At 46.2% G+C, this 71,452-nt stretch overlaps 2 protein-coding genes across 3 annotated transcripts; one reads left to right on the top strand and one right to left on the bottom strand.

The window, feature by feature from the left end:
• Positions 1-19,654: 19,654 nt before the first annotated feature.
• Positions 19,655-23,232, bottom strand: LOC8035408 (cyclin-dependent kinase 7). The gene has a single exon (XM_029983654.4). The coding sequence runs from the start codon at positions 23,183-23,185 to the stop codon at positions 22,028-22,030; it is 1,158 nt and encodes a 385-aa protein (XP_029839514.3). The 5' UTR covers positions 23,186-23,232; the 3' UTR covers positions 19,655-22,027.
• A 344-nt stretch (positions 23,233-23,576) lies between these two features.
• LOC115323245 (ankyrin repeat and SAM domain-containing protein 3) lies at positions 23,577-63,826 on the top strand. 2 transcript variants are annotated; one of them, XM_029983639.4, is made up of 8 exons: positions 23,577-23,976; positions 27,537-27,741; positions 39,742-39,863; positions 50,854-50,935; positions 52,394-52,484; positions 54,236-54,334; positions 58,717-58,879; positions 62,331-63,826. In XM_029983639.4, the coding sequence occupies exons 1-8, from the start codon at positions 23,831-23,833 to the stop codon at positions 62,428-62,430; spliced, it is 1,008 nt and encodes a 335-aa protein (XP_029839499.3). In that variant the 5' UTR covers positions 23,577-23,830; the 3' UTR covers positions 62,431-63,826. The 2 variants fall into 2 exon arrangements, with proteins under 2 accessions (XP_029839499.3, XP_029839494.3); XM_029983634.4 differs by having other exon boundaries at positions 23,579-23,976; positions 52,370-52,484.
• Positions 63,827-71,452: the final 7,626 nt, after the last annotated feature.

Below are 71,452 nucleotides of genomic sequence, written 5' to 3'. Positions count from 1 at the left end.
GCAAAAAGATGCACTACATGTTGGGCACATTGCCATTGACGTTTCTGTTTCCAGCAGCTACAAAAATAAGCACTCTCATCTCAGTTTGTCCTCTTTTCCAAACTTGGTGATGTTAACCACTTGCGAGGTTCCATCAACCCAAATTTCCACTACAGAATACTGACACTTCTGGCTGCATGACCTCCACTGGGCCATGTGCAGTCAAATCATGGAATGCCTAATTTTTCTGAAACCAGTAGGGAAAATATACGAGGCAAGACATTCTCAGATGATCAGCATGGTCGACTATATATGCAGCAGACCCGACAACAAAACTCCCTGCACACAACTTTAGAAATCCATCCATTTATTTCAGGCACATTGCACTTGCGAGCAGGCAAGCACGAAAGCAAATTTACATCACGAGCACTGGCAGTGCAACACAAGGCGCGCAAATACGCCCAACAAAAAATATGAAGCATAACGAAGAACTGTGGGCTCGTACTGTAGAAAGTTGTTAAAGATTGGTACACAACCTGTCTGCAAGGGAAGCTTGAGAAGTAGTGAGCCTATTTTTGATGGGACTGTCACATGCAAATGGCCCTTTGTTATTTCTCTGCAAAGTCTCCTTTGAGTGTTATGCACTTCTAGTGGAGCCCACCCACTGAGAAAAAAGTAATTTCTCTTGGTCCTCACACCACTCACGTGCAGCGTCTATGACGGCTTCCTTGCTGGAGCGGCTGTCTTTACAGATCTTGTTTGAGCGCAGGGAATAGATGAAAGTCCGATGGTGCCAGATCCAGTGAGTAGGGTGCCAAGGCATAAGAGTTCTAAGTCACATTCATGGAACTGCGGGGCAGGTAGTGAGACAAGCTGGAATGTCTTGGAGGAAAGTCACATCGCCCAAGTTTTCTGTGATGTTTCTCGACAATGGTGGCTCACAATTTTACAACATGCCAAGCTCGATGGATTGCTGTTAAAATGATGTGGGAAAAGTAAAACTACACACTGGCATGGTTCTTTTCTAATGTGCTTGCTTATTTTTAAGCAGGCTCACTACTTGTCAAACATTGCACACATGAATCCAATGAGAGGGGTAATCATTTTTAAGTAGCCATCAAAAAAGTGAACACTATTAGTGGTCCCAGTAAACAGGAATGAAGAGGAAGGAGTAGTAAACCTTAGTTTGTAGACAGCGGTCAGAGCCCCATTCCTTCCTGTGTGTGTTTGTGTATTTTGCACAAGCCAATGCATATAACAGACACGTACCAACTAGTTTAACCCATCCCCATACCTATTAGTGTAAAATAACATTGAAAGTTTAAACCATGTGTACTTGGGGTCAAGAATGATGATCGTGGTCGCTGTTCTAGTGCTTAGAGCGTCTGCCCATTCCAAGTGCCCAACCCCAAATTTTATAACATTTGAAAGAAAGAAAAAAAAATGTGCACAGTACACATATATACATGTTAATATGATGACCTAACAAGCACCCATCCCCCAATGGTTTGTGACTATCTCAAAATTTTGAGTGGGCACTTGCTCGGTAGGTAGTCTGCCACATGAAATCGAATACTTCTAGCCTCTGAATTTGGGACGAAGACCATCTGTATGCTATATAGAAGCTGCCCACCAGGAAAAAGATAGCCAGGGCTGGTCAGATATACTCGAAAACCTATTCTGGAGCACAAATACTGCAATACATGTACTGCGAGGATAAAATACAAAAACAGATACAATTGTCTTCACAAGTGCAGCAAGAAAGCATTCTACAGGGTGATACAAGGAGACGCCAGGCTCTTTAAATCGACCGGAAAATTCGCTTTCTTAACCTATCGCTCTACGACTTTGTGCAGCGTTGCCCACGGATGGTGCATTTTTTTTGTAAAATTTGCAAAGAGCGATTTTACCTGAGGAAAAAGTAAAGAAAGAAAAAGGCTTAGCTCCTATGGAAACGCAGCGACGCCACTGGTCTGCAAACAACAGAGCGCCGTTTCGCATGGAGGTAGGAAGCTTGTGGAGGAGACACGACGCCCCCAACGATGAGCAAAAACCAAGAGACGCTTGTGGAGGAAAAGGAGAGCTGTCTCAACAGCTGTCCAATAGCATCTCTTGGTTTTTGGTTATCATTGGGGGCGTGTCCCTCCACGCTTCTGGCTTCACCCCTGGTAACCTCATGTCGCCTCCAGAAGCTTCCTACTTCCATAGACAAGAAAGGACACCTTTAGAGGCTGTTGTAAAATAAAAAGAAGAGAACTTGGAGATGCCCGAGCAGGAAAGAAAGAGTGGCAAACGACTTTGAGGACGAGCCGAGACCGAGGCACCGGCCCCTTTCTAGGAAACCGCGAAGAGGGACGGGGAGCCGCAAGGAGAGCGCGCCCCACTGTGGGGTCATAAATGACGAGCCCCCCTCTTGGACCTTGCTTTGTGCGGGCCACTTCTCCCTTCTTGTTTGACCGACGGTCGAAGGTGAACGTGCCTTCGCTCGCTTTACTTGAATCAGTTTTCACTAGAAATAAACCATGTTCTGTTACACTAAAAAACAATGAGTCTTTTCCCTAATTCCACACTGTTAAAAAGTTGGTGCCGAAACCCGGGAATGAAGGAAATTAGGACGTGACTTCCAACGCAGAACATCCAACGACAGAAAAGGGAAAAAGACGAACGAGAAGAAGGCAGGAGCCATCTTGGATTCGCCAACGGCTGAGGCAACGAGCTCCGGACCATGGAACAACTCAAGGGGAAACGAACTGCCCTGCAAACACAGGTGACCAAACTCCTTTCTGAAATTGATTCATACATCAAAAGCAATGAGAAAAACGAAAAGAACCTCAGCATCTTTTCCGCAAGGCTTGGTGCCCTCCAAGCCCAACTAAACGAGGTGGGGTGGACGCCGCCATCGAGCCACTGGTGCCGGAAGAAGCCGAGCAAAACTTTGTGCAAACAATGGAATACAATGATCAGGTCCTCACCTATATTGCAACACTTCAGGAAGAGTTGAAGGAAGTCCGAGCAAGGGCACCACAAAATTCGGATTCATCGGCGATGCACAACAACGGAAACGCGACAACGACTGCCTGTCGAGTGAAGCACCTGAAGCTCGAGCTGCACAAGTATGACGGCAAAAGCTTCTCCTGGCAAGAGTTCTGGGAGCAGTTCGAGCAAGTAATACCTTCGACAAGTTCGGGTACCACAGGGCTGCGGTGACCGGCGAGGCGTCAAGTGCCATCAGGGGTTTGCCTCTCACATCACGGTGCTACGAGGACGCGGTGCTTCTGCTGAAGAAACGCTTCAGAAATGAGGACATCCTCGTTCAGACACACATGCAGAAGCTCCTAGATCTACAGCCAGTGCGAAACGCCGACGACGTCCGGGGTCTCCGTTGACTCTACGACACCATCATCTCCCATCTCCAAAGGCTGGAGGCACTCGGACAGAAGCATCAGACCTTTGGTGCTCCTCTGTTTCCAATGGTTTACCGTGCACTGACAAAAGAAATCTTGCTGAATTTTAACAGAACGATCGTGAACGAGCAGGCATCAGACGTGTCGACGCTGGACGCTTCAGCTGGTGGGATGTCCACGAGATTTGAGGACTCTCGGGAACGGCCGATGGAGACAAGCACCATTGAACGAGGTATCGTGCCACTAATCTCACGACTGCTTGCCTTTTTGAGAGTCGAAGTCCAGAACCGCGGGAACCTAGCTACACAACAAGCTATAGGCACGAGGCAACAGCCACGTGGATTAAGGGCAGAGAAGAAAAACGAGAAGAAGGGAAGTCCTGAAGAACGCTATCAATCCTCCGCAGCATTACTGCATCAATGAACGAAACTTGATAGCTGTTTCTTCTGCAAAGAAAAAACCGTGCAACAGCTGCCTGCCCTGCTGAACCCAAAGAGCCCGTGCCACTCTGTCCGTCTTTCTTTTTAACGGGCAGACGACTGACGACGCAGCCAAGCATAGGGAGGAAAGATGTCTAAGGTGTTCACACCAACCTTCGCAGGTTTTGGACCCACCGACAGATGACAACGGAAGCCTTCTGGCGCCGATGGAGCCAAGAGTACATGGCGGAACTGAGGAATGTGCAAAGCCAGAAACAACGCCAAGAAAAACTGCTGGAAGGGGGTGATCTGGTTCTTCTTCGCAACGGCCTGCGACCTCGACAGCAGTGGGGACTCGCTAGGATCCAGCAGGTGTTTCCGGGAAGAGACGGCAAAGTATGATCATGCCTGCTCAAGATGCCCAGAGGGTCAACGCTCAAAAAACCTATAGTACAGTTATTGCACCCTCTTGAGATCGCATAACGGGACAAAAAAAAAAAAATGACGCTGTCATTTTGGGGGGAACGTGTTGTAAAATAAAAAGAACAGAACTTGGAGATGCCCGAGCAGGGAAGAAAGGGCGGCAAACGACTAGGACGACCCGAGATTGAGGCACCGGCCCCTTTTCAGGAAACTGCGAAGAGGGACGGGGAGCCGCAGGGAGAGCGCGCCCCACCGCGGGGTCATAAATGACGAGCCCCCCTCTTTACCCACGCTTGGGGGCCACTTCTTCCTTCTTGTTCAAACGACGGTCGAAGGTGGACGTGCCTTCGCTTGCTTTACTGAAATCAGTTTTCACTCGAAATAAACCATGTTCTGTTACACTAAAAAACAATGAGTCCTTTCCCTAATTCCACAGAGGCGTTCCCACCGACCGCGAGCTCTACTTTTGGCTTCACTTGGGATTTTCTTGTTTGGCCGCCTTGAGTTGGTATGTCGCCTCCTATTTCTTGCTATTTTCATAGTTGTTACCATTACTGATATCGATGAGTATGCATTATTTAACCAGATTCTAGAGCAGATTCTGTTCCCGCAAGTGTGGGAAGCATTGTTTCATAATTTATGATAACGCACCAGTAAAGCATATCATACAACACCAAAGCAAGTCTAAATATGTTGTTCAACTTGTATTTCTACGTGATTGCGCAGCAAGGTCTTACATGCTACAGCCAGCACGCCCCGCCATTTATAAAAAGCAGACACCCCTCAGTAGAACTTCTCAATTAAAGAAAACAGATTATACAATCCGAGTTCTAGCACAATTTGCAGTTCAGCCTTTACAACTAATAAGCTCACATGCATTTTTATTTTTGCAAATTTAAACATGCGCGCTACAAGCAGCGAACACACTCGTGCCTACCGACACGAGGGCGTGAAAATTGCAAGGTTTTGCATTACAGCAGCTGAATTCCGTTATTCGTTCTACCTGTGATGATGATGGACTTTGAGATTTTTTACGTGCGAGGTGGACAGATATGAGACACCGAGAACTGCATTGACAACATCGACGTGCTTCGCGTCACTCTCACTAGTGACCGAGATACTTACCAGTGGCTGGAAAGCTACCTCCAAGCTACGAATATGTCATGGATCATGGACTGGGAACTTCCTAACCCAACAAGGTAATGGAAAAACTTTGCCTACTTTCCCTGCTCATATGTCACAGACCATACTTTGTGTTAATATTGTATGAATGTTAATGGGTTACACGGCCACCATTAGGAACTTCTAATTGGTTCCTTTGACACATGCTGGTCGTGATGAGGCCCCTCCAGGCTCGTCTGCGGTTGCTGCACCCCCTCAAAACGGCCCTCGGATCGTATGAAAGCGTGGCATAGTCGACTCATGGGATGATATTCTCTGTACATGCTAAAACTTGCACAATGTTTTTGTTCTGCAGCACCTTGGCAACTGTCAATTATCTATCTACATATCTGTTACAGTCTCTTTAACAGGCAACAAAGACAACAGGCAACAAAGAAAGGATGAATATTAGCTGGTCCTGAACGGGTTGTTAGTAAAAGATACACCATGATACTTTCTTTCAAAGGATGCTGCTGACGTACTGCAGCAGATTCAATAAGAACAGTGGCAGTACCATTGCCTGGAGCAGGTGCTGTTAGAAATGAAGCGCACAAGGAGCTGCAGGCGATTCCTTTGCACCTGGTTTGGAAGCGGCCTACAGCAGTGCCAGGAAGCACGGGCGATGCATCAAGGTGCAGCCCACAGAGATTGCCAGGTGTCGACCGGACATCACTAGAGGCGCAGGTCCAGTGTCCGCCGGCAGCCCTTCCAAAGGCTCCGGCACCAAGAGGAGCAAGCAGGTACATGATCTGCACTTCCGCATCAAGAGTGGGTGCCTCACGTCAAGTACCACGGAACCGGACACTAAACAGGAGATTGGCAAGAACACTGTTGTCACCTCCGACCATAGCTGCCTCAACTTCTCACAGACACTTTTTTTTTTTCTCTTTACCTACCGTGAAATATTAAGAATCTGCCCATGCAACAATAACCCCCCACCCCCACTTTTTGCAACATTTGCAAAATAGGCTAAGGATATTTTTGTACAAAGTTAAAGGGGCCCTGCAAGGACTTTTTTACTGGTTTTTAATTTGCACCAAACCTGAGCACACTGAATGTAAGTTAAACTTTATTTTTATCAAAATGCACTTTATTTTAATAGTTATAGGAAAATTAAAATGACAAAAACAAGCAAACAATAACGTTCCTCATGATGTCCTTGGCTGCTTGAGTGGCCGTGAACTAGAGGAGGGGTAGTGAGCTCGGCGAGCGCTCACGGCTGCCGCACTCCGTGTCGACAGCGCGAGGGCGCCACCAAAGCACGTTCTGAATAGGTTGTACGCAGCAGGCAGCCAGAGCGGCTCTCATTGCATTTGCTGCGTGATTAAACACTAATTCGGCATGACACTTCATTGGCTACAAATGACAGCAACATGGGGTAAGGATCAGTTCAGAATGGGAGCCACTTCGCACTGCAATACCGCCAAACAGCCAAACCGCAAGACAGAGCTTCTCGCCGAAGGCCTTCGAAACGCTCGGAGCCGGTCGGATCCTCCTGTCCATACGACCGCAGCGCCGCCTCGTACATCCGGGACCTTTCCGTGTCGGTGCCACTGCTTGGTGGCGGGTATGTCAACAGGTCATTTCTTGTTTCCGTACTTTATAAACTGCATTCGTTTCTTTTCTGACCTAAAATACTGAACAAAAACTATTTTTATAAATAATTAAAATGGTTTGCGCCACTTACATTTTGTATTTCGACTAAAAAGAAGCTTTTAGCGGCTCTGACCAGTAGTAAGCCCAGGACCAAAGACGTCACATTTTGCGCGCTTTCGGTACTGTGGGTCGCTCCCGTCGGCGAAGGAGGTTTCCGCGTCGTCCGGTTAAAATATGGCGCACTGATATTTAGTTACTCTCCCCGTGCCCGCTGGCTTGCCCGAACTCCAAGAGACTTAGAAACCGCAAAAAAGGTAGACGCTTAAATATGATTGCAGGGCCCCTTTAAGTACAAAATAAGCGATTTGATAACAGTATCCAACATAAGGAAGGTAACACAGAGAAGGGGACAGACAACAACAATGACTTCTAACTTGCAACAACATTTATTGGCCTGAAGTTACCATATATAGGAGAAGGAAAAAGAGGTGAGGGTGAAACATTACTTTTTTTTTCTCTTGTCACTGTGGCAGCTTTCACTTTCCCCTTTTCCCTCCTTCACCTATATATGTGAACTTCGGGTCAGTAAATGCATTTGCCAATAGACAATATGCGAAATGCATAGTGCCATCTAGTGAGGTGCCGAAGAGCATGCTCTGTCTCACTAGTTGGTTTCGGTGCTGGCAAAGGCCAGGGTGCAAAAGCGTAGTTCTGAAAAATCCTTTACTCGCACAAACATTCGCGCAGAGAAAGCGCTTTCGAAAACCAGAAGCCCAAGCCCGTGCCCGCGCCTTTGCCGGCACTCAAAGCCAAATTTCAAGCTGAAGTTTATGTCTGCCATGTTGGTTGCGGCGAGAAACCAGCGACCGGTGTGGCAATAAGCATGTACATGCGCAAGAAAGGCGTCAAACAATACTAACCCTTAGCTCGCAGGTGTGAATGAGGAGCGATGAGAATGAGCAGTAGGCCGCAATTGCTACCGACAACGCTATGAAAGTGACAAACAGCAGAGAAATCTCGACGCAACAAAGATGGCAGCGCACAGAGTGTTGCCAGGCGTTCAAACAATTTCGCATATTGTCTATTGGAAGTCATTGTTGTCCATCCCCTTCTTTAAGTAACCTTCCATATGTTGGACACATATTTTTTGCATATTGATGACCTATGAAGCACCCATCCCTAAATTCTGAGGAAATGTCTAGAAATTTTGAGTGGGCGCTTGCTCAGGATTTTACGGTACACGGGTTTATGTTGGCAAGTCATGCCTATATGTGGTTTTGTTTGCTGTAGTTTCTTATCAGTGTTTTACGGTAGTGTCATAGCTGGTATTGGAAGACACTTCACTCTCTGCTTCTCTACAAGCCCCTGCCTCAAGTTACGCAGCAAAGTCATAGCGCTATCTGCTTTCCTTCGCAAGGGTTTGTGTGGGGTGACAGAAGAGGTTGTCGCTCTTACCATCCAAAATGGTATGCCCCCTCCCCCCACCTCAGCCAATGTCATGAAACAGACAATGCACAGGGGCATCTCTATGAAATCATTTTTGCACCAGCGACTTTAAGCCTGTGCATAACACTTGTGGCAGAGGCATCTAATGAATTCTTCACCTATTGTAAGAGTTTGTGGTTTGTTAAAGGGGCCCGGCAATCATATTTAAGCATCTACCTTTTTTGTGGTTTCCACATCTTGACAACTGTTTCAATCACTTATGAAAGTAGCTTTTGTTCAGTATTTTAGATCAGAAAAGAAACAAATGCAGTTTATAAAGTACGGAAACAAGAAATGACCTGTCGACATACCCGCCACCAAGCAGTGGAAAAGGCTGCGCATACTAGAAAAGGGTAGTGGGATGAGGCACGAACGAGCAGTGAGTTACAAAGGTCCCGGATGTACGCGGCGGCGCTGTGGTTGTATACCGGCTCGAGGATACAACCGGTTCCGAGCGTTCTGAAGGCCTTCGAAGCAGGTTTCGCTTGCGGTTTGGCCGTTGCGCGGTATGGCAGCGCGAAGTGGCTCTTGTTCTGAACTGATCTTTACCGTATGTTTGCTGTCGTTTGTGGCCAATGAAATGTCATGCCGAATTGGTGTTTAATTGCGCAGCACATGTATGGCGAGCCACCCTGGCTGCCCGCTTCGTATGCAGAACATGCTTTAGTGGCGTCCTCTTGAGCCGTCAAAACGGAGTGCGGCAGCCGTGAGCGCTCGCTGAGCTCGCTACCCCTTCTCTAGTTCACGGCCACTCAAGCGACCAAGGACGTCATGAAGGAGGTTATTTTTTGCTTGTTTTTGTAATTTTAATTTGCCTATAACTTCTAAAATAAAGCGAAATTCGAGTTACTACGTTCAATGCGCTCAGGTTCGGTGCAAATTAAAAACCAGTAAAAAAAGTCCTTGCAGGGCCCCTTTAAGAGTGCAACTATCTTTCGTCTGGACTGGTAGGAAGTTAGCGTAAGCACACACATGCTGTGATTTCGGGTCTTAACATGGAAGGTGTTATAGGGCTTGCTTCCAAGTCTAGGGCATGATAAAAACAATAAACACGGCTGGTAAATTTAGCGGGCGGGTGGAGGTGTAAATAGTCAGTGTACATCAGTTTTGTTAGATATGATCAGAGTAATATGTTGTTCAAAATGTAACCAGCTTTTGTGTGGGCTAGCGAGGGCGTAACATTAATGAAGTGTGATTTTTTAGCAAAGAGTCCTACCATCCTCCTGCTGATGGGAGGCCAAAGAGTAAGCATATTCGGTTGTGCGATTTTTGTATTTGTTGCTAAAGGTGCAACAATCGTCTCTGCTAGGTCAGCTTGTTCAATGGGCTTTCAACACGTTGGCTGGATTCGCTCTTGTACAGGCGGCATCAAAATAAGCTGGCTTGTCGCCACACCGGCCGGAGTGGCAAAAATCTCACATGTGGTGCCACTGTCGCGATAGCACTGAGAGCGAGGCTGGAACGGACCACCGAGATTTCATGCATGGGCGAGGCTCCAAGGTTGGGAGAACTCGTTGCAGGGCCAGCTGTTGGTTTTGATGCATCATCACGCCTGTCATGTTTTCTTTGTTTACAATCAGTTGTTGTTGGCTAAATGCACAGCTTATCATTACCATTAACCTCCCCCTTGCATAAAATCACAGCAGCCTGTTCCAGTCTTGCTCTACACGGCTTATCCCGTCAGGGGTAAGCTGAATCTGGCCGTCGCTCCACCTCATTTTGATGCTGACTGTACCTGGGATGTTTCTGTGGTTACGGTACACAGCTTGCATGTGACGTCATTCTCAGCCATGCCAATATTTTATGCGCCGCGAGCGTTCGGTTCGTCGTGTTAGCTTCACACCACATAAGTTGTAGTTTGAAGATACCACTAACTGGAACAATCTGTCAGTACCCAGCAATGGCGACACTTGCGAGCTATGTGGGAGCTGCAGGTGCACAGCAGGTGCTCAAGTGCTGTCAGGTTGTTCATTACACCACACGTTTAACGCTTAAAACTGCAGAGGTGCTCAGTATACTCAGTGTACTATCAACTCTTGCCTCTCCCAGTTTGAAGCCCTTAATGTCAACAAAATTATGTCACACTCTTCTTTACTGACTCATTTGTTCAACTGTTCAGATGTCTTCTCTCTCTCTCTTCTTCTTCTTTTTTTTTTTTTTTTTTTTTTTCTTGTAGTAGGCAGAGCGCTAAAATTGTAAAGGAAATTCGTAGAAGCCTCAAAAAGGGATATAAGGTTCCGCTAAGAGACTTATTCCTTTTGCGTTGCTCACGCTAGCTACCATGATCCCCCACCCCTTGGCGCGAGTTCAAAGCTTTTTAGAAATTCAAACAAAACATTGTGTGCGTCCGTGCGCGCGAGCTTTATTGGGGAAGGTGTCATACGTACGTACATGAAGCTACGTCCACTGCTTTCGTTGCGCGAGCACTCGAGAAGCGGAAACACCTGCCTGGACAATGGGCACCCACTCTTACCTTCCCTAGAGCAAACTTTACGACTAGGCGATTAAACCGTATATGTAGAAGACACACTCCAAACCTTATAGTGCAGAAGAGGAGCGCAGCTGCAGCTTAACCGTCGACGGCCGCCATTGATAATGTCGATGTGCGTGCAGTTTTCTGTGGATTGGAAGGCGCCTAAGTAGATTTCAAAATCAAATAAACGCTTGTAAACAGTGTTAGTAATTAAATTTAAATGTTTTAGTTTTTTAAATAATTAATTACGCTATGGTTACGAAACAACGAAACCAAGGCCGTATTCCAAATGAATTCGAGTTACTCTGGCGCACTAGTGCTCTGGCGGGTTGTGTCACGTGACATCACAAATTGACAAAAACCAATTAAAAACGTTGGACGCGGGTCTAGTAACGGTGGGACGTGGTCAGGTTTTAGAACGCCTAAGTAAAAAAAAAACACCTAACACTAGAGTAAGATCGAGTGCATTTTGGAACACGCAAATACGACGCTAACGACACACACGACGACCACCACCATCATCATCATCATCACCACCATATGGACAAAATGGCGCCGTTATCTTCGGAGAATCCTCCTTGGCTCGGAGTCGGTGCTCTTCGAACAGTCTTCGGGTTCGTTCTCGCGTTGTCCGTCTCTTTTAACTTCTACATGCTCTACACACAAAAAAAGAGGTACTGGTCCTGTTTTTTGTCCTTCTGGAGTTTTGGTACAGTCTGATCGCTTTTCATTGTGGTGGATATCGCGCTGTTTTTATTAAGGTTATTCACTGTTATTCCCCTTGATAGTCTTACGTTCTGCTCAGGAATTATACATGTTAATTAGCTGCAAACCAAAAGTCAGTATGTCCTTGGTCGTTTCTAATTGTGTCGTACTACTGGAACGCCCAACAGCGATTTTTTCCTGGACACCTCAGACATTGACGTATCACCACAAACTCCGATCAACGGTTGACGACGAACAAGTCCTTGTTTGTCGTGTTGTATTAATTTTAAAACCTCATAGCGCCGTGCTGTCACAAGAGAGAGAGGCAACATAAAAAGGACGGCAATTGCCTGACAGGCACAAAATAGGCCCATCTGACTTTTATTGTCGCAATCGCAGAGCGGCAGTCCCACCAAAGAACGCTGACAGCGAGGTTTGGGCACAATATTTTCGCACTCAGAACTGTGGCTGGCTTATATATGACGATAAGTTTATTTTTCCTTAACTTGTACTGAGGACCACGATGAGACTATTAATACTCTATTAAACTTTTTTTTTTAAATATTAAATATTCATACAATGAAACGTGAGATCAATTACTTATTGTGCTGACAATGACTCCAGTCAGCTTCCATTTGTAGATACTCCAGTGTCCAGTTATGTCACAAGCCACAAAAAATGACTAGCCTCTCAACCCTTCCACAACCAGACCTGCAACGTTACTAATGGCGAATTCCACTGGGCGTTTTGGAGCGCGCCGGGATCAGTTGACCAAATCCGGACTGGAGCACACGATCCGAACGGGGTCGCCTCGATTTCGATCGCCCAGTGAAATAGGCTCACTCCAGAAAAGTCGATCCCGGCGCGCTCCAAAACGACCAGTGGAATTCGCCATAAAACACTCAGTTGGAAAACTGCCACAGAGACTAATCTGAAAAAGTGGCCCCGATCTGTCCTCAAGAACCGAGCTAATGACGAACACAACGCCGCCATTTCTCCCGCAGCGGCCACTGGAGGAACTGTACGTTACTTCTATTTTGGCTTTAATCGGCCGTTGCTGAGCCAAAACAAATACAGCGGAAGAGGTTACAGGGGTGCCACCCCCGTCTCCCCAGCGAACGCACTGCGACTTACTACTGAAGTTAAAATGCACCTAGGTCGGGACGCGCTACCTGAAAGCACCGGTGAGGCATGGTTGTATAAAAACAATATTAATTGTGCCGCAAAACCCTGCAACCTAAAGATTTTAAAAACATCACGCGCCCATCATTTGGTACTAAACTCCAATAAATTTCATACAAAAAGAGTCTTTTCCGTTTGTTTTTATGCAAAAACATGCTTTCTAAAAGCTCAAGGTGACCACAGTACAGACAAATGATAAAGAGTGGCGCTGTTGTCGTATTTAGCTCGGTCTCGGTGGACCCCAGCGGCCCAAGTTTCGACGGCGAGTTTCCCAACTGAGTGTTCTAGTAACATTGCAGACCTGTAAGTGACAATGATCCCATTTGCTATGGTTTATCCTCTTCATCTTTCATACCATTATGTCTGCAAACACTGGAAGTAGAGATACCTTGGGGTGCGAGTAAAATAGCGTTGTGAACACACTGGTCACGCGAAGAGTCAACAACACATAAAGAAGTGGTTGATTTAAAATCCTTACTCAAGAAAACCAACTCCCTCTACCGATACTGCGTTTGTCAGTGTGCATTTCGCCCAGGGAGTTAAACACGAAAGCCGTGTCATCCGACACTGCTTGTTTGTTTATTACATAGTCTTGTTGCCAGCTTAGGTCCCTCTAGAGAAACAAATATGCATTCAGTGTGCTCTACGTCGTGTGCGCCAGATGGGTTGGTGAGCTCCGACAAACAGGTAATCTATCCAGTGTACTCTTTTGCTTGTTTTCGTTGGTTGCTGTTTGTTGCACTAGTGGAACGGCTGCTGTTTTGTTGCACTAGTGGAACAATTGTTTATTGCCCTAGTGAAATGAGGCTATACTACTTTTGGTGCAAAACCCCAGTGCAGATGATGATTAGATGCGCTCAGTAGCGGCTCCGGGAGTCAACGAGCTTGCGCTCTTTCCACTAGACAGCAAAAAGCGACTTTCTGTGCACGCTGCTCCAGAGTAAAAGAGTCATACTCTCGTTCACAGAGTCCTGAGATGGTGCGCAAAGAGTGAAAGGAGCGCGGCATTACGTTTTTCCGGATCGCTGACAAGTAGCACAAGAAAGACGGGACACAGAAGAAGCAGAACGCAAAACGAGCGCTAACTTGCAACTAAAAGGTTTACTGAAAAATTCTGCCGAGCAAACATATCTAGTGCACACACACGTGGCACAATGCCATAGCTATCTTGATGAATAACAACAACACAGCCCATTCGGAAAAAAAAATAAATAAACAACAACAAAGTTATCTTCGTGATTCAAGGTGGCAATAGAAACAATTGTCGTGATCCATGTATGTGCACTAAATACAGCGTCATGATGTAACAGGAAGGGCGCAAAATGAGCATTAAAAAGACCAGAACAAGGAAACTGCCTGTACTCGACGCAACCAAAACAGAAAAAAGCCTAATCCCTCTTGATAAAATCACACTCTTTCCATTAAATGAACAAATGCGGCGGCTACACAACACAATTTGCGGCTCGAAATTCGTTTTCTTTCCGCTCGAAAACTGGACGGTTTGAGTCGCACTCACCCTCTTCTCCATGGTCACGTGCCGATTTCTATGGTTGAGACACAATCACCAAAGATAATCAAAGTCGTGGGTAATCGAAGGCACACACCCGATGCTAAATATAGACAAAAAATATGATGCCCATTTTTCGTGGCTTGTAAAAAGCTGCAACTATGTTGAATGAAAAAAAAAAAAGTTGCGAAACCATGTGATTTTTGGTAACTTTCTCTATATTTCTTCTTCCCCAGTCCAGTTTCGGTTTCAAGCAGTTGCATTTTTTTACTTTATAAAAAATATATGTGACGCTGTCGCAAAATATTGATAGGGTAGTCTTCCGACACCATAATGTATTGCCTGGCAAAAAATAAAAGCAATTTTTGGGGGGTGTCACTGTCCCTTTCAGAACTTAAAAGCCATAATACTGTACTCAAGAAACATCACAAAAAAATTGAAGTCATGCCTTATGTACATAAAATATTGCACAGCTTGAAAAGAGTAGCAGCCAAATTCTGTGTGGTTGTCATCGTTACGACCCTTTGCAAGTTCTCCAATATCTGCAATGCTCGGGACCAAAGGTTAAGTTGCTGGTTTGTGGTAAGAGGCATGGTAATCAGTGCGGCCTCACTTATCAGTGGTTATGGATCACACCTGCCAATGCACTGCAAAGCTTATGGATGTTCATCTGCATTGAACGGTGTGCAAGTGGCAAGGCGTAGGAAAGGAAGTGGAAAGGGAGATGCTAGAAGCGGCTCCGATACATGACTGACCAAGACTCGTGTATTCGCATCGCATGTGTTCTTTTGATAGAAAATAGTATTTTATTTTATTTTAAAATAGTATGATTTTATTGGTAGGAATTAGGCTGTCTTCTTTTTTTTGGTTGCATAGAGTGCAAGGTTTCCTTATTGCGATTTGTTTTTAATGCACTTTTTGTGCCCTTCCTGTTGTCACGACGCTGTTTACTGTGTAGTGCACATACATGAATCACGACAACCTTGTTTCTATTGCCGTCTTCAATAATGAGATAACCATTATTTTTTCGTTATGCTTCATATTTTTTGTTGGGCGTATTTGCGCGCCTTGTGTTGCACTGCCAGTGCTCGTGATGTAAATTTGCTTTCGTGCTTGCCTGCTCGCAAGTGCAATGTGCCTGAAATAAATGGATGGATTTCTAAAGTTGTGTGCAGGGAGTTTTGTTGTCGGGTCTGCTGCATATATAGTCGACCATGCTGATCATCTGAGAATGTCTTGCCTCGTATATTTTCCCTACTGGTTTCAGAAAAATTAGGCATTCCAAGATTTGACTGCACATGGCCCAGTGGAGGTCATGCAGCCAGAAGTGTCAGTATTCTGTAGTGGAAATTTGGGTTGATGGAACCTCGCAAGTGGTTAACATCACCAAGTTTGGAAAAAAGGACAAACTGAGATGAGAGTGCTTATTTTTGTAGCTGCTGGAAACAGAAACGTCAATGGCAATGTGCCCAACATGTAGTGCATCTTTTTGCGGCTGCATTTTGAAACCCTGTTGCTGAAGCAAAGTTCACGCTGGCTGACCTCGGTTTCCCTTTATGTCTAGACTACCTATTCACCAATGCCAGGTGCCAGTTTGGCCAGCTTTTTGTAGTCGCAAAGAAAGATGGAGGTCAGGCAGGCAAAGCCAGCCCTCGCACCGGGGGGCTATGTTGCACGTTTTGGACTCCCAGGAGACTAGGGAGAAGGAAGTGACGTCAACGATGCTCGCTGGATGTTGATTGGTGTAGTCGCTGATGACAGTATCTGCAGAAGTTGCCAAGACACGTTCATTCACACCTACGTCACTTCCTTCTCCCTAGTCTTCTGGGAGTCCAAAACGTGCAACATAGCCCCCCTGTGTCGAGCACAGGCTCCAAGTCACTCGGGCAAAACTATCCGAGGCTTGCGGACATGTGTGAATACAATCCTTTGAAGATATTCTGAGGTAAGCATAGCTAGGACAAATCTGACACCTGCTGTCTGCAGCATGCGTACGCATAACAGTGGGCATGTGGGCATATCACATTGCAGAGGCTAATTGGTAAGCACAGCGAGGACGACCCTTGACATCAACCAATTCGTTCACACACGTGCCCAGTCGTCGCTGCAGGTGAGGACGATGACAGTAGATGGCCAGTCGGCTTGTGGAATATTTTCTCACTGCCCGCTTCCTTCGCTAAATTTGTAACAATCGCTACGTCACTTCGCGTCACTCCACTGTGGGTGTACGAGTGCGTGCACGCTGCCCGCGGACATGCTTCAGCCCCTCGAGTGATCGCGCAAAAAAAAAAAAGCACTGGTCGAAGCAGCTGCGTTCACGCTTTAGTACCGTTTCCAGTGGAGCACAAAAAAGCTGACATCGGGTATAGATCAATTTCGCCGCAGGGTTACAGGCTTGACAATGCACTTCTCCATTTCGACTAGCTGCGGGGAGCGCGATTGATTCTTGCAGAGGCGTGACAGTGTATATGCAAAGCACAATTCAGACGTGCACTCGCGGTCCAGATCACCGCTTGTGCTCCGTTGGCGTCTCATACGTACCTGGCGCGATTCCTGTTGAGGCCAGCAACGGGCGAATGATGTTACACCCGTGAATAATGCTGCCAAGCGGCGAGTTGGGCATCGCTGTAAGGCAGACTACACAACACCGCAGCGGCGCGTCGTTCGAATGAAATAAAACATTAGCTACACTGGACGTTTTAGCGAAAGCCAAACGAGCTGGGTTTATTTCCAGGCCGTAAATGACTTCGGAACGCTGGCAGCGGTCACGGGTCCTTAGGCCTAAACACACCCTTCCGCCCTGGAGTACGCGAACGTTACGGCAGAAAGCATAAAACGGCCGTAGCGTAGCTGCCCAGTCAGCATTGAGACCTGTGCGCGTATGTTATCCAGTTTCACACTAACGATACCTTCCAATATCTAGGACTGCACCAATGCACTTTTTCGACTGGGGCGTGGAGTACTCCAAAACAAAACGGCAGGGCGTCTGCTCGCGTCGGCGGTAGCGGGGGGGAGGGGGGCTGCACGCAGCTTAGAACAGCCCGTAGCGCGCGCGTACCACGTGACTGCGCCAGCCAATCGCGGTATTCTTCCCTCCTCCCTTTCCTCCTCTCCCTCCTTCTTTTCTCTCTCGCGGGGCTTTGCCGTGGGGGGTCTCACAATACGCAGCCCGGCGTGCGAAGATTTAAAAAGAATGTGCAGATATTTAAATAAAAGAAAAGAAATGAAGTACAGTATGATTATTTTTATTTACGGAAATCCAAATTTTTTTTATCTACGGAGCAGATTTTTATCTGGAGTTTTATATGCAGCCAAATATATCAAAAGGCGTGCTTGTAGTGCTAGCCACCACGTGTCCAGATGAACGTTTCAAAACAAATAAGCATCACAACTTGTCTATCTACTTCAACGGCTTTTCACCATCACAAAAAGCATCACAAAAAAGAAAGAATTCTTTCTTTTTTACCACAAAACACAAAAAACTATAAGCTGCAGTAACTCGACGTAGCACGACTTTTTCTCGGAATCTATTCCTTTGCGGCATGCTGAAGCTGTGGTGCCTGGAGGGGAGCATAAAATGGAGTTCCACGTTTTAAGAATTCTTTCTTTTTTAGAGCGCAGGTCTTAGGCTCCCATTTCCGGCTTGAGCGGCGTCGCCGTCGCCGTCGGCGTAACCGTAAGGCCACGTGACACCCCCAGGTCACGTGATACCCCAGGTCACCTGACCCCCCTGCCCTGAGGCCAGCCCCCCCCCCCCCCCCCCCCCGAGGTCACGTGACCCCCCTGGCGTCACACGACCCCCCCCCCCTGAGGTCATGTGACCTCAAGGAGTCACCTATCCCTCAGTACGCTTCTATCCTCCTCCTTAAAGGCCGACTTACGAAACCATTTTCCGCAGGGTAGGAAAGTGCTCCCCAACGACCTTCGCTCCCTATCCTCTCGCACTCCTTCCTCCTCCTCCCCTGAAAAAGGCGGGTCCGGAAGCTAGTCTCCGTGGAAAGGAGAAGGGGTTTCCTGCTTTCTGGGTGGCAAGGAGGAAACCTCTTCTCCCGCGGAAAATGGTTTTGTAGGTCGGCCTTTAAGAGCTGCGCTCTAATCCGGCGTTACAGAGAATTGTAAATGGCTTTCATTTTTCTTCTTTCTTTTCTTCATTATTCGTATGTTATTCTTTTTAAATACACAATCGTTGCTTGTACCTATAGCCGTCGAGGCTAGTCGCGGGTCCAACATTAGAAATAACCTTTACAATGCGGCAGGCAAACAAAACAAATGTATGCACACATCAAAGTATACACAAAACAATATACATTCTAATTGAAAAATAGACAGGACATATCATGTTGAACTTATTCATTGGCTTGCACATTAATTAAAGGATGGCAAAATATTGGGTTTACATTTGATGTCGGTAGGGATATCATTAGGGCGCCGTTGAATCCAATAAGCCTTTCTCCATAAACATTTCTACAAGGTGGCTAGTTAAACAGATTATTTTCTTGCAGCCCTCGTATTCCTAATGATAATTTAAATAGATGTAATGGAAGTGGGTCGTTAGTTTTTATTATTTTAAAGGCTGTTGCAGCTATTTTTAAGTTGTATAGGAGGTCTAGTGGAAGCACACCAACTGATCGAAATAGAGGACCACTTTGGTTCAGTATATCTAGAATAAGTAATGAGTCTCAGAGCCCTTTTCTGTAATCGACTGAGCGGCTCTAAATACGTGGTATATGTTCCGCCCCAAGACTCTATGCAGTAATTCAAGTGACTATGTACAAATGTAAAGTATAGAATGCGCACAATAGACCAATTAAAAAACTCCCGAGCCTTTAGTAGTGTGAAGCAACCATGTGCAAGTTTTGTGCTTGTTTTTAATTTGATTCTTCCAATGCATATCGGTTATATTTGAATGGAGGCTGAGGTTCATCGATGCATTATTTTTGCAGAAAAAAATACAACAACACTAAATGTGTTTTTTTCAACGCCCTGTACACGACTTAAATACTTGGAAGAGGTCGTGGTACCGATAACAGGAGGAAACGAGACAACGGTATGGTTCATGGAGAAAAAGGCAGCCATGAACACTTCAGGGGGGGGGGGGTTAGGTAGAAGCAAAATAAAGCTGTAGATCAGGATTTCTTCCCATGAAGTTTTCTTTGCAAAAACTTTTAGTGTTTTTTTTTTTTCTTTTTCCAATTTTGAATAAATTGGTTTAGGTGCTGCTTTTTTTTTCTTTATCAGTATATACCGAAAACTCCTATGGAAAATTGCAGGGTAGGCTTCATTTTGGGGGAGGGGGGGGGGGGGGAGGGAGGGGGGGGGGGGGAGGGAGGGGGGGCTGACTAAGCCATTGACTCAATGGCATTGAGCAGATGTTGAAGATCAGATAACAAGAAATAAAGAAAATCATGCAAATCTTTCAGTTCTCATGATGCTTTAAAGCATATTTCTAACAAAAAACACTTGCCTATACATCTTTGGAATAACGTCGTGGCTTCTGGAAAACCTTTCCCAATCATAAAGCATGTCAATTTTAAAAGCTAGAAACTGCAGGGCATTGAGGGAGAAGCACTGGTGAAATCCAGCTCCTCTTCAGGCAAAGACACAGAAAGAAAGAAAAAAATTAGTGGTTTGAGATTTATCTGTTGCACGTATTCATCAGACGCTTTAAAGAATAAGGCAACATGCTATGTATTCACATCGTAATGGAAGACATTACTTATTACTGACCTCGGCAGTAAAGTGCCACATTCCGCAGCATCAAGCAAGAAATCATTTGTCTCACCACATTGCTTATCTACGCTTTGGGGCTTATACCCTCGTTACACAGGTACCTTTAACCACAGTTAAGTCGCCCCTAACTTCGTTATGCTTCACTACGGTTACCACACTATACTTACAGACAGCTTTCGTATGGCTGTCATACTAGCTATGACAGCCAAACGAAATCATTGATTAAAAAAATTAACATTGTGCACATTACCAGTCACTATAGTTACAAACTAGCTCTTGCATATAAAAAGTCATTTTTGTAACAACAGTTTACTTTTTTCGATCTCAAAATCTTCAGTTCAAGGAAATGGTCGACAACACTTGTTCTGAAGATGCTTGGGGAATGCCGCACTCCAGGACCAATTATGGCAAATCAAATGCTGAGATATATACTACCACACCTTTTAAATTGTTGCAGTGAGTTGAATATAAATATTTTGAGTGGAACCTGGAAGGATGTACGTTCTGTTTTTGTTCACGATTTTCTTAAATACATTCCTGAATAGTGGAAGCATAAATCGATTGTACAATTTAGCTCACTTATTTTCTTTATTGGTGTAGAGACTGTGCATTTGTATGTATATCAGTAAATATTTTTTTTTTTCTCTGCTGCCATAGGCGGGGGGGCAGAGGCTCATCAAGCAACACTGTGTTGCTTTTTTCTCTGCCTCCCTTTTCCAAACGGTAAGAAATAGAGACTTTTGACTTTCGACTTGAGCTATTTCAGAAGTGAAAAGTGTGCATGCACAGCTTTCATGGGTGCTCAAGAGTGTGAATGTGTGCCCACAGTTTTGACTGCATAGCCACAGAATGTTGTCCAGGAGTACATAGTGGTAACTGGGGTTTGGAGTAACTGTAATTAAGTGTGCACGAGGAACGATGGTATTATACGCATAAAACTCTTCGCATACTAACCATAAGATTGTCCACTTTAACAAGCAAGTGATAATTCATCATTCTGGTAGGGGTAAGCCCAAGATTTCTGCTGTACATATTCTTGAGAACAACAAACAAAAGAGATGAATAAACACATGCTAAAAATGCAAAAAAAGGTATCTGCAGCCTGCTGATAACCGCTAGGCCACAGAGAAGGCCCAAAACTCATATAGGGTGGAAGGCAGTTGTCTGCGAATGGGCAGTGCACCAGAAAACACAACATTTCCTTAAGCACCTTATGCACACTGTCCCCCAAGCTTAACACTGCTGCAGTCCGACAAAAATACAGAGCAATTACTGGCAACTTGGCAACCGTCCAGTCGTCGGACCAGCAAGACTAGGTTAGGTAACAAGAGGGACTGCGACTCCAAACTTCTCTGGACATCTGGACCTGGGCTTGGCATTGTGGGCTGCCCTAGCTTCTTTGCATCCTCTCCATAACAAGGCAAAGTCACTCCATATGTGACGCTCCAGATACAGTCAGCTGCAAGCAGTTTCCGGCCTTCTTAATCCAAAATTTTCCAAATTCCCAGTTTGAGATATTTTTGGCACGATGCTGCGCTTTTGTGGCAGGGGCGATTCGTGAACATTCTTTCGAGCGATGGCGCTAGGTCTCGTTGGCTTCATTGAGCTACAATGAACAAGATTGAGCCCTTGAAACGTCACTTTTGTGCCTTAGTTTTCGCCCCCAAGCTAGTACAAAGAAGCTTCTCCCCTCCCCTTCCCGCTGACACCTCCTCTTTCTTCGAGTTTCCTACTTGGAAATCCTCGAACCCAATTTTTTGACAGAAGGCACCAGTTTCTCCGTAGGATATTGATTCCCTGGACACGTTTAGAACGAGAGCCTCTTAACTTTGAGGTTCCTGTTGTTACCTGCTCCACCTCCAGTGCATCCCCTCTGTAACAAGACAAATTTGTTGCACAACCACAAACTCCAGAAACAGTTAGCAGCAAACTCATTGAGACGCACTCAATTCCCTAGACGCTTTCAAAACGACAGCTTCTTGACTCCGAGCTTGGTTTCGTCCCCGGCGTGCTTGCGCTTTGTCCCGCGTTCCTCCTTCTTTTGCGTCAGCGACGCCGGAAGCGGCAGGCTGGGGCCCTCGGTCGGCGGGGGCCGGTTGCTGAAGTACGGCATCTGCAGGGCCTCACCGCACGAGCACCTCGACAGCGGGTTGAGCGCGAGCATCTTGCCGATCACGTCGAGCAGGTCATCGCCGGCCGCCGTGAAAATGTGCCGGAACGGTGTGCCCGGGAAAGTCCTAAACTGCACGTAGTCCGGCAGCGACGTCATCCCGGCCCAGTCCTTCTCCGTGGGCGTACCCAGTGTCTGGAAGATCCGACTCAGCTGGTCGAGGTCCGAGTCGCCCGGCAGGAACGGGACGCGCAGCAGCAGCTCCGCGAGGATGCAGCCCACGGCCCAGATGTCGATGCCGGTGCCGTAGATGCGCGACCCGAACAGCAGCTCAGGAGCCCGGTACCAGCGGGTCACCACCTGGTGCGTGTAGACGCGGGTCGGTGACCCGAAGAACTTGGCCAGGCCGAAATCGGCGATCTTGAGGATGCCCCGGTCGTCTAGGAGCAGATTGTTTGGCTTGAGGTCCCGGTGAAGGATCCAGTTGAGGTGTAGGTACTCGAGTCCCTGGAGCGTCTGTAGCGTGTACGACTTGATGTGACCTGCGGTCAGTACGATGCTCGTGTCCCTGATGATGGCCTCGAGGTCTGTGAGCATATAGTCGAACACGAGGGAGACATTGGAGCGGTGGCCGAACACGTCGTACAGGCCGATGATGTTGGCGTGAGAGAGTTCTTGGAGCAGCTTGATCTCCCGCAGCGCCGTGCGGTTGATGCCGTCCTTGGCCTCGGCCCTCGTGCCGAGCTTGATCTTCTTGACGGCGACGATTTCGCCGGTCTCGGTGTCGCGGGCCTTGTAGACGGTGGCGAACTGGCCCTCGCCGAGGAACTCGATCTTTTCGTACCGCCTTTGTTTGTCGTCCGCCATCTCCTGGTCTGGTGCGTGACGATTCTTACGTGGTCCGTTCGGGGAAAGGGGCAAGGAGCATCGTAACCAAATTGGAAATTGGAATAAAACCAAATAAAACTTCAGCCGTCTATCACCGAGTTCGGAAAATACGAAAACTCGCATAGGGAAGAACAAACCGGCAATTCCAAAACATGGTGATGATGTTGGTAACGATTGGCTAAATGGCGACGCGACAGAAAACCCTAAGATTTAACTTAAATAAATTAAGAGAATATAAAAAAACGCATATAAAGTTTTTTTTTATATATAATTACTTCCGAAAATAACGGAAGTGTGGCAGGCTCAGTTAAAATTTAAAGCTACGTAGCTATTACACCTAAGCCTAAACTTCCAAATTGTAAAAAAATGCATGTAAAACGTTTTTTTTTTTTTTTGTAGCGTGTTTTTATTTATTCTGTCTGACTTGAGTCGAAAAAAAAATGTTATAAACTGAATCCAGAAACGCAAACTTAACTTTACACACTAGAAAGTGCAGCTAACATCTAATTTACGAAAAATACGTTTTACACAATTTGTCTACCCATCAACAAGCTAGATGGATGGAGATACGGCATTCACGGCAATTGCGCGGTCGCGGGCTTGTTCTTTGAAACTTGACCAACTTCACTTCTTGACCAGCACGTTTTAAAAGTTGCGATAGCTGTGTTTATCAACGGTGAACGCCGTCGTGTCTGGTGCAAAGCGAGTGACTGCATCGTTGTTTATTGCACCCGCGTTTAATCGCAGTTCCCGTTCGTATTCGCGAAAATGGCTTGCGCCGCGGACCTGGAGACGCTCACTACGCCCGTTCGCGAGGAACCGTACGACTTGGAGTTGGAGAAGGCGATCCTGGCTGACATTCACACGGCCGCGAGCCTTGGCTACGTGTCGCGAATCCGGGATTTGCTGAGAAGGCAAGTCTGCATGCTTCGTTTCCACGCTCGCGAGCACGTATGCAAGCTGAATCTGTTGGCGTAGCGGAAGTTTCATTCCCACGCCATGGTATGTCGTAAAACTACCTCTACCTGTCAAAACAAAAGTTTGTTGACGTCCGTCAGAACTATGGTTTTGCGTGTCGGAGAGGTCGACCTTTCCTTGTCTTGACTGATTTTCCAGCCGCAGATGCTCCTCTTTTGTGTGGAGGCATAGGTAAAGTAGTTGACGTATCTGCCCGAAGTGACGAAGCTTCGAATTGATTCTGCAGTTACTGAAACGATCCGATATTTGTGATGGGCATGGTTACCGCACTAAATATCATTTTGTTTTGTGTCACAACGAATATGTTCATGCATAAAACGCGCCTTTATTCACAAATGAAGTACTGGATTACACGGCTGTGAGAGGTGTTTAAAGCAAGGCATCGTTGTCAACTCGTTACTCAGTGAGCACTCATCTACAATGCCCACACACATCATAAGCAAAAAAAAAAAAAAAAATCGTAATTTAAAAGAAGGTGTTAGTCCGTTACATAAAGTTGTGTGGACTGAACATTTCCAGGCTACTATCAAACTTCTGTGCACAAATTCATAGAGTTATTACAATAAACGCCAGAGTCTCAGCTGGCGCTAGTGTCTATGGGACTTCCGGTTGCAAATTGAAGCAGACAGCATGCAGTCTACATTTCCAGCCTCCCTGTGTATTCCTATGAGAAAACGCGCGTGAATTATGTCTCTTCGCCGGAAAATAACATGAATAACTTTTGTCATTTCGGTTGTACCGGATAGGATGTGTCTTAATTAACATTGCAAAAGTGTAATTGCTTTAGTTAGCGCATTTTTCTCTACCACTGAACGTTGTTAAACTTCGCTCTATTTCAGCTCCAAATTTCTGTTTCAAGGAAGGTATGTGAAAACGAGCAACGATTCTTAGCAAACTAACGATCGAAAGGAATTTAGAGTGTGTTCAAGGTTTGTTAGCATTTCGGTGGTGCTTATATGTTGCTAATATGCCCGTACTGTCAATGGATGAAAATGACTCCGTCGTGCACTTTATGATCGGTTAAAGAAACATTCAAACGCAAAAAATAAAGCATGTGAACTACGAAAGGTGTCTTTTTATTATTATTATGCCGGACAGTTGTTATCGAGAACCTGCTGTCTGGCTCCGCCTATTTGCAAAGATTTAGAGCGTGCGGGTGATGATTTGAACCCAGAACAAGCATCTTCGGACATATTCATGAGCAGAAAGAATAAAGCAGTACATATTTATTGCAAATCTGACTATATTACGTGGCTTTCAATTTATTTTGATCGTCTGTGTGCACAAGGAGTTACTTATCCAGTGTTACTGCGTAGTTCTTGCCGTCTCTCTTGGTTTTCCACATGTCCTTCGATCGTTTGATACGTACATCCCCCATGCTGGAAAGCGTCGACGCCGTGTTCGCGCTAACAGTGTCCGACAGTGCACATAAATACACGTACGAAGCGGTTTTAACACCGTTTTTCATACCACGAATTTCAAATAAAAATACTGTAACTGACCAATTATTTCGTCTGCGTGACTGAGAAATGTTACAATGTGCCTAGCACGTACAAATTATTCGTGATATTTGCTCTTATAATCGAGCGCAGAGAGAAAACGCACTCGCTTTTTCCCATAGAAATGCATTACCGGAAGTCAATTTCTGACTGCTTGCTGTCTGCTTCAAAATGCAACAGCACACTAGCGCCAGCTGAGCCTCTAGCGTTTATTGTAATAACTCTATGCACAAATCATAAAAGCATTAGGTCTTTTGCTCTGCCATTTACTGTGTAGAAGTTTTAAAGGAGTATGAAACCGAAAATTTAAATATTTAAATTTCGTTTGGAAATGAGTCAAGCATGACGGCTAATAACCAAAAATGATAATCGCACGTTTGTATTTTGAACGACTGGCTATATTTTTTGTTCCAAACGGTGCACTCGAGCAACCGCTCGAAGAGAAGTGAATGGACAGCGTGCGATGCGTCATGGGATATCCGGCGCGAACAAAAACAGAAAAAAAAGATCCCCCGCATTCGTGACTTAGCAAGGCTGGCGTGGTTATGAGCTTTGCCATTGGTGGTGTTGTCAGCGTTGTGGTGGTGTCAATAGCGTCAACGCGTTACAACCGAGCCGTTCGAAGTACCCGTGGGGTGACGAGCATGTGGCTGGCCCAAGAACCACATAGCTTCCACAGCACTGTCAGCTTAGGGGTGATTGGGTTGGGAGAAGCAACTCTTGTCAAAATTTTGGGCGACGGGCTAATCTTCTATGGGGAGAATGGCTGTCTTTGGCTACACAAATGAGGGTCCGTCTTCTTGAACTGTTTGGTACAATGTGCAATTTGTGGGTTGAAGAGGACAGCTATGAAGGAAAATGTCTAATTCCAAAGAGCGGCACTGCTCCGATGGAACTTGCTACGTCATGACTATGTAGCAAGATCCGCTGTGTTGCTAGATTACCTCCCAAATAGGCTCCACATGCACCCACCAGGTGCACATTGAAAGATTGTTTAATTAGCTTTAAAATTAGTTTTTGTGTGCCTTTCAACAAAAGACGTATTTTTGAGGTTTTGTTGCAACATGCAGCGCATTGAAGCTAAAAAATGAGCGTTGGAATTTTGTTTCCGCACCGCTTTAAACATTTTCACATTGCATACCATGAGGTTTTAAAATTTAATTTGTTGTTATTTTTGCCCCATAATAATTTTCAGGCATAGTAATAGCTATGTCATATCGTGCTGTTTGCGTCTCCTAGCAGAAGTTCTCGAACCCAAGTGACAGTTTCATGCTTCAGTCAGCACTGAATTTGCCACCAGCACTGAAGTAGCAGCCCTTCTCCTTGTCCACTCTTTCATGTTTTTGCTCTGTGTTTGCACATACAAGTTTACTCTGTAGCATGATACACTTTCATTTAATTTCATTTCATTTATTTACTTTTAAGGCCGAGGCATTACAGGAAGGAGTGGGCGAAACAAACACAAAAAATAATGATAAACGTCAGCATAAACACAACAGCAGACTTACAAAAAATGGTTGCAAATGGCAGATTTGAAGCGGACGTTGTCGGTAATCAGGGCGATGGAGCCATTTTGAGCACATGGTGCCTTCTTCCTGACCGGAGTTGCATCTAAATCTAAATGCGAAATATTTCTAATTGGAAAAGAATCGGGCTTAATCTGAATTTTTCTCTCTTTATACACTCTGCCCGGGGATGCCAAGCTTCACATGACAACATCCAATAGCGTATGGCACGAACACCTCATCTGTGTCCTTTTCCCGTTTTGCTCAAACAAGGAATTGGGGAACACAAATTTTTATGGTCTATGATACTGGCCCAAATGGATCCATTCTCCATTCTAGTGTACTAATTTCGTCGATGCCATTTCACTCATGGAAAAGAGACAAGAAATGCTGTTGATCGCTTGTTTGGGCCAACTTTGTCACATTCTCTGTGCACTTGTTGCCTCTGCGTAATGTCCATTCCTTTGCCTCTTCGGTTCTTTCATTTTGCAGGACATCTCCAGGCGACGAAGTGAACGTTCAGAACAGGGGAGGGTGGACGCCACTCATCTACGCTGCGTCTGCGGGCCAGAAGGGGGCCTTGGAGGTATTGCTGAAGCACGGTGCCGCGGTCAACGTCCAGAACTGCCAGGGGAGAACGGCGGCCATTGTTGCAGCCATGTACGGCCATGACTCCTGCCTGGCGCTCTTGAAGAAGGTGGGCTTGGTTTGCTATTTAGCAGTGGAGGGTATGTTATGCACCATGAAAAATGTGCACCCAGCCTAAGTATTCTTGGTAGTTGCCATTTATTTGGCGCACCTAAGGTCTGATATTTCACGTTTGATTGGAATGCTGAACAAACTAACATAGTTACTGCCAAACTGGCTTAAACTTCAACTTTTTTACTTTTGTATACTCTCGCCTACAGAATTGTCTCTTGATTTAGGAACGACAAAGAGTACTTACATTGACAAGATATTCCTTGTGCAGAAAGAAGCGGTATGATTTATCAACGATTTAGGCCATATTGAGCACACACCACCTTCATTTGAAAAGTATAAGCTGTTAACCATTAAACACATTACACTTATTAAAACTGGCAAACATAATTTTTGATAAAATAAAGCAGGATGAGGCTTACTTCTTTGACACTTACCTTCATAGGTCTGTGGATTACACTCTCAGACACACTTATTTCATAAAACCAAATGTTAGAACAAGCTGTGGAACTCAAAAACTTAATTACCAATTATCTGACCTTCTAAATAACCACCCCAATATTCACTTCGTGTGACGTGACCGGCGCACTGCCGCGCGGCCATTAGCTAAGGTAGGTAGTGAGGTACCCCAGTGAAACAAAACCACTCCGCTACATTAATATGCATCGAAGTTGAAGCGGTGCGGTTGTGCTGGGTTGACAGCGTGCGCTGCTGCGTTGTTAAGTGCTCCAATAGTTATGCATCTTGTCTTTTGGGGACAAAGTTTTTTAGTTTTTCAATTCACCATTGTTTTGTGGGGCAGTGGCAACGATGGATCCGCGCCATATGATGCAAGAAATTTGGTCTCCCGGTCATGTCGGCCACGTATCAGCATGGCTGACATATTCTACACTGCCTCTTCGCGCTGAATTTGTTTTTGTGCCAGTAATGTCTACATATGTTAGCACCAATACGACAAACTAAAAAACCATCCCAAACTCACCGATCCTCGCAGGGGGCACCTGCAATAGTAAGTGTTTGGTGAGTGGCGTTTCCACGGACCCCGGGCCATTTGGGTCCGCCCACCCACTTCTGGCTGTGCGTGGCTTTACCATGTCCGGGGAAAAGGGCATCCTGATGGTTGAACCGAGCCGAGGCAGGTTTGGACCCTTCGGTGGCCTCCCAGATGAGGCAACACACCATTTTAGCCCCCGCTTCTCGTAAACGGGGTCCTGGCTTTGCCCGACCAACACAATTCAGTCAGTGGCTTCCTCTACCCTCTTTTTCCTTCTTTCACTTTTCCTTCCACCTCTTTCTCCATTCTTTTCTTCTACACTCTTTTCCTTCCCTTTTCACTTTCTTAGGCGGCAAGGGCTAACCTTGGGTGGCGACAGACACCTTGTCCAGAACCACACTGGGTTATAAAGACTGGGCAGCACTAATAGAGTAACGTCTTCAGCCAAGCTTTCTTGTTATGAAGTGTTACCTATTCCCTTGTTGGGCTCAGTTTCCAAACGCCTCCCCATTCATAGGGGTTCCAAACTTAAACCTCCTGATCGGCCCCCAAAAAGGGGTCGCACCAATGCATATTTCCCACCTTTGGACAAGAGTCACACTGATTATGTTACTAAGTTTTTCATTGTGCATTCCGAAGTTGAGACAAAACCGATACAGGAACTCTCCCTTTTCCTTGTGGCTAAGGTCTTAAAAGGCTCTTTAGGGGAAATGTTCAATGCAAAAAATACTTTCTTAGGAGGCCTTTTGGTGCAAGTATTTAAAGGGACCATGAAATGACCTTTTTACTTTTGCCAGATAACTTTTACATTAAACCTTCAATGTTCACTGAATTCCGAACAGTCATCTGTTTTTGCTTCGGTTTATTAACTTCTACACAACAAATTAATGAAATATTCACTTTTTCTTTCTCTCTAACTGACCGCAAAACAAGCTGCGGCGTAATTTTGACGGTTGTGATGTACTCTGGCACAGGAACCGGAAGTTGTCTTGGCAGTAGGAGAATGGGAGTGTTAGCGGCAGCGAGTTGGGGGTGTGCCGGTAGGTTTTACTGCTTTGATGGCGCTGATGTCACCGACGTATTTTCTGAATCGGCGCCTCTCATTGCCGTGGTAGCCATTGATACATCGCAGCTGAGCAAAATTCAATTAGATATGTGGCGGGTGTGGGTGGCATGGGCTTGTTGCAATGCTGGTTGAAACGGGGAAGTCTGTGTTTGCTTGAATGCTCCGTGCAATGCCCCTCGGACCACAGTGCACTACCCTCATCCACAAGCACACACACTTGGGGTCCTGCAGAGCCGCTCCGAGCTCTTCCCGCGTTCCGCCTTCCGCCGCACCCACTGTCGCTCCCAACTTTTGCGTCGCGTCCACCCACCGGTCCAGTCTCGGCATACACTGACTTGACTCAGCTCGAAACCAAGCCGAGGTCCTCACTTTCCCATCTCTTTCCTTGTCAAAACAACAAGAAACCGCCCGAGTTGGGGACAAAACATTCCGCCACAGCCTCCTCAAGAGGGGACCTCTCCTGTGGTTCCTAATTAGTGGGGGCTGCGAAACAGCCCAAGCCGATGGCCCCAGCTCTCCCGCTGAACCCGTGGGCAAGGGGCTACCGACAACTGGATGCGCTCCCTCACGAAAACGCCAAAATAGAGAAAAACAGTTGAATTCTGTGACATCATGGTTCATCGAGTGGCAAGCGGTGAAACTGCAACTGTTTCTTTTTAACCACCGGACTGCAGAAACTGTAATTCGGGCACCTCGGTACACTGCAGCCTTTCGGCATAGCGACCGAGCGATCAATCACAAACAGTATAAACACTACTCGAACAGCCAGAAAACGAAAGTTTGCTCTGCGTAGAAAGCGCAACCAGGAGCAGACCCGTTCAGCAGACGACGCTCGGGGATTGGCTGCGCAGGCACAGTAGGGTCTTTCTCTTGCTTCGTTTACCACACTATAGATGGCGCGTGGCTCTGAGCATTATCAAATTCAGCACTTTTCGTCACATCCCTAATTATGCTACAAAATGTGGATCCGAATATTATTTACAGTGATATGATTGCTGCGCCGATTGCGCCAAATTGCGCGAAGGGGCTAACCCTGCTACATCCTGCTAATTTTGCCAAAATATGGGTAATCTGTGCCAAGCCTGCGCCAAAAAACCAATTTCGGTCGCCTTTCAAAACCGAAACTAAACTGAGTACCGTAATGGATCTTGCGTAAGCTACCTGGCGCAAGCGGCCGCCCGACACAAGGTACCTTGCATCAATTGTTTATCCGGTCTTGCGTAATTTTCCTGCCGTCTCGCGTTTCGCGCTGTTGTTATCTCAAAAGTCTCGTCTCGCGTCTTTTTTTTTTTTATTTTCAACGATAGACGTGGGTGTGCGCGGACGCTCCGACGCTATCGTGCAGGGTACCAGCACCCATGCCGTCATGCTGCGAAATGAAACCACGTTTTGGCGCGTCGGCCCGACGTGCAAAAACGAGGTTTCGTTTCACAGCTGTCGTAGCCGTTGTTCGGGTGTAACAAGAACGGTTTATTACGGGTTAAAGTCAATACGTGCGGTCGGCGACATACAGCCGTGCCTTTGCATGGTTGCGCCGTTCTGCTGTCGTTCGCTGGCCCCCCCCGGGGCGAGAGTACTCCGTGCGTAGGCGCGTCGCGGCGCTGCAGTCGGCGGTCGCTCGAATGCCACTCACGACACCCCCCTTTCTTAGGAGTAGGGAGCTGAGCTACAAGTCCAACCTGTCCGGTGGTCTGCTTGGTCGTCCGCTCCTAGTGACCGCCGTTGGCTGCATGTGACTCCCGGTGCGTCGTGTTAGTCCTGTCGATGTGCTTACAATGTAGGACCTTGGTTGGGCTGCTGGCCGTGTCACTGTACCGCAGGATGCTGGACCACTCAGTATGCGCACCACTGTCTTTGGCGGCAGGCATTCACGACTTCTCACTCTGTGACGCACGTTGTAGGTCTGCTTCACTCGCGCCCTGTACGCTTCATTCCTGCGCCTGAAGTCGCCGTCGTCCCACTTAGGTGCGAGCATCTTGGTTGTGGTTGGCACAGGCGTATTCAGGCGGCGACCCATTAGCAGTTCGCTGGGTGAAAAACCTTCGACTCCTGGCGTAGCTCTGTGCGATAGAAGAGCCAGGTTTATGTCCTTTGACTTCTTCAGGAGTTGTTTTGCTGTTTGGACCGCACGCTCTGCCACGCCGTTGCTCTGGGCGTAGTATGGACTTGAGGTTACGTGGTCTGCCCCCCAACGTTCCACCAGGTTCCTGAATTCAGCTGAGGCAAACTGTGGGCCATTGTCTGTCCGCACAGTTCTTGGCGCTCCAAATCGTGCGAAGATTGGTTCCAAGACTCGAGCGATGTCTTTTGTTGTAGTGCCCTTTAGTTGCTCCACCTCCAGGAACCTGGAGTAGTAGTCCACAACCACAATGTAGTCTCTCCCTTCAAGTTTAAAGAGGTCAATGCCGATAGTGTCCCATGGGTTTTCAGGCAACAGAGTCAGCAGCAGTGGCTCAGTTGGTGGCTTTCGATGTTGTAGGCAGACAGAGCATCTTTCAACAAAGTCTTGTACCTGAGTTCCGATGCTAGGCCACCACACCGACTGTCTTGCTCTTGCGCGACATCTGCTCGTGCCCATGTGGCCGGCATGAGGTCTTTCCAGCACCTCAAGCCTCAGGTTTGGTGGGATGACGAGTCTGTCACCCTTAAACAGCAGACCGTCGACAATAAAAAGTTCACTCGCCACCTCTGCATAGCGCTTTAGTTCCGGTGCAAGTCCATGTACGGTCGGCCATGACGAGGTACACAAAGTAGCCACTCTGGCGAGTGTAGGGTCTGCTTGGATGCCTGCCTTGATTCTGTCCAACATTTGGTTTGACGCCGGCAGCTGTTCCAGTGTCAACTCCTCGTACTCTTGCACAGCGCTCTCAAGGTCTCTTTCTTCGTCCTTGGCTGGCTCTGGTTGCGGCTTTCGGGACAGTAAATCAGCAGTGTACAACTTGTTTCCAGGAGTGTGTGACACTGTATAGTCGTACTCTAGCAAGCGCATTCGAAAGCGTTGGAGACGAGGACTGAGCTCGTCTAGTCGTTTGGTTGTGAGCAGCGGCACAAGAGGCTTGTGATCCGTTTCTACATGAAATGTGGATCCCAGGAGGTACTTGCGAAAGTGTTCACATGCCCATGTGATGGCTAACGCCTCCTTTTCAATTTGGGCGTATCGTTGCTCTGTTTCAGAAAGTGAGCGTGATGCATACGCCACTGGTGACAGCCTGTCGCCTGCCTGCTGCAGAAGAACGGCTCCCAACCCGTAGGATGAAGCGTCGACTGAGAGTGTATGCGGCTGCTGGGAGTCGTAGTGGACGAGAACTGGTGTTGCGCAGAGTGCCTGTTTGATCCGGTCGAAGCTCTGTTGTTGAACCGGACCCCAAAACCACTCTGCATCTTGGTGCATCAGGTCCCTAAGTGGCTTTGTCATCTCTGCCAGACCGGGAAGGAACTTCGCCAAGTGATTTGTCGAACCCAGGAAGGACCTCACTTCGGACACGTCTGACGGTGGTTCAAGTTGAGCGATGGCTTCCAGCTTGCTTGGATCAGCACTTACTCCTTCTGCAGATACCACGTGTCCTAGGAACTTGACCTTGCTTTGTCGAAAGGTGCATTTGTTGACGTTGAGGGTCACTCCAGATTGTTGCAGTCGGCTCAACACCTTGTGTAGATTCTTGTCGTGTTCCTCCATTGTCCGTCCGGAAACTATGATGTCGTCCTGCAAGCACGCCAGACCGTCCAGCCCCTCCAGCACGCGGAGCATCTCTCGTTGGTAGAACTCAGGTGCTGTCGATATTCCGAAAGGCAGTCTGAGGAACTGGAACCGTCCAACAGGTGTGATGAAAGTTGTGTACTCGCGCGAGTCTTCTGCGAGAGGCACCTGCCAGTACCCGGCTCGAGCATCTAGGCGGCTGAACACTGTTGCACCGGCTAGCCTTGCGAGACACTCATCAACTGTCGGCATCAACATGCGCTCGCGGACTATCTGTTGGTTCAGTTGACCGTGGTCCACGCAAATTCTCAGTTCATCATTCTTTTTCTTGGCAACAACCATCGGGAAGCACCACTCCGTTGCTTTTTCCACCTTCTTGATGACTCCCATTTCTTTCATCCTTTCCAATTCGTTCTCCACTTGTGAGAGCAGTGGAAGAGGAACTCGCCTTGGGTATGTGACGGCATAGGGCTTGGCGTCATCCTTCACTTTGATGTGGTATTCGGTCTTCATTAGTCCGAGTCCAGACGTCAACTTGGGATACTGTGCCAGAAGATCGGAGATATTGCTTGGTTTCGCACATGTCTCCCCAAGCTCGAGTGGTCGCCGTAGTATGCCAAGAGACTCGACTGCTGGTCGGCTTAGCAATGCCTCTTTCAGTCCTTTGATGACAAAGACCTTGTCTTGTGTGCTTGTGTCACGCCGGTTAATTGTGGCTTCGAAGTACCCCGCTGTCGCTATAGGCGTTTGACCTGGGCCAGTCAGTGTCTGCGCTGAAGTCTTCAAGGGTCCCATGGTCTTCTTGTTGTAGTCGTTGAGTGATATAGCTGTCACATCTGCACCCGTGTCGACTTTGAACGTGAGAGGTGAGCCGTTGACCTTGACAGTAACTCTCCATGGTTCCGAGATTGACTGGGTTTTGACCTCACCGAGGTAAACTTCCTCGACGCCCTTGCTGCGTTCCGAAACACGAGCCAGTGTTTCATGCTTGTCCTTTCGTGACAGGCACACTGATGCGTAGTGGCCCTTTTTTCCACAGTGGTTGCACGTCTTGTTTGAAGCCGGGCAATGCACTTTCGTGTGGTCGCGTGCGCCACCGCACCACCTGCAGTGTCCTGTTTCTGTCCTGTTCTTGTGCTGATAGGAAGCTTGGATGGGCGGTTTTCTTGTTTCCTTGCGGCGATTCTTTCTGACCTCGTCGACGGCCGGGGTCGCTTGTTCACCTCCGCGAATCTCTCTCTGTTGCTGCTTAACCACCTCGGAATTTCGCGCCTTCGTGATGGCGGTCTCCAATGTCAGTTCCGAGTCCAGCTGAAGTCTTTCACTCAGCTTAACGTCGATCAGTCCAACGACGAGACGATCTCTGATCAATTCTTCTTTCAGGTTCCCGTATTCGCAGGTTTCGGCCGCCTTGTAAAGATCCGTAACGAAAGCGTCAACAGTTTCGTGTGGCTCTTGCTTACGGCTGTTGAATTTCGCCCGCTCGTATATCACGTTCGTCCTTGGCACGAAGTGCTTTCCAGACGCTTCCGTCACCGCTCCGTAGTCTTGCTTCTCGGCGTCTGTTAGTTTCAGCGAGGCCAAGATGTCCTCGGCCTCCCGGCCCATGGCGTACACCAGTGTGTTCACTTGAGTCTCGTTGTCTTGTTTTTTCAAGCCCGAGATCACTCGATATCGTTCCCACCTTGTGAACCATCGTTTCCAATCTTCCGGTCGTCGGAAGTCAAGTTTTTCCGGTAACTCGACCACGAACGGGTTGAGAGGCGTTGTTTGCTGGGACATTGTCATCCTCGTGCCAGTTGGCGTGGTCCTTTGTCCGAGGACGTGCTTTGGCAGCGAGGCCTAACGTTTTTTTTCCCGCGCAACTGCTTGGACGCTTCGTGCGGCTTGTACGGCCTACCTGGAGCGGTTGCTCGCTGACTTCGTGTTGTGGACGGATCCCGCCGCTGCCACCATGTCGTAGCCGTTGTTCGGGTGTGACAAGAACGGTTTATTACGGGTTAAAGTCAATACGTGCGGTCGGCGACATACAGCCGTGTCTTCGCATGGTTGCGCCGTTCTGCCGTCGTTCGCTGGCCCCCCCCGGGGCGAGAGTACTCCGTGCGTAGGCGCGTCGCGGCGCTGCAGTCGGCGGTCGCTCAAATGCCACTCACGACAACAGCCTGACGGCACTCCGTCGAAAGTTACTTTGTGAGCTGAAGCACTGGTTCCTGAAAGCAACGGCCGAGGGAAAACTATATTTGGTCCCTGCCTTCCAGTCACCGTGGTCGCGCGACGTCGGGTGTTGCCGTTTTCACATCGTTGCAGATATGGTGGATCCTAAAATGAAACTAAGTACTGCCGCATGTTCATCAACATTCCTGTTCTTGTTTAAATCATACGCTATACTACAAAAATCCCTTTTTAACTTAGACTGCTCTGTCAAAGTATTGATTACCTAGGTTTCCTTCGGCGGGCTTTCTTCCGTGAAAGAAAGTTGGTGAAGAGAAGTGAGCTAAAGCAAAGAAGGCAATGTCTGCCTCGCCGAACCCACACAGCGCACTACTTTGTCTCGAGTTTAGTCGTTCCACAAAGCGGTCCAAAAACTTTTTGACCCTGGCATGCGTTGTCTTGCGATCAGGTTCTTTTGTGTGTGTGTGTGTGTGTGTGTGTGTGTGTGTGTGTGTGTGCGCGCACGCGTGTGCGTGTGTGAGTGCGTGCATACGTGCGTGCGTGCACTTGCATGCGTGTGCATGCGTGCATGCATGCGTTTTTTTTAGCTTGTACCTTGTTTGCCCGCCTGACAGACATGTGCCGCTAGACTGTTTTTGTTTGTATGCTCGACAGTTACATTTTGCATAAATTTTGGGAATCAGTTGGCGTCAGAGCGGAGTGGCATGGTTTCGGTTTCTATCGAACAGTCGTTGTCTTCGCTCGCGCGACGAAGCACGCGCAAATGGAAGCATGCCGAAGTTGCACTCACGTGCATGCGAACATGATTGCACGACAGAGTTACCCGCCAGTAAGCTTCCAATCCATCGCTTTACGCTTGCTTACTTTTGATGAAAATGTGGCACGCCGGGAACCAGTAAAACGGTGACAGCATTGTGCAATTGTGGGATGCCTCAGCAGTAAAAACACAAGCAGCGAGTTCCGACACAACACGTCACATCAGAATACAACACAACACAAAAAGCTTTTCGTTTGTACAGCACTTACATTTTATTATGGAGCAACAAATGTTTTTATTTTTCTAAGAATATCTGTTCCAAAATCCACTTTTACAGCTTTGAAATACTGTCTTGGTTGCTCCAAAAGCCACATTTGCTGCTCCAAAACACTGTTTTGGCTGCTCCAAAAGGTGCTCCAAAATGGCTTAGGCCAATCACATCACTGTATGTAACAAAACTTCTAGGAAACATTCGCCGGCTATTTATTGTTTATGATCGCGGTGTTGGTGAGGTAGGCTCTTACCCAATAGGAGATGTGGATTTGGCTGACGTTCTGCGGTTCCGCAGATGCATCTTTGTGAAAAGGCAGAGAGCTTTTGAAGGAAAGAAGGTCCAAAAGAGTCCGGTTTTCTTTTAAAAGTTCTATAGTGAAGAATTTTTTTTGGCTTCTTATTTTCATGTTTTTGTGTTTCTTTTCACACCTTTGGATGAAATTCGATTTCAAAAACGTTTCATGGTCCCTTTAAGAAAAATCAGGCTGCAGCATTGCTGTGCCTCAACCATATCCAGGACATGAAAGTGAGCGTCCCTGCACATCGTACACTCAACACCATTTGCAGTATTATACCTGAGGACGACCTGATGGAGTGCCAGGAGGAAGAGATTCTTGAAGGCATGCGCTGCCAGGGTGTTGTTGCTGTAAAATGCATCACTATCCGTAGAGATGGCGGAGAACTTCCTATGCAACACCTGGTACTTACCTTTGAGCTCAACACCTTGCCTTCTCCCGTAAGAGCGGGGTACTTGAATTGTAAGGTTTGGCCTTACGTACCTAATTCTGTTTGTTACTTCCACTGTCAGCACTTTGGGCATGGCTTGCAGTCCTGCCGTGGCTGCGAGACATGAGCCAGGTGCGGTAGCAGTGACCACATCGCCGATGACTGTCATGAAGACATGAAATGTGTCAATTGTAAATTCAAGCACCCCGCATATTCTAGGTCATCTGAACACTTCAAAAGAGAGAAGGAAATTCTGACCCTGAAAGTGAAAGAAAATATCCCCTATCCTGAAGCGAAGCGTTGCCTTTTGGGTTTCCACAGAGGCTCTTTGCCGAGGCAAAGAGCCTCTCCACCGACCTATCGTGTCTGTGGGAACGCAAGTGTCTTATGGGTACCTTGCGCAACCACTAAAGTCCTCTGGTCCCAGGTTAAAGGTGCAACTTCCAGGGCAGGCTATCTCAGCTGCCCGTGCAGGTACCCTCCCTAACCGTGTGAAAGGCTCGGATGCATTAAACGAGCAGACTGAGGCCACCCCGTTGCAGACGGCCGGTACCTCTGGAGCAGTGCACGCTGCCCTCGCCCCGAGATGACAGGTTGGATTCTGGTCTGTCAAAGTCCACCCATGCACAAGGGTCTGGACTCCCTGCACAGGGTTTTGCATGCCATGCTCCTTCACAACAGCCACCGCAAGGTCAGGTACCGGGCCCCTGTGCCTCTAGTGGATCTCGGAAATCTGGGAAGCCACCGAGGTTACAGGACCCCAAGGTGCAGCCCCTTGCGGCTCCAGATGAGCCAGTGGACGAGGAGGGTCAAGGTCTGACGAGGACAGACCCCACTCAAGTTCAGAGTCTCTACTTTCGGCTTCCAGTGGCACCCTGGACATGCCGAAAGACATCTCCAAAATGAAAATTGCTCCGCCTGTAAAGATAGACTTTAAGTCGTAAAAAACTTGCTTACTCTTGACTTTTATTTTTCTTTTTTCTTATAAACTTTGCAATGGTCCATAATTTTAGCAACATGCAGTGGAATTGTCGCAGCCTTCTTCGTAACATTATGTTTATTTTGTTGTGGGTTTCTGTGCTTACTCAGCCTTTCTTGCAACCTTTGCTATGTATGCTTGTCTTTTTGGTTTCATCACCTTTGACCAAGTAGGGTACTGCAAACTGAAGTAAGGTGATACCCTGGTAATCATTAAACATAATTAAAAAAAAACAGTGCAGGAAAGGGCTGGACAAAGATACGGAACATAAAGAGCAAACAGGCACAGACTCTCAACTCACACATGGGTAATTACATTTCAAATCTTGTAGGAAAAAAGGCTATCTCCCAAAGACTTTCGAAAAATAAATATATATACTGGGACGAGACTGAAAACTATTTTTGCAGGATATTCTTGGTTCTCTCATTTTTTCCACTTCTCAATGACCAAAGGCAGATTTTGTGATTTGGGCAATCGTCCCAGGTGGCATATTTGGGAGCTTCATTAGATTTGCATACCTTCCGCACAATGAAGGAACTTTTTACATTGTTTCTTCACTTACATTAAAAGGGCCAAATGTTCATAAAACTTTGTTGTTGTTTTTATTCGTTGTTGGTGTTGTTGTTGTTTTTTAAATCCAGAACCTGGCACCTTTCACAATAACCTACCGGGTTTGGATGATGGTAACTTTGGTTATATTAAATTTTAGGACATAATTTTATATACCAAATGAAAGCTTGAACAAATAACCCCAACAAGCATACAATATTGTTATAGTCTTATAGGGTTGTCTTGGCAAAAACCAACTTTGAAGACGAAAGAAATCTCTAAAAATACAAATTTAGTTCAACAATTCATAGAAAAAGTTTCTTTTATCTGCGGTCTGTTTGAGTCTAGCGAAGCTTCCCAATATGCGACCTGCGATGATCACCCAAATCCCAAAATCCCCCTTTGGTCCTGTAGAAGTGAAAAAACTTGAGAACTAAAAATATGATGCAAAAGCGTTTTTTTAGTTTTGTCCTAGGGAAGAATTTGACCAGCCTATATGTATATTTTTTTCCAAAAGTTTTTGAGACATGATTGTTTTTTCTTGTATGATTTGCAACTAAATTGCCCGTATATTGATGAAAGAGAAAACAAGCGGAAACAACTAGCGAAATAGAGCAGGGAAAAACAAAAACAGACATTGAGCAGCAATAATATCTCGGTTGTGAATCTGCACCTTTTTGTCCTATGTTTCTTGTCTTTGTCCAATCTTTTTGTGCGCTGTTTCTAGTTATGTTTAACAGTGCAAACCGAGGCTGATCGTAACCTTGCAGTCATTTCCGTTGCAGTATGGGGCAGACTTGGAGATGAGGGACTCGCAGGACCGCACCGCGCTCTTCCACGCCTGTGTGTTTGGACAGGCAACCATTGTTCAGCTGCTGGTGGATGCTGGAGTGAACATTCACTGCGTGTGAGCATTTTCTTTGTTCTGCAAGCCTCTTTCCTGGAAATTATGAGCGTGCATTTTTTTTTTTAAAGTCTGTCTTGGAACTTTCCAAGGGTGCTGGCTACTTTTAGGATAAAGTGACAGGAACTACATTCTATATACTACTGTGAATCAGGGTTGGGCAGTATCGCATACAAATGTATCGCGATAGTATTTCAGAAATGCATTATGTATTTATATTTCTGTTTCGCAATTAAATTTTGCAACAATGTTTTGTATTTCTGCATTGAAATACATTTTCGGGTGTATTCTTGGTATCGCAATACTATTAGGGCCAATGCATTTTGTTACAATATTGAAATTGTTGACCTCTGCACAAAGAGTCAAGACTGTAGAGGCAGTAGCAATTTTTGCGTATCGCTGAGACGCCATATTGTTTCAGTTTATAGGAATGTTATGCTGATCCACGGTCGTTCGTTTTGTTTTAGCGCTTGCACGTGTCATACCTTGTACCGTCTACTACAAGCGGAGTGGTATATCCCCCACGGTGGGTCATTGCCCGCGGGTCTTGCTTCTCACCCGGGGCGGAGTCCTCCAGACACATAAAAATATATGCGGGCACCAATGCCCCAGAGTGCTGCTATCAACGGCTGGCGCGCCATCTCGTAAACTGCGCCACGTCTTGAGCTCGAGCGACTTTGTCGAAAACCTCAGGTTAGGTTCTAGTGGTCCATGATTTTGACTGGAGAGGCACCAAGCAACCCTGGTGTATACGCGCCGGCGTGGACCCAGCATTGTGGGATTCTCTGCGAAACGGCTTCCCAGGACGCCCAAATGTGTCTAGCGTGTTTTTCATTTACTTTGAGGCTTATGCCTGCGCTTCGTTAGGAGAGGACGTTTGCTGGTGAGGCTCATTCCAACGATTCTCGCTGAGACTGAAAGCCAGTATATTTTCCCTGGAACATAAACATAATGGTGTTTGAACTCTCAACTGCAGAGCCCAATCGTAATGCCCCCCTTGACAACAGCAATGACCTCTCGTTTAATTGGTCAAGAGTGCATCGTGGCCTGTGCCCAATGGGATTTGTACTATACCCTCATTGGACAAGGCGGGTTTTGGCGCACTGTCTTCACCCGTGACCGAGCTTGTGAACCTTTGGTTTGAACGGTTTTGCGAGCCCCTTACTGTTGTCCACCCGCGGTTCGCCGCATTATCTGCAGTATGTGGCAGCCCTTATCCTCTGGCTACTTGGCCATTGTCCTCACCGTGTGCATTAGGTCACTTCAACCCGTGTCTTGCAATCGTAAGCCCGTGAGGCCAGTTATTCTTAGTCGTTCGATTGTATCGTGTACTCCGGGAAAGTTCAAGTAAAGCATTTTGTTTTTTTAATCGAACACTAAGCTTCTTGGTTGTCCCTCTCTCGAGTCCTTGCCACCTATGGCCCGCCCTCCAGCAACCAGCCTTGTCCCACGGTCCCCCGGTCCCCAATGGCAAACACCCCCGGGTTCCTTATCGAGGTCCGGGACAACGACCTCACAACTACAAGTGCAGTCGACAGGATGTGGACGTCGTCGCCGACTTTGAAGTTATCGATTGCCGTCAAGAAGACGACGCCTGCTGTTACTGCCGGGGACCCGTGGTGACGCCACCCTCGGCAAGCGGCGGCAATGACGTGGGGCGACGACATTAGCATCGGGCCTCGGCAGTGACTCTACTGGCTACGGGTAGGTGGTGTCGCCTCTCCGTCGAAGTTTAGGGGACACCGCCTGAGGCAGGGTTCAATGCCAGAGACGCGGAGAGGAACCTCGACTGTTCTGCCCGGTGCTGCCGACAGCAGCGACATGGAAGTTAGTGGGGTAGCGGGTTTACCGCCGAACTTCCAAGTGTAGGGTTTGGGTGCGACCTTAGAGATTGAGAGAGAGAAGATGCTACAGGTGTGAATCCTCCTTCAACAAATGGAGGTCCAACTTAAGATGACGGAGTTCACCGCAGTCAGGGAGACGAGGGCTGGCGTTGAAGAGTTGAACTCTGGTATCGAAAAGGAGGAGGAGCTGAAGCACTATTTAAGAATGCTTCACGGAGCAATACCCAAATTTCCCCAGGAGATGGAAGTCCGAGTGGGGTTCGAAACGGTAGAGTGCTTTTTTGAGAGGTATGCAGTGCCGCACAAAATATATGCACATTTAGCATCCCCATTGATTGCATCCCGACTGGCGTATCTCTGCGCAGGCATGAAGGATGGCAAGTTCACTTTCGCACATCAGAGGTCCGCCTTTCGGCAGACGAATACCGGAAGAGCTTCAGCACCGTGTTTAAAAGGCCCAACAAGACGTGGAAACAATTCTCAACCTGACTGGAGAGCTGTCTACAGTACTACTTGGAAGCTAGGGATGTGAAAGATCTCTCTAAACTGATGTCGTTGCTGGTCGGAGACCTCATGAAGGAGGCAATGGGAGAGGACGTGTGCGAGTACTTCAACCCTCAGAATTGGCAACGAATAGCTCAGTTCCGCAGAGATCGCCTGTCTCTTGGTGGTGTAACGCAGCGAAGGACGCGCCCCGAGGCCAGTGGGGGGGAGGGGGAGGTGGGGGAGGGGGGGGAGGTTATAAAAGAGGAGAGAACCGCTTTCACGACGGAGGGAGAAACGATTAAAAGAGGTCGACGGGAGATGGGAGATTCCCACGAGACCATCGAACTCGCCGTTGTGTAGGTGGCGTCAGTGGCGTAGCCAGGAATTTGTTTCGGGGGAGGCTGAGGTGGCTGGGATGCATGTCCATGACTTCGGTTGTGGAGAGGGGGAGGGGGGTGGTCAAAATATATGTGTATGTAATAGGGTCGGCTGGATTTGGGGTGTGGGGGGGGGGGGGCTGAAGCCCCATAAGCCCCCCCTCTCGCTACGTCCCTGGCCGGCCCAACTGTGCTATGTGTGCCAGCCCTTCCCACTGTGTGGCAGAATGCCCACAAGCGCAGGAGCCAAAGCCATCTGCTTTGGGCACGTGAGGGTTTAGAATGTCAGACTGCGCGAGACGGGGCTTGACACGCTGACTTTGGAAGTTGCAAAGGTATTTAGGAACAACCGGCACCTTTCGCTTTGACGCGGGTTCACGTAATGTGCGGCGGATAGGTGATACAGGCTCTCGAAAACTCGGGGGAGGAGATAATGGTCGGTAGAGAGAGCCTCCTACTGATCAAGCTGGGGGAGCCCGGCGGCTCCGTAACCCTCATGTCCGCTTTCGGTCAAAAGGTAAACACAAAAACACAAAGCTGATCGCACTCCCCATGTAGCTGCTGACTGAACTGGATGCTCCAACGTCCCAGAAAGTGCACGAGACAGTGTCAGTGATATGTGCCCTGACAGACGACTTTTCCCCGTGCACCGATTGTCTGCTCGCCTTAGATGCATGGGAGGCACTTTCCACCAGTGCGCGGCTTGACACCCCCCTGACGGTGTACCCTCACGGTGGGTCATTGCCCGCAACTCTTGCCCGACGGATCGGGCACCATCGGTGCTCTCGATGGTGCCTGGTCCGTCGGAACAGTGGGGTTTGCGAAGGAGGCAGACAGGGCGACTGACAGCGCACAGTCCCCGTCAGATCGGGAAAATACAGATCAGGCGGAGACTCCTTGCGCCGAGCCTCTGGGATGTCCTTGGAAATCCTCAGCCTTGTCGAGGCGGGGGATGTGGCGACTCTTCTTACCGAGTTTGAGGGCTTGTTTTGAGAGGAATCGCGAATGTAAGAGCGTAGCTCATTGTTTTGAAGGACGGTTGTGGCTGAAAGGCCCCTATCTTTATCGTATCTCCAAAGCACTCAAAGGGGAGATGACAAAGCAGGTGGGCAAGCTACTCGATTTAGGTCTCATCTACCCAATCGAAAGTGAGTTCTCCCATCCTCTTGTCTGTGTTTCGAACGAAAAAGGACGGCAGCGTCCTCATGTAAGTGGATTTTCGCAATTTCAACGTCTTCACGAGGGACGACGCGTTCCCCATGTCACTCTCGTGGGAACTCGTTCTTCAGGTTGGTCGCGCAAACTACATCACGCTTATCGTCCTCGAGCTCACAAGAGATCAAGTTCCCGATGGCCCTGGAGAGCGGCCAGTACACCGTGTTCGTGACACACAAGGGCCAGTACGCATGGCGCGTGCTACCGTTCAGCCTAAAGAACATGGCTGCTACGTTCCAGCGCATTATCGACATGCTCCTGGCGTTCCATCGGGAGTATGCATGTGCATGCCTGGACGACGTGGCGATTTTTTCGGAGTCATGGAGGGAGCACCTTTGCCACTTGCGTGCTGCGTTCTGCGCCTTAACTAGCCTTACTATTGCATCCAACAACTGTCAGATGGCCCTGCCATCCATCGCGTATTTGGGCCACGTGATAGGGTCTGGTAAGCATGCACCCGACCCTACCAAGATCGAAGCCGTTCAAGGGCAAAAACACCTGGTGACGAAACGGGAGGTGCGATGGGCAGTCGGGCTCTGCGGTTATTATCGCGATTATGTCCCAGACTACGCAAAGATTGCTCTACCGTTGACGGTGCTGACCACTAAACTCATTCCTAAAAATGGTCAAATGGTCCCTTGGGACCAGAGGGCAAAGATTGCCTTTCAGGCACTCAAACAAGCTTTGGGTGGGGTTGCGGCACTGTCCACGCCCGACCCACAACGACACTGGCTCTTCACTGAGGCATCTCATTTCGCCTTGGGAGCCTGTCTAGCACATAAATCTGACGATGGGAAGAAGGTCCCGATCTCGTTTGCCAGCTTCAAGTTCTCGCCTACCCAGGCACGTTGGGCAACCTTTGAGAAGGAGGCCTTCGCCATAGGTTGGGGCCCTCAGACAGCTCAACAACTGGCTCTTTGGGGCTGAGGTCAGGGTGGTTTCGGACCCCAACCCACTCTCCTACCTGAATAGCAGTACCCCCAGCAGTGCGATGCTCATCCGGTGGGCTCTCGCGCTGCAACGGTATAACCTCACACTGACTCACCATAAGGCAGTGCCCACGGGAACGCCGACGTGGTGTCCAGGCTCCAATATAACTACTGGGAACGTAGTGAGGAGGGAAAATGCACTACAGAGTAAATTGGCGGTGTTCTCCCGGGTTGACGGATGGGCGGGGCCACCTCCTCTGACCTCGTCCGTTTGAACTGCCAGGATGTGTGTGAGTATATGCTACACTCTTGTGATATTCCCCCAAGATGGAACTCTCCAGCGTCCCTTGTACACCATATTGTTTTTTGTGTTGTGAGAGATTGCAAGGAAATCATTGCAATTGTTTTTTGTTTTTTTATACTCCCACGTGTGTTTAGTTGCCATGTACTTTTGCGTGTGTTATTATTTTTGGAAGTTGTGCATGTATGTTGGTGTGCAGTTTTCGTGTTGCTGAGTTTACAGTGCGCGCGGTGAGCCGTAGCTACACTTCTCTTGCAACTTCGAGCTTAACTTTTTTTTTTTTAAGGTTTAGATTGTTTTGTTTTTTGCGAGAGTGGTTTTATAATAATGTTTATTAAACTTTTTTTTTATGCAATTTTATTTTTTTAACTGCTGACCAAGCCAAGAAGCTCAGGCGCAGTCTTGGGGGTGACGTATAGAGGCAGTAGCAATTTTTGCGCACCGCCGAGACGACTGTTTATTTTAGTTTATTGGTATATTGTCACGAATGACAATCACTGAAGCGACGAATAGATGAAGGAAACTAAACGTTTAATGGAGTGAACTTGTCCCCAAAAAGAAGTAGAAGAAGGCTGGTGTTGATGGCGGCATAACAGCAGGATCGAGTGCTCAGGCAAGATTGACCCGAGACCGCCACACTGAGCACTTTTTATACCTGCGTGGGTTCCTGGAACATTCCGCATGGGACGTTCGGCTTGTAGGACATACGTAACTCAATCAGACGACAAGGCTCTCGAAATTACAAGAATTGTCGAGTTGAAAGAATAAATAAAAGAGGAGTCTGCTCCCTGGAATCGAACTCGGAGCCTCCGTATGATAGCCATCGTGGTAATCATTCGGCCACGCGCTCGTTCGTCAATGCCTATAGCAATATTGAGCTGATTCGCGGTCATTCATTTTGTTTTAGCACTTTCACGTATCTTGCCTTGTTCCGTCTACTACTAGCAGATGGGCATACCCCCACGGTAGGTCATTCCCCGCAAGTCTTGCCTCTCACCCGGGGCAGGGGCCTCCAGAGAGACAAATCTATGCAGGCACTCGGGGCCCAGGAGTGCTGCTATCAACGGCTGGTGCACCATTTCGTAAACTGGGCCTCGTCTCGAGCTCGAACAACTTCGTCGACAACCTCTGGTCAGGTTCCAGTGGTTCGTGATTTTGACTGGAGAGGCACTGGATGCAACTGGTGTATATGCGTCGGCGTGGACCCAGCATCGTAGGATTCTCTTCGAAACGGCTTCCCAGGATGCCCAAAGTTGTCTGGCGAGCCTTTCGTTTACTTTAGGGCTCCTCCCCGTGCTCCGTGGTGAGAGGACATTTGCTTGTGAGGCACGTTTCGACGATTCTTGCCGAAACCGAGAACCAGTGTGTCTTCCCTGGATAATAGACATATCGGTGTTTAGACTCTCAACCGCATGCCCCCCTTGAAAACAGCAATGACCTCTCGTTCGATTGGTCAATAGTGCCTCGGGGCCTGCACTCAATGGGATTCGGACTAAACCCTCATTGGACAGGGCGAGTTCCTGTGTATTGTCTTAACCCCTGACGGAGCGTGTGAGCCTCAAGTTTGAACGGGCTTACAAGCCCCCAACTGTTCTCCTCCCTCAGTTTGCTGCGTTACCTCCCGTACGTGACCACCCTTGTTCGCCGGCTACTAATTAGCCATTGCCTTGCATTCCTAAGCCCGTGAGGCCAGTTATTCCCAGTCGTTTGATTGTATCGTGTACTCCGGGAAAGTTCAAGAAAAGTTTTTGTGCTCTTAATCAAACCCTAAGCTTCTTGGTCATCCCTCTCCCGAGTCCTCGCCCCCTACAACCAGCCCTCCAGCAACCAGCATCGTCCCAAGCGCCCCCCGGTCCCCAACGGCAGACACCCCCGGGGTCTCCATCGAGGTCCGGGACAAAAACCTTACAACTACTAAGACCAAGTTTTGTCAGGGACGTTTTGGGTCTCTGACCGCACATGACTCTATTCTTTATTCTGCAAAAGTGTTTTCCCACACTTTAGGTGGTTGACTATTCCAGTCAATTCCAAAAGTTGAAGGCTCTGTCGGTGCGCCCAACTAACAGATATAAAAGGATATGGGTTCCTTGAACTTCATTCCACGGTGACGTCATAAGGTCACTGCTGAAAGAGGCGTTCAGATTGGTCATGATCACAGTGACTTTTCGAGGTTATTTGGGAAGACACAAAACTGATTTAGATGTCCCTGGGATGTTGTCTTAGAAAAATAAGAGATGTCGAAATAAAATCGCGCTCGAGCCACGGTGAAAAAATCGCTTGATTTTCTTTCTACTTCCCAAACTACAAGATGTTACTTCTGCAGTAAATTTGATTAATTCAGGCTGCAACATGCAGTGAAAACTCACTTGCTGGTTTAAAAACATTCTAGAGCATGTTTCTTTTTGTTCTTTGTATGCTCTAAGGGATGCACCAAAACTTCCAAAATAATTTTTTATAACAATCTATTTCAATGTCTGTATTTCTGCCCCACCAAAATGTATACCTGTATTTCTATTTTCAAATGCTTTTCTGTTTTTCAAATGTGTTTCTGATATGTATCGCAATACATGTTTATAAATGTATTTCAGTATCAGTATTTTAGCTGCTTCTGCCATGTATCCCAGTATTTATATTTCCAAATACATTTGAGAGTATTTCTGCCCAACCCTGCCGTGAATCAGCTCAAAGCAGTGCCATAGATAGTAACAATGTGAAATTTTTTTTATTGCGTACATCAACTCCAAACAATTAGCCAAAACTACTTTATGTGCAAAATATTAATTTATTCATAAGGTAAAGCTAAAGTTTGCAATGAACAGACTCTGAATGGTTGTTTGCAGGTGAAAAAAGATACACCATAAAGAAAGTAATTTCTCAGCTCAAAATTTTCTCCCAAAGTTGGTCAAATGCAAAAGCCCCTAAACTAAAACTCCAGCCCTCAAGTACATCATGCAACACTTCCACTCTGGTGGCAACCAGGAAGCTATGAGAACTATGAGAGTGCTTAAAGAAATACCCCGACTCCGGTTATTTTAAGAGTTCTGTCGGCCGCACTTTCTTTTTGGCACTTCTCGTACGAGGTCGCTGTCTCAACAGCCACTGCTGTGCAGGCTTGAATGCGCTACGTCACTTCAGTTGGAACTGGGATGCAAGAAACAATTCTGCCCCACTTGTGATCTGCACAAATGAAGAGCAGCGGCAGTGATTTGTTTTTTGCAGTCTGAGGGTGTGTCCGGTCCCAATACCTTGTGCTTAATGGGGAGGAAGTATTTTGTCGCAAGGAAGTGGGTTTGAATGGATTGCAAATTTCAAGGAAGGATGCACAAGCGTCGGCCACAAAGAAAAAGCTGGACGCCCATCCATGTCTACGACTGGTGACAACCTTGAGTGTGCAGTTGAATGGACTCTGTCGGATAGACGAATGACAGTGGATGACTAATTGTACATCTCGTGACCCTAAGTGTGAAAATGCTTTGTTGGCTTATAGTATGTTTTGCTTAAAGAAAAGCTGAAGAGCTTTAAGAAAATAATGAGTTAATAGTTGATTCTGACGTGCCTGCCGAGTCCGAATATCACAATCGTTTGACACAAAAGGATCACTAAACGCGAAAAAAAGCGAAGAAAAGAGAAGCGGTCGTCGCAGCAGCATGCCGTTGGCTAATCATGCGTGATGCGCCACTACGTCATAAGAGGACCGTCTCAATTCTCGCTTACCTTGTCATTTGCGGAAGTAGCTGGGCTCCGAGGCTTCTGCTCTTGTAGATCGGGTTTGGCTTCTGATTTTTCTAAATCTTTCAATAGATCCGAAATAGGAATGTGTTCAGAGGACCCTCGACATTACAAAAGTGTGCATTCCAGCCGTTGGCAGAGCAGAAAAATGATCCCCCACAGTAAAAAAAACGGACGCAAGGAACCGCTTGCATCGACGCGACATGGCCGGTTTCACAGATTCAGAAACATACTTTGCTACTTATTGTAACTTAAAACAATGACAACAAACAGAGTGCTGTTGAGGGGACCCTCCCCAATGCAATAGTCAGAGGACAGGAATTCGTCGCACATCGACCTTCATGCTTGGCAGCTGCTGGACACGTAAGCGTGCACACTGCTTTGTTAACCAAGGCTGAATTGGTTTGAAGGGATAGTTTAATCGGCTTCGGGCTATGGGAGAGCTTCCTCTGAGATGGGTGATGAGACAGAATCGCCGTTCTGCCACAGCCATGTCCTTGCATACTTTGCGAATAACTGCGCAGAGGGTCCATCTTTGTGATAGCGGTACCGTCTGCTGTGTTTAGTTTGTTGGCCACCAATTATTATGCCATCACAGCTTTAGAAAAAGCGGAGATCTGTGCTTGGCAGCCCTCAATTTGATGTTGAATTCGTGAAAGCTTTCTGGGCTTCTACATTCACATACTCCTCCCAAAATTTGTTGACTGCATTAGACCACCACCAAGCATTATCATCATCCAATCACATTTCTACGGGACAGAGAACCATTGCATGACACACAAACTTTATACGGAGAATGCTGTGTGACTTGTAAAAAGAGAACCTAGTTCACAGCAGTATGTCACATGGTTTGTATCGCCAAAAAGCACTCCTGAAGAGAATTTGTACCCGTGGAAGGAAAATTTAACAAAATTCATGTTTCATTTAAAAAACATGTGACTTCAAATAGTATCAGCAACTGTAAAAAAAAAGTCCATGCTAAAACGAGTAGCACCGTGAAAGTTGGATGGTGAATTGCACTACCACTTATTATAACAAGCCCTCCTCTCCCAAGTGACTGGGTAGTGGAGTTGGTTCGGGAAATTTGTCACTTCAACGATATTACAAACCAAAACTAAAACACTAATATAAGGCGGTTAACACAAAAGAGACGGTGGAAGCCCGCTCTTTGGCTACATAATCGCTGCTTTTTCAATACACTGTACAGAACTAATAATGTCGTAGCTTTTTTCTAGCCTAAGAGTCGACCTAAAATTCCTGCCAATTTTTGTTTCCTCTTTTCGTGTGCCTTTTAATGCACTGAATTGCCTTCTTACCCTCAAAGATGGTTGGCAGGGTGTCAAGTTCGCATTATGCGGCGGCAGAACGACAACGGCTTGAAAAGTCAATAGAGCACCCTACGAGGGAAGTGCGGCAAGGCGCAGCGGGGTCCCCCTGCCGGACCTTTTGTGACGTTAGCTGACGGGCTTCCTCCTCTGTCCCCTTTCCTTCTGCTTCGGAGGGGCGTGGCTTCAGCGCTACTTTGAAGGTGCTTTTCCGGTTGATCCGCGCATAAAATGACAAAGCGAATACAGTAGGTATTCCTGATGGCTGAGGTCTAATTAACTAGGCTTGGGTTTTTTTTCTTGTATTTAAAACCGCTTCAGCTTCCCTTTAAGTGTCTATGAAAGCTAAACACCTAGAGTAGGTACATAGTAGTGCTATGCCTGAAAAAAAATGTGTGCCCATGCCCTGATGCCATTTTTTTTTTATTGTACTCTTTACTATTGGGGGGGGGGGGGAATGACAAGGTATTATATGCTGTGAATCTTTTGGGAAAGCCAACTGTGAAAATTAAGTTTTTGCATCTGACACGGGATGACACTTCAGTATAATGCTTATATGACTTTTACTATGACCCATAGAGAGTCCGACGTCCGTGCCTAAATCTTGACTGCTCGGCTAACTCTGCTGGTATCGAGGGAATCATTAGAAGTCAATAGAAGATCCATCGTGTTTTTTTCGAGCAATTTCGGCGAGATCTAGTGCACTGGGAACATTCAGTGTTTTCAGTGGAGACATTGTTTATGTCTGGAATATGATAGCTGATTTGAAATGAAATTGGGCTTGCAGGGAGCACTTTGGGGGCTACTCTCCTCTTGCCATTGCTGCTGCGGAGCATCACGAAAGCATTGTCAACATCTTGCTGAGTGTGGTGAGTCGCCACGGTGTCTGTGCATCCACATGCTATAGCATTTGCATTGAAATGGTATATTTTTATGGAAGACTTTCTATGCTGTGTGGGTATAATGGAGACACCATGATTGCTAAGCTGAAAAACAAAAATTGATATAAGTGTGTTGCATATGAAGGCATGTATGCGAATTAGCTACATTGAGGAAAGTGCAGATAAAAGATACATGAAATAAAACATGTAGGAACTTGTAGATTCTCGTAGGTAAAGTAGTACCACATTGAATTAAATGCACTGATGGTAAACTTTCAAAACTAAATATAAGCACTTTTTCAATAGTCTCTCTTTGTCACATCTCAATCTGTCCCGCATATCTTGAAATAAGAGTCAGTGTGCAGTATAAGTATAATTTTTATTAACAAAAATTAATCCAAAATGTATTTACTGGTACTGTATTTCTCAACAAAAGGCGGTACCTTACTTGCTACGATTAAGCCTGTGGTTGTGATAGTTTCGACCACTTTTCACTGACTGGAATTAGGAAATACACTTCGAAGTCAACCATCCTACTTTCCTTGCAAAGTGTGGAAAAAGAGGGGGGAGGTCACATGACTAGTTGGGATATACTTGAGATGCTTTGGGAGTGAGTCACGGGAACTTTTGGTAATCTGTGATGACTAGAATTAGGTCTTTGTTACTCTTCTCGTTACTAAACCCTGATGCTGTACTTTTGAACTTTATTTCAGCTCTTTTTCTATGTTCAAAACTGTCCACACCATTTGTGCATATTATTTACAGAAATTTATTTATTTAGAGAAGCAGCTTGCTGTGCCGAAGCATTATAGCAGGGAAACACAAAATAAAACACATAATCACGAACATAAATACAATGGCAACAATCCAATAAATACTGTTAAATAAAAAAACACAGAAACTCTTCAATGTTAAAAAATTTAGGATACTGAAAAAAAAGATCCTACGTCATCCGTAGTTATATACTGTGTAACATTTGTTTGCACTATGCACACTCTCATTGCTAGATGGGACTGAAGTTTTGAAAATGGCCTTTTCTCATCACTGGGCTCCTGATAGTACAGGGTCTTTTAAAGACACAAACTAAACCTATGATGTTCCACACTTCCTGGACCTTTCCAAAAAAAAAAAAAAGTTAAGTCTTCCCAGCAAAACATAGAACTGTGCATTAGAGAAAGCTTGAGCTACATGAAAATAACTGTATCGGCAGTGATGACAGCTACAGCAGATATCGCTGTTCAAGTCAGAAGTTGCAAAACAGTTTTAGAAACTTTGCAGTGGAAAGGTATTTCTGTGTTCCCTTTATGTGTTTGTTGCTCAGAGAGTTGCTCTCTCTTCATTGAACAATTGTCATCATCATCATCACTAGTTTTATCTTTCTGCGTATGAGGCTTTCAGTTCTCACCTTGTGGCACCTGGCAGAATTCTGCAGGTCATTGTTTCCAGGGCTCAAGGCTTCTGCAGGCAGCAAATCTCGAGAGCAACATGTCACGGTCCCCCGTTCGGGATGACGCCAAGAGATTGCCTACGGCCCGAGGTAGGTTTGCTCTTGATTTAAAACTGTAAAAAATTGTAAAGTTCCTCCTTTTAATTTCTTTGAGTTGCGAAAACCTTGAAACCTTCCATCTCTTCATAATTCCGAACAAGTAAGATTAGGTACAAGCATTTGTGGGCTTGCATCATTCACCTAGTGTTTTTTTTAACACTAAAAAACAAATACACTTTTTTTTATTTTTTGCTGTTGTTTTTTTTTTCTTGCCATTTTGTGGTTGCGCAGAGGAAGTGACGGGCGGACTTGCGCAGCCGTTTAGTCGGCACTTGCAGTGCGGAAGTGCCTGATCACTCGGGACTCTGGCGGCGTAACCGCGGATGGTTGCACCCCAGCAGGGTTGCCGCTTCTCCTACGTAGTCGATTTCGAGGAATATCTTTTCTGCCCTCACCTTTCAGTTATCTCTAGGAGCCTTATTGTTCGCTCTCGTGCATTCTTTCCTCTCGCCATTATACTTTTAATTACATCAGTTTGCCATTCCGGCTTCTTTAAGTTTCCGAGTGAAATTATGGGGAAAAATTCCCCACTAAATTTAGCGGAAAAAATTCACCCTGTAAATTTAGAAGAAAAATTTTCCCGCTAAATTTAGCAGAAAAAATTCCCTGCTGATTTTAGCGAAAAATTTACCCTCCGAATTTATCGGAAAAAATTCTCCACAGTGGAAAAATTTCCCACTAAATTCAGCGGGAAAAGTTCCCCGCTATCTTTAGCGGGAAAAATTCCCGGTTAGATTTAATGGATAAAGTTTCCCGCTAAATTTCGTGGAAAATTTTCTTCGCTAAATTTTCGCTAAATTTAGCAGAGGGATTAGCAAATGTTTCAAAATACCCGTTTTCTTCTTTTGGGGGGGGGGGGGGGGGGGGCGGGGCGGGGCGGGGGGCGGGGTGGGGCGGGGGCGGGGGGGCGGGGGGCAGTAGCTTTTGTGTTTGTGCCGGTTTCCGAACAACCTCCCTGCATAGGCGGTTTCGGCACTGGCAGGACGCAAATAAATTAACACTGAAATTGAATAGCAATTACTTGTTCCCACTGCTGTTAACAAAACTGTATCTTTTTTTTAAAATCTTTTTGAAAAAATGGTTTTGAAGTTAACATGCGTCACCCAACGCCCGGAGTGGGGGGCTTCCTCAAACCGATCCCAAACCGCGCGCCCACCAGTGGTAACAGTTGAGGACTTGGTTGTGGCGGCCGGTGGCCCCTGAGGACCATTCTGGGTGTCGTGTTCTCGCAGCAGAGGGTGCCATAAGGCAAGTTCAAGATCCCGTGTAACTTGCCACTGCCAACCTTTTTTTTTTTTTTTTTTTTTTATTTATTTATTGCAGTAGATGAGAAGCGAAGAAGTTGAACTCGATCTTCTAATTGTTTCGCCTTCCCCTCCCTCTCGGCCAATGTGCCTACTTCTATTGTTGTGACGTGTGGGACCCTTGCTTGTTCTTTGCAGTTTTTCGCTAGTATCACTTGAAGAAGGGCCTCCAACGGACCGAAACATTGTGTATACCTTCTTGTCCACATACTTTTTTCAAGTAGCACAACCATATATTAGTGATTTCGTGTTCAAAAGACTATGCTAGTTTGCACTTTTTTTTTTTTCGGCTCTCAGTGGGGTTTAGGGGTAGCGACTAATAAAATTAGCTTATGGCCAAACAGTGATTTCGCTCCTCTTTTTGTTTTCCTCGCTTAATATTTGGCAAGTGTGTCCCACTAAGTCACTAACGGCAGTTCCTTTCTTCGGACCCCTCAGGCAAAACAGTCCAACCACCGTCGGTGCAGAGTCTCTTGCACCGGTATGTCAACTTGACCTTGGGCTCAGGGGAGCCACAGGCATTGCAGAAAAGTTCATGTGAGTGTGACTCATTTTATTTTTTTGTGTTTTCAGAAATCCTAGAAAGCGAACCCTTGAGCCAGTTTTGTCAAATCTTGGATAAAATAAAAAAAAAAAAAATTTAAAGGGACCATGAAACGATCTTAGACATCATTTTTCTGACTGCATATCGTTTATGGGATCAAAAGAAAACTAGCATGCGAAATAAGGAAGGCTAAATCCTAATTTTTTACATAAAATTTTGGCAAATAGTAGCAGGCAATGTCTTACACTCTTTCCCTCGAAAGCTTGCAACAAAGCTGAGTGTATGAATGGATGGATTATTAAATGAGTTCTGGAGAAACTTTCTGTAATGGATGGTAGCTTGTGCCACCTAGCAAAGTAACTGCAACATCCGCAGTAGCGGAGTATTTTTTTTTCTTTCTTCCGAGTATGTGAGTTGAATTTAGCCTCCTTATAGGATACGAGTAGTGTGTCACTTCAACTGTGTTCACAAACTATGAAATTGTCTATGAATACCCTCAACGGAAATTACCAAGCTCCATATCTGGTTGCATAAGCTGCAGTGTCAACGAGAGCACAAGAGGTTTCTCCATGCGAAATTATATTAAGGGTTTATATTACTTAGTTTCTAGCATTTTGTGTTTGCAGCCAAATCTGAACCTGCCATTCTGTATGGACTAATCGCAACTCCTTAGCCGGTTTTGGCGCCAAGCTGGTACATCCTTCGTCGGGCGAGTTCTCGTTTTGACGAGTGGGCGTCCCGGTGTACGGAACAAGGCCCATACTTTCACTATACCGAAGCATTTTAAGCTGCACTTCACTCAGCTGTGACATATTCATTGCCGTGGCATTGATCGCACAAGTTTCACAAACCAGCAAGTCCTACGAAGCAATTGGCGTTCATGGAAACCTCAGTGGGTGCCGTCATTTCGATGTCCTTGCGTCGAAATGTCGACGCAACGCACCGCATGGCTCACCTGGTATCGCTGCGCCGCGATACCAGGTGCGTTCTAAGGCTCTTCCCGCATGCTTTTCAATGGGCAGAAGGCGAACAAAAAGAGTTCGAAATAAGGACTTAACGCAGAAGGCTGCATTTCTCCAGCGCCTCATAATTTGACGAGCCTAGCACGAAAAGCATATTTTTTTGGCCATCCCACGTCCTGTTTTTTTTATCCGTAACATAGGTCTAAAGTATCAAACTGCCAAACTTCCGTTTCCAGTAGAAAGCCACACTTTATGCCACGGCCACGTGATCTCTCACATGTTGGTGGCCCGGAAGAAAAAGGAGGATGAGAAGAGGGTGTTTGCTTTCAGTGGAAACTTCATTTTTTGTCAGTTGTTTATTGCTGCATTTTTTCCTTGCTCTAATATAGTGAGACCTTTCTACTAACAGTGAGCGACAGAAGGACGAGGCTCGGCAATAATAAGCATAAAAAACATCCAAAGAAAAGAAAGAAAATAGGGCTGAGCGTCTGCTGGTCTTTTCGTCATTCTTTCGTTTTAGTGGGTTCGTCTAAGCATTGACCTCGTCCAACCCCCTCCCCCCCAACCCCTTTCCCAGCCTGCAAATTTCGGGGAAGGCGTCGGCCCCCCCTCATGTATGCTACTGATAAGGAGTCTCAAAGCCTTGCCAAGGAGGTGTCTTTTCAAGTAGTGTCGGCCACAACAGACAGGAGCAACACCTTGGGAGTCGCATTCTCGAGCATGAACACCTCGGTTGGCTGCTGGATGGAGTGCTCAGGGACAGCCAGCGGCAACTGATTCGGGGCATCTGCGTTCGCTATGCTTGTGCAAGGCCTGTACTGCAGCTTGTAGCCATATGCTGAAAGCATCAGCCCCCTACGGAGGACCCGTGGTGAGCAGGTCTCGGGCACCGGCTTGTCTGCTCCGACCAATCCCAGCAAAAAAAGGCTTGTGATCGGTAACCGCTTCTAAATTGCATCCCCACTGGCACTGCCAAAACGTGGTCCCACCGAAAACAAGGGCTAGGGCCTCCTTATCAAGTTGGCTGTAGTTGTGTTCAGCTGCCAGAAGACTTTGAGAGGCAAACACAATTGGCTGCTCAGCGCCTGAATCCTCACAATGAGCCAGGACAGCTCCAACTCCGTACGGAGACGCATAACAGGTCGACACGACGGCTTTCTGCGGGTCATAATTCACCAGCACTGCTGCAAACACGAGCAGCTCCTTGTTCCGACAGAAGGCATCTTGTTGCTCAGCACCCCCGGTCCATGGTGTCTTTGCCGCAAGGAGACGGTTCAACGGATGGTGCACGCTGGATAGGTTAGGCCGGAATCGACGGTAGAAGTAGACTCGTAGTCTCAGTCTTTTCTGGGTTTGGTTGGCACCCCGCGCCTGCTGGACGAGGCGTGGGGTTGGTGGGTTTCGGGGGACATGTTTCGTGGGACAGGGAGGACAGTAATGAGGGGAAGCGAGTCCTAAAGAGTGGGGAGAGTGGGAGGGCTGGGCGTCTTGGCTTGTCATATCGCTGCTGGGCAAGGAGGAGGTGCCCCTGTTGAGATGTCTGTAGGAGTTGGTGTTGTGCATGTTTATAGGTAGTGACGCAATCATCCAAGGTGTTAGAGGGGCTCTTGTCTGTGATGTAGTGTACGGAATGGATCCCCAAGACAAGTCTCGTGCGTTTTCGGAGTAGGATCTCTAGCTTGTTTCTTTTCGTCTGGGCGTGGCATGTGGTAGGTTGTACATGACCAAGGCCGGATTAAGGTACAAGCTGAAGTGGTGCCCAAGGAGAAAAGCATTCCACTTGCAGATGGATTATGGAACTGGTCTAGATCCAACTGGGATCAGTTTCATAATCCATCTGCAAGTGGACTGATTTTCTCTTGGGGCTGCAGTCTAGGGGCCTAGACTATTCGGAGGGGGGGGGGGGAGGAGGGGGGGGGGGTGCTGTCAATTGTGGCAAAACAATAAACAGGAACAAATATTATGAACAGAAAATGGGAGCAGGAAAAATAACACTTCCCAAAATGTGTAGAACGCATTTCCTACTTTTGACAAATAAGTTGGGCATTTTGTAAACTAGAGGGCTTACTGGAAAGAGGTACTGAAGTGAGCCGTAGCAGTAATTAGATTGCTGCATTCTTTTCATTTAGACGTAGTCATTTACTTGAAGTTACCGTCCCTTTCTGATTAGTAACATTGCTAAGGAAAGCAATTAAAGAAGGTAAAAATGCAAAAAATTAAAGGCAACTTACCGAGGTTTTCTGAAATGATTGTGTTAACTAATCATTTTATCATCATCATAGTCGTTGCCGCCATCGTCATCATCATGAGGGCTTCAGAGGCAACCTTAGCCCAGGGCCCCGAAATCTCTTAATCCAGCCCTGTACATTGTTGACGAGCGCCTCGACGTGAAAGCTGCAAGGTCTTTCTGGACGATCGACGAGACATTGACGTGCTTTGAATGCATTTCTAGAGGTTCAGTTTCTCCACGGGGAAGACTCTCCCTTTGAATGATGGAATGTTCTCAAACCAAACATATCTAGGAACCATTTTACTGTAGTATTACCGTGGTGTTCGTTTCTGTATATTGTATCTCTTGAAGGCATTGGTTCTTTTTGTATTCATTTGAGAGAGAGAGAGAGAGAGCAACTTTAATGGGTCTCCTGCAGTAAAATGGTTGCTTTGACAATAGTCAAAGCAACCATTAAGATTGCTTGCCATGGCTTCAACACTTTCTGTCACTGGCCTGCATTTTTCTGTGTTCTCGGTACTGCTGCTTTCGTCGACGCCTTAGCCGAATGGGGGTCAAAAAATAGCGAACAATGAGAGGTGCTGGCACTGTGCAACAAGCCAACAGCACGAAAGAATATAAAACCCTTGCATGCTTCCCCATTTCATAGCTTTTTACGACTCAATAACTGGTTTAGGGGTGGTTAATTGCGTCTAGTCTAGTTTCTGTACAAAATTATGTTGTGTCAATACTAGTGATTCTTATTGGGTAGGAAACCGTGTCAGTGCAGAAACATTTGATGTGCTTATGTATGCACAAGATAATGACAAGAGATTGTTGTAGTTAATATGAGAATGGCACTGTCCCAGCCACAGAGGTTCTTGTCACATATACTACCAAGATAATGGTTACCAAGATAATGACTACCAAGATAATGGCAAAACCTGTGTCGTTGGTTTCGTCCTCTTGTGTGTTCCTTTCGTTTTAAGTCAATTTAGATCACCAACACGCTGAAGTCTTTAATTAAGAGATCTTCCATTTCATGATCTTTTTAAAATACTTGAAGTCCCTGATTTGAGTGTTCCAGACTTTCTGCAGGATGCAAATCCTGTTCCTTTTGCCACAGCTGCTAGAAAACAAAATGTAATCTGCAGTACTGGTGGTAGTAGTACATACGTTTTGTTGCACTGCATCCCGTCCACAGACAGCTGCATCAACATTCCTCCGCGAGAGGAGGTGTCCTCGTTGGGTGACCTCCTGGACCACCTGGGGCTGTCCAAGTACCACCCAGTGTTCCAGGAACAGGGCATTGACCTAAGAACCTTCCTCACCTTCGGGGATTCGGAGCTTACGGAAGCTGGCATCAAGTAAGCATCTAGAGCTTTTCGTTACTGTAAATTTCTGATAAGCACCACGTCCAATCAGCAGTCCAAGAACGCTCTCACCCTCACCTTGCCCAAAATTGGACCTCAGTGGGAGTTTGTTGATAAGATAGTTATACTACAAAGTTTAATCCAGTATAGTACACTTCTCGTAGATCATACAAGAAGGGATGCACACAAAAGTTGATTCCGCATGTGCATCAATGGTTCTGGAGTGCTCAGACTTGCGCCAAAGAAAGTTTATGAGACAAGTTCCTTCACTTGTGGCCGTAACATCTTTCCACTGTCTAGGCAGCTGCTTGATGGCTACACTAATTTTCTCAACATCCAACCAGTATAATTTTTTTTTACTCTTCTTCGGTGTGAGCTTGGAATCCCCACTGTATCCACCCACTTCCTTCTGGGTCTGTGTTTGCGATCTGCGGTATGACAAGCATGTTTTTTTTTAGCTGTGGATTTGACGCTGAAATCTAATGTCGAATTCCACGGGTCATTTCGGAGCGCACCGGGATCGACTTTCCTGGAGCACGCCTATTTCAATAGGCAATTGAGGTCGAGACGGACGTGTTCCACTCATCGTTTTGGATCAGCTCCCACTCCAGATCTCTATCTGGATACGAAAAAAGTAGCTCTGCCGATTCTGGCAGGTTCGACCGGAGGCCAGCCTGGCCAACCCTCGGTGTGCGCACACGTGACTTCCTTTCTCGCCGGGCATTTCTCCTCGGGAGAATTCGTAATGGCTGCTGCCGAAGTACCGCCCCCTTTACTGCTGCTGCTACTTGATGACAGTTTGTCGTCAAGTTGCTCGAGCGGCTTCTCCAGCAGCAACGGCTCGAGTAGCAGCGACGACGAGGATTGCAGGAGTATTCTTATGAAGAGGCAATTTAGTGGAAAAATTTCCTCGCTAAATTTAGCGGGACAATTTGCCCACTAAATGTAGCGGAAATACTTTCCCGCCAGATTTAGCGGGAAAGTTTTTTCCTTTTGAAGTCACACGTGACGTCACGTGTGACTTCATTATGGGAAACATCCCATAATGCAACGTTTGGTTACGCCGACGCTGATGCCACTCAATCCAGAAACGGGCTCCTAAGAGCTACGCTCTAAAAGAAACGCAGAACCATATTTGAATAAATACACTAGCCAAGGCTGTTCCTGAGCAGCAGGTAATCGAAAGTGCAGCAAACTTTGACTCAACTCTGGTTCCAGTGCGGCTAATGTACAGTGTCACTTTTAAAGCACAAATTTTTATAATATTCGTGTGTGGTTGTTCTTGCTGTTTATGATATTAGATCTTTGAATTCGGTAGGTCTAAAAAACTTAGGGGAGGGGTTCATATCTTCATTGACATTTCAGTAGGTATGCTAGCTTTTGCTGACATTTTACAAGAATTACGCTTGCAGGCTAAGTAAACTGCAAAATTTAAAAAGGAAAGGGGGGAAAGAGGCTTTATCTCAGGTGAAGTGTAGTGCTTTGTTTCATTTTTCAACAAGATTCTTATTATGCATTGTAAATAGAATGTAGCTCGGGTGGAGCCTTATTTCTAAAGAGATGGCTCTGTTCCATCCAGTGATGCAATCATTATTTTGTTTTCGAGTGATGTGCATAATGCTAGCATGTGGATTGGTATCTGCTACAAAAGCGCCAGTGGGCACTCGTAACCAATATTTTGCCTGGTACAGAACCTCTTATAAAAAACTGGGGGACGCTTAGGCTTCACCTTTACAGGGGCATTGACACCATAAAGGTCATATTTTCTTTGTTGTCTAAAACGATGCAAGTTGAAATCGTAGACATGCAAAAAAAAAAAAAAAAACTCCCCACGCGTGCGCGCACACGTTTTTTAATTTTTGTTTTTTTTCTCTTCCACTCCTCACCTCCTCGCTTCTCTTGATTTGTGACGTCAAATATTATGAAATTTAGAGGCTTTGTAGGCTACATTTCTATAGCATTTAATAACGACATTTGTAAGCAGTGAGAGAGTGCAGGCGAGCTGGTAATCAATCGACATCTTGTAAACCCTGAGATGGGGAACAATAAAAAAACGGACGAACATAACAAAATCTCAAATCTCTTTGAGATTTTGTTGCGTTCGTCCGTTTTTTTATTGTTCCCCATCTCAGGGTTTACAAGATGTCATTTGTAAAAGCTTCTTTTTTTAACGCAATTGCGAACGCACTTTGGCCCTTCTTTTTGAAATACCGAAAATCAGAGTCCGGTGTGGTCTCACCTCCTGGCTTTTTATCCTCCTCTTTAAAAAAAAAAATGGTGGCGCTCGACACATGTAGCAAAGGACGATCTGTTAATCGGGGAATCGGATGAAGCGGTCTTTTTTAGGAGCCCGACGACCTCTCAGACTTCGAAAAGGAAATCATCAAACGGTCGAAATAACTGGGTTTTGGTGTCTGTATCATAGCTTCAGTTGTGACTCCATCGGGGCAGCCTTTCACGCAGAACCAGTGACGTGCCCCTCATGTCGCTCTCAAATATCCACTGTGCGTTTTGTTCGACCTTACACCGTTTCAAAGAATTTGAGGTCGCTGAAAGGACCCTAAAAGAACTTTAAACTCGAAAGCCAAGTGTCATCTGCTTGCGGCCAGTTGTTCGAGGGACGCCGGCGAACATGACACTTCGGAGGCGTCGGAGAAACTCAACTCGCAGGATGGATCAATATTTGACGTCACTGCACTGGCGCGGATCGCGCGGGAACTTCAAATTCGGCATTTGGAAATTGTTTTTTTTTACTTCTTAAATACTGAACTCCCAAGTTTTGAATTTTGAGGGTAATGCCTAAACATTTTTTCCAATCGTATCGGATAAAAAAATATATTTTGACGTGTTTGCCTCTTTAATTAAGAATGGAACGCGATAACGTTATCGGGCCTCTTCGCAAAGCCTTCTCATATAAACCTGCGCTCATTCCCAAGTCATGCAAACATGTGTGCATGGTCTAGTCACTAGCGTCACATGACGTCATGCTGCATGATGTCGCACGTGGCTGTGATGTTGCGACCCATCGACCCGCTAAATGTAGAAGCAATTTTTACGCTAAGCTTTGTGGGAAAATTTTATGCTAAATTTGACTTGAAACTTTTGCGCTAAATTTTGAGGGAAGATTTTCTGCTAAATTTAGGGGAAAACTTTTCCGCAAAATATAGCAGGTCTTTAGGGTCATGACGTCACAGCCACGTGTGACGTCACCTTTGGCGACGCACGTTGCATTGAATTTTGAGTCACACCGATGCTGGATTTTCTGGAACACAAGTTGCTTAATGTTTTCACATTAAAAAGGTTGAATACCGCTTCCATCTCTAAGACAGTGTTGTGAGGTTGTGATGTGTTCCTATCTCGAAACAATTTGGTTTTGGAGAAATTGTTCAATGAAGTGTTGGGACAGGTGGCATGTGGCGGTACTAGCAGCTTGTTTCATTTCCAGGTTGGTTGGACCAAGAAGAAAGATGTCTGTCGCCATTGCAAGGTGGAACGAAAGGGACCAGTGTTGCCCTTCTGCAAAAGCATCCCCAAGACCATCGTAGATTCGCTTGCTTATATTACGGAAAAACCTTTGATAAGTTTTAGAGAATTATTGACTAGCGAATATGTCAGGTCATTCTGGGCAGTGTGTTTAATATTTTCATAAATTTTAGTCCACTTTTTGTCATGATTATAACCTAAGCTTTTATTAACTGCCTCATTTTTATCCACTGGGATTTGTTTTGAATTTTGAATTTCCCATTTTATTTTAGGTATATGTCCACTTTATTGCCGAAATGTAAAAACAATTTGAGGTAGTTTGTTCAGCTTTTGGTGCCATATATTTTTTCACTGCATTTGAGTTCTGGCATTTAGATTTATGCAGGTTTTCAAGTCATTAATTGAGGAAGTCTCCTTTTGTTGTATACAAATTTTCAAAACTCAATTTTAATTTAACCTTCCCTCTGGTATTGGTTTTTCTGTTTGTGCTTTTTTTTTATTTCACTGACTTTGGTTATGCTTGTAACTATGCTGTTGCGTGTTATATTCGTAGTGGGCTGGTATCAGAAAGCCAAACCAATTTCTGGTGCAATAGGATATGGCATGCTATTTTTCTAGTAGAAAAGGTTTTGTTTATTCAGTCAGCAGTAGTAGTCACATTTGCTTAGTTCTTACAGAACAGAGCGATTTAAAAAAAGTAACCTTCGTAATATTTCTTATTGCATTCACATCATCAGAGTACTTCAACATAAAACATTTTGCTCTGGTAAATGTTTTATGGCAAGAAATCTTAATGAAATGTCTTTACACTTTTAGTGTTTACCGTTGTTTTACACAGTGAAAGATGGTGCTCTTTTTATGTAACTTTTTTCTGAGGAAAGGAAGCCTCCCATGTTGGTGGCCAAAAAGCATTAGCTACCCAGTCATTAAGAGACACTGAATGCCAAAAAAAAAAAAAAGCATTTTTTTGAAGTGCCTAGATATAACATCTATGTGTTGAAATGAGCTTTCCCTGGAAAAAATGTAATTGAGCGATATTTACACTGTGAGACACATTTTGATTTAGGAGCGATTCCATAACTGCTATTCCAAGGTTTATGTCTTAAAATTAAAGTTTGTTTTGGAATCGCGTTTATTTCAAAATGCTTCTTGCAACTGTCTTCAAATGTATATTATTCTGCATTTTTCCAGTGAAAGTATGCTGCACAATAGTCATTTTTTGTGCATAGTCAGAGTAATTTTTGCATTGCACTTTTTTGTGCCAGTCAAAATACTTCACATGCTTTCGTACTTGAATACAGCTCTCACGCCTAGTCAAGTTATGTGTAAACAGCTTCTCTACCTTTCACATTTTTTCACTGAGAAAATATTGGCTTTGCTTCATTGCACGCTTCAACAAGAATGTCTTTAAGGGCCTCAACGAAGGACAATGAAATAAAAGTTGCATTTAACAATTAATCAGACATATTTGGAACTTTTTCAATAATGTGAGTTGTTCATAATAACGAAACAAAAGTGCATGTATTTGCACAGTTGTCTGTGTTGTCTAGATAGTGAGGTATCCATATTAATAGGGTCCAAATTAATGAGACATGACTCAGCATGAAAGCTTCCTTCACAAATTGAAATTGTTTATACGCTGGTGATGTGTTTATTCTGAAGTGTGTGTTATGTCTATGAGCTGACTGTAAAAAATCCAGTTGGCTGTGCTAAGGCTAGTTCTACATTCATATCGCCAACTTTGCAGACTCACAATTGGTAAAAATATAGCATTTATTGTTTGCGATTAGTAGTTTGTTTCTGAAGTACAATATTTTTGTCCTAGTTCTTAGCTCACGAAATTGAGGTCGCTTCCGCCAAACGGGAAAAAAATATTACTCTACTGTGTTTTTTTGCATTGTCCCTAGGTTTACCATTTTTAGTAGGTAGTTAAAAAGAGAGTTCTGGTTTTGCTTCTTGGGTGTAGTTTTTTCATAGTGGAGTCACTTTTTTTTTTTTTTGTAAATAGAATCAGCTGTATTTTTTATGATGTAGTGCAATTACAATCATGTTATTGCTGAGTTGTTTGCACCAGTGTTTACCCGGTTAAATTCTGCTACATCTCGCGAAAATTTGATGAAACTGTGCTAACATTGCTCCAAAACTTAATTTTACTATACTGAAAATATAATTTGCTTAGGCCCTGTACACGGCCAGGTCGTTATGGTAGGCTTGTGCAAATTTTCACAACTTTATAAATTATTGCCTATATAATTTACTACTCCATTTGATATCTGTATCAAGCACTGAGAGTATACTTGGAAGTCTCGCAATATTTCTCATGTTCGTGGTCTGTTCTGACCAGTGGCATAGCCAGGGGGGGTGCTCACGAGTTGAAACAACACCCCCAAAATTTCACGGTTTTCCTCTTTTCCACTTTCCGGTGCCAGTCGTTTTCCTGTGCCTCACCGTCTCGACAACCCACTACGGCGAGGGGCCGGGCCCAACGTCACACTAAAAAAACTAGAAGCGTCTCTACAACGTCAACAGCGAGCGCACGCCACACAACGCAATGGCGAAAACACTGCGAGCCTGGCCGCTTTCGCCCGTGTAGCTTCTGCGCATGCGCGGCCTCCTGACGTCACAAAAGCCGCGACAACCTGACCTCGGCGTACGCTGTCCTCGCCTCGGAGAATGCAGGTAACTTGACTAAAGTCCCCCTATAGACTGACGCGCGGCGCAGCTCTGTTTACAAACACGGCCGGAAGGCCGCGCATGCGCAGAAGCTATGTGGGCAAAAGCGGCCAGGCTCGCCGTGTTTTCGCCGTTGTGTAGCATGCACTCACTGTTAACGCGTTGTGTAGCGTGCGCTCGCTGTTAACGTTGTAGAGATGCTTCTAGTTTTATTTGTGCATCATATTTCCTGTCAGCGTATGTTATATGTTATGCTTGACGATTTGAGCTCACTACCCTAGCCTGAACGGCAGCGGTATCGAGACAAGCTGTGCGTGGACGGCGTTGCCTTAGACGATCCGTGCGCTGTAAACAAGGCCTTCTGGAGTTCTGACATGAAGTTGCTGCCACCGACGTCGATGGCTCATATCGTTGATTATTTAATTTTTTCGCCAAGCCATTTCATGGCCGACACGGTGCATGCGTACAGGTCTCTCGAGGCCTACAATTACGTAGAGCCTCTTTCCGTGCTGTTGGCGGGATCAGCACAGTGGATCAGCTTACTGGGGGTTTGCGGAAGGGAATTTATTAATGGATTAAATACACACAGAGTCCTTCGAGTCAAGGTATGATATTTTTCTTACCCTAATGACCACAAAGGATGACAAGCGGCAACGCTTTTTCTATTCAGCCACCGGTCTTCTCCTGCTTGGTAGCACGGGCGTATGAGCAGTATTGTAGGCGTTACCGAAATAAAGTAACGAGTTACGTTGCTCGTTACTCACAAATAAAAGGAACACGTCACCGTTACCGATAGAAAGTAACGCACATTGCTTTTGCATTGCTTATTTATAAATTAACAGTAACAGTGTTTTTTTTTTTGTGGTTTTTTTTGGCGACAGCGTTTTTTGACAAAGAGCATGGCGTTTGACTTTTTCTGAAGTGGGACTTTTTGCGTGGGAAAAGACAAAGCAAAATTTTGAAGGTAGGTGGAATGTAGTGCAATAATTGATGACTCGGCGCCTATACTTCGTTTCAGCCCAAGTTTAGACGCAGCCGAAGCTACGAGCTAATCGGACCAATCAAGCAGCGTGAAAAAAGCAAGTCACTTGGCCTTTTCTGTTCAGGGGTAGAAGCGCTGCGCCAATTGCGCCACCCTGTGCCAATTCACTTCCGTGCGCCAGCCTCCTCCAAAACGCCAATTTCAGCTTTTTTTTTTTTTTAGTGTTTTCTCTAAATTTAGCGGAAAACAGTCGGCCACTGGCCACCATGTGGTGTGTACTTTTGTTTAGGTGTCAGTGCGGGTGACTTGTACCAACTTGACTGGGGCTCCGAACCACACGTGACGGTTTAACCGCAGGGCGAGGCGTCTATTTTAGTTCATCGAGAGTGAGATGTCAATTTTGACTACAAAGAGCTTGATATACGAACACATCGGTTTGGTTTCGGGCATAGTTGGTTGGCGCGGTTGGAGCGCCCATGCAGTTGCCCGTGGTCCCGATTTGCCGTGATCGTGGGAGTTGGTGCCTCGGCACAGGTGGGCTACCTCGGCCATCAACATGAGCAGAAGTAAGTGGTCTTTACTAGCTTTACCTGTTGTTTGGTAGCGTACCACATTTTGGCGCTTAGCCATTAAGAAACACTTACTATGTTAGTTACGTTTGTTTTTCTTTGCAAACGCAGTTAAGAAACACGTGCTATGTTAGTTTCGTTTGTTTTCTTTGCGAGCGCATGCACATGCGTCAACATGAGTAAAAATAGTAAATGGTCTTTACTAGTTTTACCTGTTATTTGGTAGCGTACCATATTTGGACGCTTAGCCGTGAACAATCGCAAGCACAGGCACATGCATTCTCGAGTTCAATTTGTCTTGTCAAAACGAAACCAAAACCATCATTGTATGCGTGAATGTGCACGCTGTCGTGTGTTGTCTCCCGCCGTCGGACCACTGGCGAAAACAATACCCGCGATCTTAAGCGAGTTGGTTAATTGGCAGTTCTACACACTTTTTTGTGTCTTTCCTATAGCGTGGAGGAGTGGGGGTTACATCAGAAATGCCTTACGACATTCCCGCGCTGCCGATTCCTGTCGTGAACGCACCTTAACTTGCTATAGCCAGTCTACTCATACAAGTTTCGGGTATAGGTGTATCTGGTTGAGGGGGGTGGGGGAGTTGGGTAGAGAGAAGCTGGTGGTCTTTTTGTCACGTAAGAAGGCAGCCTGCCCCGCAGGGACCAGGGCCTGATCAGCTACATCTCATTTTCAGTCTCGTTCAAACTGAGCTGGCACCAATACCCGAGGGGCTATTGCCATCCTGCACCTCAATGTAACTCAACATCACTCCCCAAGTCATCATAATCGCTCGGCAGCATTCACCTCCCACGAAAAGAAATTAAAAAAATATTTTCTTTATATACATTGTAGTATGGTATGCAAGTGTGCAACAGTAAATACTTGATAGTTTTGTTTGCAGTCATGTTTTGATATTTGCGTTTTCCACTTGTTTCAGAACGGTGCACCAAATTTAATGTGGACTTGCTGACCAAGAAGGACGGCAATGGCGTGAGGGGCGTGAGGGCCATGACTGAGTGAGGGGCATGAGGACTGTGAGTGGCGTGAGGGCGGTGAATGGCGTGAGGGCTATGAGCAATGGGGATTCAATTTCTGTTCGTTGTCGACCAAGCTCAACAGACAGTGATGGCTTCTGCGTACTCTGCATTGTGACTGTGCACTGTTTGCAACATGGTACCTCAGCAATAATGCGCCATGCTGGTTCTCAGAAACACATTCAAAACGCTAAGAAAAAGCGAAACGGAGAAGGAGTCCTCACCAAGGACTTCATAATCCAGGGCACCCTGGATTTTCACAAGAATGCGGCATCACTGTCATTGCGAGAGAATGTCACAAGAGTAGAAACACCTTTTGCTCTCTCCATGGTTGCAAATTCTTTTCCATACACTTGGGCAAATGTGGCAACCTTAACGTACCCTCACATGTTCCCTGATCTGCAAATCGCAAAAGGCTTCCAATGTGGTTGCAAGAAGATTTCATACATCAATTCTGATGGCCTGGGACCGTACTTCAAGGAAAAGGTGGTTCAAGGGTTTGTTCAACCAGAGGTGTTCTATAGCATCATGATCGACGAGACCCCAGTGCCTGAGGCCAAGGTGCAGCAGTTGGATGTACTTGCTCGCTTCTACTCTGTCAACACACAGAATGTAGTTGTGGAGCACCTGCAGTCATTTCATTTGGGACATGCTACTGCAGATGAACTGTTTTCTATCTTTCTTTGTGTTTTTCCACTATCTTTCTTTGTGTTTTTGGGACGGCTTGAGCAAAGAAACACACCCCTTGAAAAAATTTACTGGCTACGCCACTGGTTCTGACGAGTTAGTTAGTCGAGCATGCGCTATATTCTCACTCTAGAAATATTTTCTCGAAATATTTTGGAGTGAGAAAGAGAGAGAGAAAGAAGGCTTATAAAAGAAAAAGTATGTTCAGAATTATTCTTTTTTAAATTTATGGCAGAGCGTGGTTTTAAGCTTTAAAATGGCTGGGAAACGACATCACTTAATAATTGAGTAAAAATCTGTTTTTTCTAAACGCTTCACAATTTTTTTTTAATTCAAACTGCTTTTAGTTGCTATGTTATGATGATAATGCAAGTTTTTACTGTTAAAATATTTTTAAAAATCTTAGCAAAATGCAAAAGATTGAGCACTTCTCAGTTTTTTTTTTTTAATTATCACATTGCACCTTCCAATAATTTTGTATTGACAACCCTTTTTTAATTCAAACAAATTTTAGTTTGCTATGTTGTGATGATAATGCAATTTTTTACTATTAATATTTTTAAAACTTAACAAAATGCAAAAGATTTAGCACTTGGATGCTCTAAATGCCAAGAAAGTGCACTCGGATGTTCTTAATGTTGAAGGAACGTTAAAAAACCATTCAAACGTTTTAGGAACGTTTGTATACGGATATTCCCTACAAGGTTAGCTGCTCAACATTGAACCTTCGTTGGCAAGCATTCGTATCCACAATGTTTTCGGAACGTTCCCTTTCAAACATTCGTATGCGCAACATTCTTGGAATGTTCGCTTGTGAACATTCCTAGAATTTTCGCAGGTGAAGCCAACTTTACGGAGCTCTCACGCAACCTGTGGTTTGAAACACCATCCACTATATGCCACTTTGTGCCAAAAATATTAAAATTAAGTGCACCCCACGTGTGTATTTAACGTGCAGAAATCGAAATTACGGTTTTAACACAATCATTACTTGTAATTTACGGTCGGCCGCTATCGTTTCCTGAAAATACTGTTCAACAAGTTCCGTATGTCACAATGACCCAAATAATCATTAGAAAATAAACTATAGAATAAAAGTAGGATGACCTGCTTTCGCTGCCTACATCCGGCCTTCGTCTCATTGCGTATGTGTGTCGCTAACAAAGTCACGAATGTTACCAAAGTGACGCAACAGATATAATTTTTTTTTTTTGTGTGTGTGTGAAGTAAGTTAGTGGTTGTGGGCTGTTGAATAGTCTTCTAGGCACAAACTAGGTAACCTATTAATCGAGGCTGTAATATTTGATCCTCTATTTTTAATTGCATATAATTTACCACAATAATTAAAAAAAAAAAGAGGGACGCCCTATTGTACTCAAGTACAGCCTGAGCTCCGATTACAGCTGTGTAAGTGCCCCCCTTACCTCTTCGGAAATGTCCCAGAAGCAAGTAGTTTATGGCCAGTTTTCCGCACCTGTGTTCCAGCCGTAACGTGCGTGGCCCTGAAATGCGCGTTGCATTTCCGCTGCAACACAATAGGAAGTTTTCGTAGACCGCGTTTCCCCCTCGGCTATGCCCTCCGCAACGAAAAAGCCTCTAGTGCACCCACGTGCTGATGGCCTTGACTGTAGAGTCCCGGCCATCATAGCGGGTTGCGGAGAGTGTTGCGGGACGGCCAAACCCATCCATGAAAACTCCCTATTTATGGTGCCTGGAACGCGTCTATAACTTGTCTGCTTAACGCGTCCAAAAAAAGGGGCCCCTCGATCTCAGATCGATGGCGTCACAAGTTTCATGCTTCGCCGGGCGCTATCCTGGCGGCGTCGCAACAGAGGTGGTGTGGATGTGCGCCTGTTCTGCTGCAGTCGTTCTCCAGCTTGACACTGCACGGAAGCTTCAGCAGCCAGGAGTTGAAACGCCGTGACGACAGCGACACTCGCGTTCGGTCGTGCTTCCGCCAGCATTTCTACGACCAACCGCCAGGATTGCGACATCCGACAGCGTGACGATTAAATAAGAACACTGACTTCACATAACAAGAAAAACAACTTCATTAAACGTTTCGCCTCCCATGCGGGAGGCATCATCAGTACATACACAGGAATGAGAGAGCTTCGGTCAACGCAGTCCTATTTATCGAGAAGGTCCATATAAGCTTCCGGGAGGGGGCCACGGTTCTTGTTGCGTGACACTGCGACTTTCATGACGTCATTTGCTGCCACTTCAGGACCTCTTTCTATGCATGGGCGGAATAGGACGATATACGGAGCTCTAGTTCGTCTGCTCCTTGAGCAGGGGTTGTGGTGACGTCAGATCGCCGAGCTCTGATTGGCTCTGATTGAAGGATAGTGGGTAGACCTCAAGCCAGCTTGCTTTGATGTCTACCCATTATCCTTCAATCAGAGCTCGACGTTCTGACGTCATCGCAACCCCTGTGCATGGAGCAGAGGAACTTCTGCTCCGCATTCATAACAGTCGCAGACGTCCGGCCCGTGTTTAACATTTTTCTCCCCTTTGTATGGTATCGCTGACCGTACCGTATCGTTGCAAACTTTTTTTTCCACTGAGATTACCATGAACCTATTTAATTGACATAATAATATAAAAAAAATTATTGCTAAATAAAAAAACTAAAAATATGTGTGTGATCCTCGAAGACGAGGCTCTATCAAAAATCTGCGTAAAGTTTTGCAAGTAGTGCCTTCACCTCAGCCCGCTAATTTTTTGTTTCCTTTTAGAGCGCAGCTCTTAGGCGCCTGTTTCCGGCTTGAGCGGCGTCGCCATTGGCGTAACCGCGCGGTGCATTATGGGACGCGTGACGTCACTGATGACGTCATCGGCACTCGCATCGTCGTCACTAATGACATCATCGACATCCGCATCGTCATCGTTACTAATGACGGCATCGGCATCGTCACTGATGGCGTCATCAGTGACGTCACTGATGACGTCATCGTCACGTGACCTCATAGGGGTCACTTGACCCCGTGAGCTCACGTGACCCTGGTGACGTCAAGTGACCCCTGTGACGTCACGTGACCCCCGTGACGTCACGTGACCCCCGTGAGGTCACTTGACCCTCGTGAGGCGACGCCGCTCCGAGGGAAGAGTAGCAGACAGGGTGAGGAGGAGGGAGGAC

The sequence above is a fragment of the Ixodes scapularis genome, unplaced genomic scaffold (assembly GCF_016920785.2).
Source record: "Ixodes scapularis isolate PalLabHiFi unplaced genomic scaffold, ASM1692078v2 PGA_scaffold0__279_contigs__length_252992795, whole genome shotgun sequence".
NCBI classification, from domain to species: Eukaryota; Metazoa; Arthropoda; class Arachnida; order Ixodida; family Ixodidae; genus Ixodes; species Ixodes scapularis.
The sequence above is the reverse complement of the archived record's forward strand: the minus strand, read 5'-3'. Positions and strand labels throughout refer to the sequence as shown.

Excerpts from the sequence above, each read along its gene's own strand:
- LOC8035408 (XM_029983654.4), bottom strand. The coding sequence starts at position 23,185 with ATGCGAGTTTTCGTATTTTCCGAACTCGGTGATAGACGGCTGAAGTTT.
- LOC115323245 (XM_029983634.4), top strand. The coding sequence starts at position 23,831 with ATGGCTTGCGCCGCGGACCTGGAGACGCTCACTACGCCCGTTCGCGAG. Across the intron at positions 27,742-39,741 it reads GCCTGGCGCTCTTGAAGAAG|TATGGGGCAGACTTGGAGAT; the intron begins GTGGGCTTGGTT and ends TTTCCGTTGCAG. Across the intron at positions 52,485-54,235 it reads GAGATTGCCTACGGCCCGAG|GCAAAACAGTCCAACCACCG; the intron begins GTAGGTTTGCTC and ends CGGACCCCTCAG.